Source organism: Falco peregrinus, chromosome 6 (assembly GCF_023634155.1).
Source record: "Falco peregrinus isolate bFalPer1 chromosome 6, bFalPer1.pri, whole genome shotgun sequence".
NCBI classification, from domain to species: Eukaryota; Metazoa; Chordata; class Aves; order Falconiformes; family Falconidae; genus Falco; species Falco peregrinus.
The window spans coordinates 40,674,167-40,746,255 of record NC_073726.1 but is presented as its reverse complement, the minus strand read 5'-3'; the positions used below and the strand labels follow the sequence as shown (position 1 = coordinate 40,746,255).

Below are 72,089 nucleotides of genomic sequence, written 5' to 3'. Positions count from 1 at the left end.
GATCATGTCTCTCTTTCCTCTCCTCATGAAAAAAAAAATTAAAACCCATGCAGTTACATCTCCATATGCAAGGACTAAAGGAGAGAAAACTAAATACAGTGGATTTTGTGTAGCAGACATATTCTATTAATATACGTAGGATAAATAGCAAGATAGGCAAATGAACTTCTTGTATCTGTTACTAATATCTGTTGTAATCTGTTGCTAGTATAGCATTAACTTGTGATAAGAGTGTCTACTGCCCAAGTAAGATAGGAGCTGAAAAAGAAAATAAATGAATTTGATCTATGTCCTCAAGGCCAATTGCCAGCCCGAAACATATTATGCCAATACCCAATGGTATGTGAAATGGCTCATGTTAATTCAACAGAAACTTAGTCCAAAGACCTTTGCCTGTATCTTTTCCAAGCTGTGCTACTAAACCATTCAGATCAAAATAAATAGGAAAATAGATCATAAAGGATTTACAATCCCAAAGGTAGTTGACTGAGGCTGAGATGCTTTTGGCAGCACTACAAATGATGTGGATATGATCAGCAAAAAGCATGGAAAAGATGCAAAGGATAGTGACATATTTTGCTATTGTGTTTGTTTTTCTTCTATCTTGTTCATTATGTACAAAATTAGAGGTGGAAGCCACAGCCAGTAAGCAACAGTTCAATGCAAAGTAAAACATAAAGCCTATCCAAATAGCTGGCTGAAATAAACCGGGAACAATAACAAGAGCAGCAACAACACAGAGGCCTAGGTAGGGGAAAAAAACCAAGACCAACCAGCAAACAAAAACCAAACCAAGACAAAGAAAACCCTCATCTTCCCATAGCTGTCATCAGTGACTAAAAAGATTGAGAAAATAAATTTAAAAATCAATGTAAAAATCAATCATACTCAGTGTTTAATTCTCATATCACCTTCAGGACAAATTTCTATCGGTAATCTCTAGGAAAATACCGCAGCTTTCCTGGGGTCCCACTGGTTCCCACCCTCACCTGACTTGCTCAGCCACCCTGCCGTATCATCACTGCCTGCCAAACAAAATTAAGTTGTTGGGGAAAAAAAAAAATCTCCCTTAAAAACAAAACCAACATGCATCTGACAAAATTGCTTTCTATTTTTTGCAGAAAATGTCTTTATAAAGTGGAAAAAAATACAAAAAGTTGCAGTTTCTGACCAAAAATCAATCTAAAGTTTGTTTAAAAGATATTTTATGCCAAATAAAATTTGAAAGACAAATTTTCCACCAGTTCCAACTTACTGTTTCCCAAACCTAGCTTTACAAGAATGTTTTGCACTCTTTAAATTCACCCTTTCCTGTGTGTGGTGCTGGAGGATTTAGTGATACAGGAGCCTTATCCAGAAAAGTTTATGTTAGTAACTTTTTGTGTTTTCATTCCCAGGAGATACCTTGGTAACTGTGCTTGTGAAAGTGCCTGCAAAAACTGCCTTTTGCACAAATTAATTAATAAAAAGCCAAACACAAAATATGTTTTTGCCTTGTTCTTGTGATCCCCAGAAAAGTAACAGCCTCGAGAGCTATCATTCAGAAGAGCCTGGGAAATATACAGCAGAGTAAGCACCCCAAGTGCCTTTCACTACCTACCCTTCCACTTCATGTTCTGAGTTTCTTTATTTCAAAGCTTCCCTGTGAGCACCATACAGCAGATTAAATAGAGGGTGAAAACAGTGCAGTGATGTTATTTTTTCTTCTTTTTGCATTTTAGAAGATTGGGGTTTATCCATCTTTGTGTTCTTCCCTCAGCTGGACTGGGTGCCTCAGAAATTTTGTGCACTTCCCTCTGGGTTCAAATTCAGCCTAGCCCAATGATAAAAAAAAAAAAAAAAAAAAGGCATTTGGCATTTGGCTCTGACTTTCCACATGACCTTGATAAGTCACTATACAGTTGTCTGATTTAGTTTCCCCACCATTATACTTTTTGAACGCTATTTTCCTTTCTCTGGTGTGTTGATCACACAAACTGAAATTACATTATTGCCAGAAAGCCTGTCACAGGGGTCTGGCAAACTAACAGAAATAGGTGAGAGACTGAATCCCTATAAAAATCCCTTAAAATAGCACTGGGGGCTATTCCAGTTTAGGGAAGATTGCACTACTAGTGCTTGTGACATCCCTGTTATGCATGTAAGGAAGGAAAATTGCTCTCTAGAGCTGACAGTCACAAGCTATAAATTCACTACATAAACAGATAAAATATTAAAGCTTCCTTCTCCTTTCTCAGTTTGGATTGCACTCATAGCTTTCTTTAATCAGCTCAGCACTCTTCACACACACACACACAAAATTAAGGTGATTGTTAAAGACTTATAGGTCAAAACCATAAATAAACTATAGCCAGTCAATAGTTGTAATGTACCCCATCTTTTTCTTTTATCAGCCAAGTGTGAAACACAGGCACAGCCATTGAACATTGGTTTAATTGAATCACAGTTGCTTAAGTGCTCTCAAGAGGTGATAAATTAGAAGTGTTTTATGCATGAAATAAATAGGTTTCTGCAAGTTGGAGAAGCAATATGGCATGAACCTAGTAATAAATTGTTGGTTATCCACTAACACCAAATTGCTACCAATAAAAATTATCTATGAGCATTTTAACAAGGAAGGAAGAGTAAACATAAGATTCTACCCCAGACACGATTTTGTTTTGCTTCTTTTGCTCAAATTAGTGCTAAGTTAACTGGAGAGCTGGTCAAATTATTTCTTGAAGGCAATTATTTCAGTAAATGTAATTTATTTTGTCTTGAATAAATGTTCCCCAGAAGATCACTGATTAGATGATTTTATGATTATTTTCCAAATTTTGAGACCTTTACTTTTCTGTAATTTTTTTTTTTAATTCTTGTCAATTTTTAAAAGGGTTTGATTTCCCAAATCATATTGTACTCATTATGTAAAGTCACTGAATGTGGATTAAAGGTTTACACATTTACCTGCAAAAATATTTTCTATATTTTATTGCTTTTAAAATTTTTTTTCTTAGAAGTTCCTGGGTTAAATCCTGACCTGTCTAAAGCTAGTTGATTTCAGTAAGAGCAAGATGTCATATTGCACGTTTTGTAAGTAACTTAGAAATGCAATGGAATAAAACAGGAAAGGTACTTAAAAATCAGTTAAAAAGGATGGTATTAGGCAAATTTAACAATATTCCCCAATTATGGTCTCATACTGCCTTTTCCCTCTCTACTGGTTTTGGTTGGGATAGAGTTAATTTTCTTCATAGTAGCTTATATGGGGCTATGTTTTGGATTTGTGACCAAAACAGTGTTGGTAACACAGGGATATTTCAGTTATGGCAGAGCAGTGCTTCAAGGCCTTTTCTGCTCCCCACCCCAGCAGCGAGCAGGATGGGGGGGCACAAGCAGGTGGGAGGGAACACAGCCAGGACATCTGGCCCCAGCTGACCAAAGGGATATTCCATACCATATGACATTATGCTCAGTAATGGAAGTCGTGGGGAAGAACAAGGGATATTTGGAGTCATGGCATTTGTCTTCCCAAGCAACTGTTACACATGATGGAGCCCTGCTTTCCTAGAAATGGCTGATCACCTGTCTGATGATGTGAAATACTGAATAAATTCCTTATTTTTATTTGCTTGCATGTGAAGCTTTTGCTTTGCTTATTAAAACTGTCTTTATCTCAGCCCATGAGTTTTCTTACTTTGACTCTTAGCATTCTCTTCCCCATCTCACTGAGAGGAGTGAGTGAGTGACTGGGTAGAACCAAGCTGTCTACCAGGGTTAAACCATGACACGCCCCTAAAATATGAAGAATGAAGTCTTCCAGTATATTTGGACAACAGTTGAAGTACGAGAAGATATTCAGTGCTGACAGAACTGAATGAAAAACTATCTCATGAGCCTAACTGTGCTATAGTGGTGTACTGTAGAAATATTGTACAGGGTACAGTAGGATCCCAGTGGAGAGTCTCCATCTCTTGAGTCAGAGATTGATCAACTCCTCAGGTTCCAGCTCAATCCAGCTCAGAGTATTTAGCTGCAATCTTATCTGGACTCATTCTTAGCAAACCTCATAACTAGAAAGAAAAAAACAAACTTCTTTTGTCTTTGCTGACATCTTGTTCTATATTTGTATTTTTTCCTCTTGTTTGTTTCCTTAAAGACTTTTCACAACCATCTCGCTCCCTTTTCTCATCTCATATGTGAATAGAAGTCTTTGACACAGAAGATTATAACCACGGCTTTATTAAAAACAAAGTGTAATAATGTTATTTCTTCAGAAGCCTGTTGAACAAGTAAGTGGAAACAAACAGATATAAACAGACCCCAAAGTAATCTCAAACTGACAGATGCCCAGAGCTATTCCTCCTTCTCCCCTGCCTTCACATGGAGACTGATGGTGTTATAGTTTGTAACAAAGGTCAGGCTGTGAATTCATCCAGCGAAAGATCTAAATTTCTCTTGTGAGATGCCAGTCCTTGTTTTGCACCACCCAGAGACATCCACTCAAGAGACCGGTGCCTGGCTCCAGATCAAGTGACACAGAGTGGCTTGTGTGCATGCTGCTCAGGATGCTGTGCTACAGAACCCTGGCAGCAGCCCTACGGGATAGCTGTAGGCCTGGGTTGTCTCCAGGCTCCATTTGGCACCTCTGTAAATTTAAGATATCATTATTTCTGGAGCTTTTAAAAATTCTTTCTTTCTTCTCCAGATGTAATGCCCTGAAATGGTGTAGGGACTGTGTCACAGCCTGTCAAGCCAATGGTTGTATGTCATGATACCAAGGGCAGGTGTTGCAAGCCCTGGACCTTGGTCTGAAGGCATGCAAGGCTCTGTGGGGGGAATGGTGATACTCCTTCCCCAGCTGGCCACTGGGAACAGCCTTGTACAGGGTCCTCCCCAGAAATTTATCTGGATTTTATTACAGAAAGAACTGGTTGATTCACTCAAAAAAAGAGGTCAGGCCTGAAGAGGGAAACTGAGATGTTAAGACAGTGAAGATATTGTCACCCACCTGCAGGATCCCAGCCTGGAAACCTCGTTATGCTCTGCAAGTTTACTGATGCTAGGAATGAATCTTTCTGATATACAGAAGAGGCTTTTGATGTATTAGACCAGCAGATATTTCCTTTTCATCAGACAAACTGATAATGATGTTTGGACATTTCTGAAAACTTGAGGATACTACTTGGGAAGAACGTTAAAATTTCGCTAAAGGAAACTAAAACTGAAAGATTCAAACTTAATGGAAAAAAAGAAAAGAAAAGAAAATTACTGTTTTTCAGTCTGCAACTATTTCAAAAGGTCAACTATTTTTTCAGGATTTTATTGACATAGAACAATATTTGCTGTGGAAAAAAAATGTTAATCTCTCTTTCAATTCTGTATCTTACAAAACACCTTAACTTTTTTTTTATTTATCTGGGTGGTAGTACAAAGTTATAAGAGTTTTGCAGCAGCAAAACATAATTTTCCCATTCAAACTTAAAAATAAATAACTGCATAGTAGAACATTTTATAACAAAACAGTAAATTAAATACAGTACTGCTTCATGTTCTTTAGGCTCATCTCTCAGGATTCCTAATCAGAATGAATACATTAGGCCTTTGGGGAGCGTGTGTCTGTTTTCACATTTGTGTGCTTAAACAAAGAGTTTACGTTCCATCCAGTTTAATAACAAAATCCTAGCTGTTAGAACCTCACACATGAATACAACACTTCTGAATTTATGTTAGTGGTAAAATAGTCTCTCCATCATGTGAGAGAAGAGCAATGCAAAGCAAAACCTGAGGAGCAATTCTTGCTAACCCAAGATGTTTTCCTAGGCCTCTGCCCCAAGGACATTTCGTTGTCATTAGAGAAACACAGGCATTTCCAAAGGACCATCTGGACCATGGGCTCAGCCAGCCTCTGCAAGGCAAGGATGACAATGCTTCCCTTTAAACACTCTCATCAAGTGTTTCAGGAATAATAGGATGAATTAAAAAAAGGAAAGACTTCAATTTTCTTTCTCAATTTGTACAATTTCTTGTATCTCTAGATGGTTTTGTGCTCAGCTGATGAGGAGTTTGAACAACCTTTTCAGTTAGGGAAGTATTAATAGGTAACTAAGCATTCTGTTGTGAGAAAACGAATCCCATTTAGATATTGCTGGCTGCCCAATACGTAAGGACAAAACCCTTCACCAAATACACAAAAGCAAAAATCAGACCAAAGCCAAAGCTAGAAGTAAGCACCTATTGAGCTAACACAGATTAATTCCGCAGCTGCAGAGCAAAGGCACCTGCCCTATTTGTGAAATTGTGATGAGTGTGAGGAAAACAGAAAAAAAAAGAAGCATCTGGTACATAAAGCTGGACCTGTGGAGTGAAATAACCTGGAACTGGGGAATTCTCTGCAGAAAGCTGTGAAGCTACTTCTGCTTACAGAGGACTGACACTTTCAAAGAATAACCTGCTTTCACCTGCTTGGCCTTAGCTTCATGTCAGGACACGGACAGAGAATTACATTTTGTAATTCAGATGATTGTAAACTCAGAAAAGACCATGTTTCTTTCATAAGTGTCTCGGCTGAAAGCAAAAGGGAGATAAAAAAGAAAAGCAAAACCACTGAGTTTTGAAGGGAGCAGTTACAATGTTGGACATGTAGGTGGTCTGAATATGACTTTGTTTGTTTAGTTAGTCACTTTATTGGGAAAGCTGAGGCTTTTTTTTTTTCCTTTCATTGCTGCCTTCTGTATGTATCATTTCAGGTTTAAGGCTAGAAAGTTAATTTGGTACCGTGTAATTAAAATTATTTATGGGCTTTAGACAGCTAACATTTAGTGTGAACAGAATGGAGATCAGACAAGCTAACATGTCAGAGTGTGTTCTTGCTTTTCATTTAAATTCAGGTTTCTGAGAAATGACATATTTTGAATGTTGATCAGATTGATTTATTTCCATTAGTTGTAAGTGCCAATTAATTGCTGGCTGTGTTATGGAGAGATTAGATCATTTTAATAAAGTTCTAAACCCAGTACTCCATTGCACTGTTACCAGCCCCTCCAGTCATCCTATACTTAACTGCTAGAACACTAATAAAATCTTAATGTAAAGAAGAGGAATATACTATTGACTTCAAACAAGGCCACCTTGCACCCAGTGTAACATGACCTGCCTCAGAACAAGCCACTATCTTTTTGTGATCCTGCTCAACAGAAACTTGTTTCTTCCTCCCACCAGCCACATCAGTTCTTGTAAGTCTGCAGAATTTGTTAGGGCTGTATTATAAGTTTGGTGGACGCCACAAGGGGACTTTAATCAAACACAAGGGATACACCTACATTCACTTTTTTTGTTTTTCTCCTGGGGGGGGTGTGGTGTGGTGGTGTTCAATACTTAACTCAATGTTCAGAATAAAGCTAATTTTTCAAATTACTGCCATTGTTGATTTAGAGAGATGTTTGGTTGGATTTATAAATTTAGAAGAAAGAGATGCCAAAAATGGGTAATAAACCGATAAAAAAAATAAAAAATCATATTCAAAGGGAAGTAGAGAAATTTGGATTCTTTAGCTCATTAAGAGAAAGGTTGAGATGGAATATGCTTGGTCTTTATAAAAACATTGCAGTCTAAAACTGGATACAGTTTTGTCTACTTTCAGCAACTGAGAAATGTTATTCCAAAGAGCAAATACCTGTCCTGAGTAAACTTTGGCTGAAAATCAGAAAAAGATTCCTATCTTTCTGAACAAGCACATTTTAGAAAACCTTTCTAAGTGGATTGGACAAGGAAAACCCAGATGGCTTCTATGGAGGACCATTTTCTATAGTAATTTATTTGTCATATTGGCAAAATGGACTGAATGCTGACTCTCTCTAGCCCTCCTGTCCTCCATTCGTATTATGAGCATTTAAAGTTACAGAAGAGGATATTGTGTTAATGATCTCAGCTTCAGCATCACATGCACCACTGTTTACAATTACATATCTCTTTTCTTGTTTGCAGCTTTGTCCTGGTTTCAGCTGGGACAAAGTTCATTTTCTTCTCAGTAGCTGGTGCAGTGCTGTGTTTTGGATTTGGTGTGAGAACAATATTGACAGCACACGGATGGTTTTGGCTCTTGCTGGGTAATGTTCACCCTAAGTCAAGGACTTTTCAGTTCCTTGGGCCCTGTCAGCCAGAGGGCTGGGAGGCATGGGAAATTGGGAGGGGACACAGCCAGGACAGCTGACCCGAACTGGTCAAAGGGATATCCCATACCGTATGATGTCAAGCCAAGTATATAAGCTGGGGGAAGAAGGAGGAGGGGGGGCATTTGGCATTATGGCATTTGTCTTCCCAAGTAACCATTATGTGGATGGAGCCCGGCTCTCCTGGGGATGGCTGAACACCTGCTTGCTGATCGGAACAAGTGAATGAATTCCTTGTTTTGCTTTGCTTGCGTGCACGGCTTTTGCTTTACCCATTAAACTGTCTTTACCTCAAGCCATGAGTTTTCTCACTTTTACTCTTTCAGTCCTCTCCCCCATCCACTATGGGGGGAGTGATTGAGCGGGTGCCTGGGGCTCAGTCACCAGCTGGAGAAACCACGACAAGCTTTATAAACCTGATTGAGGCTATATGAAGTCAGCTGAACCTTGCTTTTTTGTGTCATTCCTACTGAGGAAGAAATATTGTTACAGCACAAAATTTACTCACCTACCCCTACATGTTTAAAAGTTAGGCTTTTAATTTAATCTGGTTGTTTCAAGGCTATCAGCAGAGTTGTGGGCAGCCTTGAACAGCGGTGCAGCTCCTCCTCAGATGGGTTTCCAAGATGTGTGGGAAGAAGCATCTCCTGAGGTGCCTATCACTTACAGGACTCAGACTTCACTGAGTCCAGGGGAAACCAAAACAGTTACCAGAGGTTAGAGGCCCAACTTTCTGTCAGCTGAAATGAAGCAGAAAGAACCCTAGCCCTACCACTTGCATCCACTTGTTTGAGTTAAAACCTCCACTAAAATGACCAGACTGCACAGCATGGGCTCTTCACTGTGCATGTGAGAATGTCTTTCAGGTGTGTGGGTTGGGTGGTGTTAATACAAGACAGTGAAAGTATTTTTCATAATGATCTATGCCAGAGCAGTTTGATTTAACTTTGTTCTAAAGAGCTCAAAATGTGCAGAGTAGACTCTTCTTGTGGCAGTAGGACAAATGTCAAATGTTCTCCTTCATCTCTGCTCACCCTCCAGCCTACAGGGTTTTTCTGGTAGCTGAACATCTCTATTCCTCCCAGTCTGTATCTCCCAGCACATCTATATGGCCTACTCCTTATACTCCTGACACTCCTCCCTGGTCACACTCTTTCTCTTTTCCTATATTTGCTCTCCTCCACATTTATTGAGTCTTCTCACTGTAAGGTTCTGACAAAAGCATACAAGCCACCACAATGCCAAACCCATATTTTAGCCCTTGCCTTTTCCATGCAAGCTGGAGGTCCAAGGCAGGACCTCACCAGCGGGAGACAGTCTTATGTGGCTTCTCAGCACTGACACAAAAGAGGGACCAGGAACAGAAGCAGTAACAAGGAGCTACTGCTTTATTACTTAAGGGAAATTATACTGGGTTTGGTCACCTTTTGGACCAATTGGTTTTATATAGGACCTATTTTTTCAGTATGCCATTTTGCAACATGAAGGGTAAAAAAAAATTTACAAGTAAGCTGATTTTGAAGTCTGCTGAGAGTAGAATTATATATTTTCACTTAAATCAAATACTTGGATGGATGGGAGGATCTCGGTTCAAGTGTGCTCCGTTTGGCAGTTGCTGGTATAGATACTGATAACCATAAAAAAGTAGATAGCAGAAAAAAATAGAATACTTACTGTTTAGTTTCCAATTAAATTAGCTGATTTATTTTGCTGATTCTAAATTCTAATAACCCTTGTCAGTTGAAGATCCTGTTGCATACTAGTGGCTAGACTGTATTTGAAATAAATTTAAGTGAAAATACCATATACATATATTACCGGATCTTGTTTCCAAGCAGCTAAATATAGAAAGTGCATGAAGACATTGAGAAGGCCAAATACTCATTTTTACCTTTAGCGATACCTGATTTTAAAGTCTGTAACTGTGAAAATATGCATTCTTTCAATGCTAGTTTTGTGTGCAGTTCAATGTTAGTCACCACATCTGTGGACTATAAATATCATTGTGTACTGTAACTTGGTACTTTGTTCTAAATCATGTTTCTCTAGTGACAATTGAGATAGTGGGTAAGAAGTTCTTAGGCTGAGCTTATTATTTGGTTGTGAAGCACTAATACGTCCTAGCACTGATTATAATAAGAGGTGATATTCATAAAATCAGCGTTCCCAGAGCCTGGGTTTCCTGTCAGGTAGTTCAGCAGAACCAGCTCATCAAATTCTCTCTAAGATACCACCAAATGTTTTGCCCTCAGCTGTTGTGTAACACCTCCTGTGTAGTCCTCATGGATTCAAAGGGAGCAGACAGAAACTATTTATTTTTGGGGAAAGGATGGTCTAACTCCTTGCCAGGCTCAGCACGTGTTCAGGTGAAAGATCAGTTCCCACAAGAGAGGCAGAAGGTTCGGCATGGCCAGGGAGGCGGGGTAGGGGCTGCCTTGTCAGCATGGACCATTCAGCTGGATTAGCTGCATTCCTAAAGGTGACTCTACCTTTAAGTAGCCTAAAAAACCTGTGGGATTCGAAACTGGTTAACTCAACGAAGAGGAAATACCCAAACATCTTGCCTCTCAGAATCGATTGCCCAAGGAAACAGGAAAGCAAAAGATGTCAGGACAGTGCACGTTCTCGTCCTTGCCCAGCACTGTGAACCATCAGCACAGTGCTCCAGCTCACTGCTGGGTTCTCTTGAAGACGAGGGGCAGCTCGGCTCAGCCCTCTGAGAAGCAGAAGCTCCCAGTGGGTAACTGAAACGGCTCTTTCATCATTATCTGAAGGGCTACTGGGAAGCTTGGCATAGCTTACCAGTGCCAGCTCGTACCCATAGCAGCGACAGCCTACTTGCTTTAATTTGCATGCACACATGCTCTAAAACTTTGTTAGCAAGATTATTTTGATTTTAATGAAAGGATTTCTTTTTTTAATTTGCTTCAAGTAGCTGAATTAAATCATTGAAGCAGTGAAGCACCTAGGGAACCCTTTAGGAAGAATAAGTGCATGCAACTTCTACTCCCCACCCTCTACACACACACACGTGCGTGCACGTGCACACACACACATATTATTTATGACTTTGTTTCCACCTGTGCTGACATGGCTGGGAATTTATAACACCATTGAAAGAATTACAAGCAGTACCTCAGAAATTCCACATTTTACTGAGCTGCGTTATTATGGCACATTTGACAGGCAGCCAAATGCTATGTCGGCACTGTAATTGATTTACAGCAACATCTGCAAGAATATTTGAGGAAGAGGAGGAAACCAATGGCCACTTTTGAAGCCAGTGTTTCAAAGAAACTAATGGTGGTGGCAGATTCACACACAGAAAATACAGAAATAAACAACACGTTTAAAGGGAAATATGCTAAACATTACAAAAAAAGGGGGGGGGAGAAGAAGAAAAAAGTGTATTATTTTTCAGACAGGAGAATAACCACAGCCTTTCCAGGCATGTTTTAACTTAGCTATATAAAACAGCTGGCCCTAAAAAAGCAGACCTTTTTTTCTTTTTTTTTTTTTTTTCCCCCCTGAGGAAAATATGAAGCTCAAAACAGGAAGCCCACATAAGCTCAAAACTCCTTTGTCAAAGACCTCATTAAAAAGAGAAAAATCCCACCAAATTTATATAATAGTTACTTTGTAATTGCTATGAACTATATGAACAAATCCCTACTTTTCCATTTAAGAATGTTTTGAGAGGAGAAAAGAGGTCCAACGCTATTGAAGAACTGGAAAGGCTTGGGTGGAGGAAAGGGGTAGGAATGCCTTTCCCAGATCCCTCTCCTCAGCCTCCGTACCTACAACTTGCTTGCTTCTTTGCAAGACAGTAAGATGTTGAAGAAAGCATGGAAGACAGCTGATGATATTTGGGAATGCGGAATACGATTTCCATCATCCTGCAACACAGTGCTAAGCTGTTGTTTTTTTAAAAAAGTAAACGAAGTTGATCAGACATTATAGACTTTAAGAAGTTTCCCCAGCTGCCTTGTTTAAGAGATGACTGTGTGATGCAGCCTTTGATTTGCATTTCAGTTTAAGGGAGTGAATGTTTGGGCAGTGCTCACACAGCCCCTGAATCAGAGGTGGTGTTTGAGTTCTGCTGGAGCAAGGCACCCCCAGGGTGGGGGTCATCTCAAGAATGGGGCTGTCACTGAGGCTCCCCTGCCCACAGCACACACAGTGGTAACTCTGGAGAGTCCACTCCGTGCTTGTTCAGAAGCAAACCACCTAGGGTTAATGCAGAAAGTGCAGGGACCAGCTTCCTACAATTCTCCAAGGGTACAGAGAGCAGAATATTCCTAACAGCACAGAAAAATATTAAGCCTGACTCTACAACTGTAGAAACTCGAGTCAGAACAGCTAAGAAGAAATCAGGAAGAGATACATGCTCTGGTGGCAATGAGAATCAATCCACAGGGACATGCCAAACTCAGATCAAATGGACCTGGGAAGAGGGACGTGTGGTGGGGAGAGAACAAGCAACACCGCTGCCCTCACCAGCCTCTGCACCTGGTCTGTGTTGCCCTGATAACCCAAAGGGCTCTGCATTCTTTATTCCAGTTCTGAGTGGAAAAGTGAGAATTCAAAAATGAAAATAATTTTGCAACAAGTAATTTCAAAGACAAAAATCAAAGCATTTCCATTTTTTCAGATTTTTTTTATGTTCTGATGTAAGTGATATAGTAAACCAAAAATCAGTGTCACAGAGCAGCTTTTTGATTTCATCTTCTTTTTAAAAAAAAAAAAAAACAACAAACAAAAAACAAAACCTAGTTTGAGTGAAAATGCTATTTCAGATGAAACTGCTGGAGTGTGCTGGTAGGTGAAATAACACAGTTGTTACAAGCTCCAGTGCAATAAACAAACACATTTTTAAAATGAGGCACTTAAGAACCTCAGTTTACATTAAAGCATAATTTTATTCATTAAGTTAATACAGCTTTCTGATTAGTCATATTTTCCATCATCACTATCATTTTATTACTTTACCTACTGCGTGGTCACACTTAGGTGAAATTTAATTCATTCTAAGCACTTTTTTAAACATAGAGGTTTGTCCCCTTGCCAAAATCTGAGAGCAGATTAACTTCTCCCTGCTTACAGCAAATACCTACGAGGCTGCTGTGTGTGCCCGACACTTTCCATTCTTTAGCTTACATGGAAGGCTGTGTAAGCTAATTATGATGGAGACCATGTTTCCCCTTTTCTGAGAAGGTTAACAGAGAAAGAAGTTTACACTAATAAAGAATACAATCAATGTGTGGCAGAAGCCAGGCTCTGGGCAGTTGACCACTGTAGCACCGGTGCTTTCTTAATGCTGTTGGCATACAGACCCACAGCAGGTAGCAGTGCAAGTACAGTTTAAGCCACAGAGTAGCTAGTTTCAGTTATAAGAGCTGGCTTGTTTATGTGTCTTCTACAACTTACTCAAATAGTAGCTTCTTAATTGCTGTTCTAGTCAGCCACAACTGTTAAAAAACTATTTTAAAAAAAAAAAGCAACCTCATTCGGAGATGTGTTACAATTATTATGCGGTACCAGTGGAACAAGTATTTTTTTGTATGAGCTCTCTGGTTTTCAACTATGTCAGTCAAGAAATAGTCTGCAAAATCTTTCTGCATGCAGTAAGTCATGTCTTGAGAGACCTCCTGATACCATATGAAGGACCAAATCTTTCTGATTATTTATAGGAGTCTAGAATCACAATGAAATTGAAAAGCAGTTTCAAAAACTTCTCTAACATTTCTGGGGTAGATGTGCATATCTCTCCAGATACAATTAGCCCTGCCACCTAGATGGCTCTTTGTCAGCAACAATTCTGTCATATGTGGACTGAGCATCAGACAAGTATCTCACCAAGTATCTCCAGCTCCAACATACTGTGTCCTGCAGAAAATGGCACAAATGCCCCATTCAAGTGCTGATAGGGTGGCAGCTCTAACTCCTTGATAAGCTTATTGAACTGCATTGTGAGTAGTAAATGTTAAAACCGACACAAATTATTCCCTTGGAACAAGGAGATTATTTAGAACCACTCTTATGATATGGCAGGAACTCCAGCCTTCCTCCCCTACATTCACTTTACAATATCTCTGTTGCTCTGACTTACAGTAGCTCTGATTACTTCCCTCACACGTGGCGTGCCAGCACATTAGCAGCAGGACAGAATTTGATATGGCTGTTAAGTACTGGCACATCTAAGAAAATCAGCATGAAACCTCACCATTTGTTGAATGGTGGCTGCAGCCCTGAATTCTCCATGTTATAGCAATGCAAAATGGAAAACGGCAGCATAAACAAAACCAAAGGACATCAGCATAAATTCCCCCATTAGTGTTTTTCAGTAGATTTCTAAAATAAGTACACTGGACACAAGGATTACTGCCAAAGGTAGTTTCTTTAACTGAATAGGAACTGATGTGGTTTTGCATCATTTTACCGTGAAAGAAGCTGAAGCCTTGCTGTTCAAGGTATTATTTCAAATAGCTGTATAATCAGTACCTGAATTTTGATTATCCAGCAGCGGTCTCAAATCGTAAGTCAGAGCTTCCCCATGCACATCTACAAAGGAAGTGCAGAAAGTAGATAGGATGCACATTGCTATGGCAAATGAGGGGGTCTTTAGACCATGCTGCATCCAAGTCTTTCAAAGCAAAGGCTTCAAAAATCTCACAGCGTATTCAGGGGATCTTAATACCTCTGTCAAGTAAGTAAAATCTTAATTTCCAGTGCCGTCATATTTGAAATTCACAGGGCTTTAAATCAGTCACCATTCATTTCCAAACATGGTATATACAGGTGCTCAGATTGCAAACTCCTGCATTGCACTTGTTGGTGAACAGCCCATGGTCAACAGTCCAGCTGAACTGGTGTAACATGAAAGCACTTGTTGTTGGCCAAGGAAAAGTGATCATGCTGAAGTACCATCTAGTCTGTAATCTAGAGCAATTTATGGTTCTGTTCTCTTTTGTGTGCGAAATAAAATCCTGGACTCAAGTCACAAAGTCTAAATTTGTTTTACAAGCAGCAAACTTAAATTACTACCAACTTCACTCTCAGGTCCTGCTGTCCCATAGCACTCTTGAATCACATTGATCACACACACACATTCTGGCACAGTGAACCCCATGGACCACACGACCCTGGGAAACTATGCACTGTACCAGCAATATTTAGTCTGGAACACAAACACAGAGTAATGAATGGATTTTGTTTCTTGTCTACCAGAAAAGGAGATTTTACATGCAATAAGACATAACTCTTCAGATGACATGCTTTTTGGTGCATAGCTGCTTTTGGCATTTTAAAGCACAGAGGATAAGTGGAATTAAATACACAAAAAGTATTGCGAAGAACATGGGAATGCATATATTGGATTAAAATATTTTATACCTCTCTCCTCAATTATGTATTTACTGCATATCCACAACAAGCGCTTCCTAAAGCTGTGGCTAGCCTGTCTCCCCACACTTCCCCTCCTCTCCTCCAGCACCAGCCACTACGGACTTACTGCCTTCAGCTACAGGGTGCTCTGTAAACTGGATGCATTTGTAACCTCAGTGACAGGGCAAGCAAAGAAACTGGAAACAGAGTAGCGTGCGTTTACCAAAGAGTATCCCCAGTGGACACAGGTGCAGTATTGAGTTGTGAGAGGAAAGGCAGCATGGGAAACGGGAGAGGCCTCCTGCGCCTCTGGGTAAGTCACAGGATGTGCACATACGTTATTTCACTGCAACTACCGACCCCTAACACCTAGGCAGAACAGCTGTAAGAAGCACTTTTTGCCACACGTAAGTGAACAAAGACACTATGACTTTTATTCCCAGCTATAACACTTCCCCAAAATATAATAAAGGAGGGTATCTGGTACGCTCTTCATCTGAGTAAAACCATATGTACAAGAACTGCACCTTGTCATACATCCTGCCTTCACTAGACAGGCTGAGGCCCTCCCCCTGCTCCCCCACCCCCCTGCCATATTTCCTGAATAAAATAATTTTACACAGCTGCTAAACTAACATCCAACTAGTCAGACGCATTCTTTATGACAAAGCAATACACAAAGTGAGAAGCCTTCACTGAGAAAACACAATTCTCCGAGACGTGCTATATCTGCAACAAGAGGTCTCACAAGTAAAACTTCTGCTTATATTTATACTTGAAAAGAAACACAATCCCCAGTTATGGTCCTGGCTTGTAAGGTTGGCAGAACACAAATGTTAGCAGTATAAATCTTTGGAAATCTTTAATGGATCTTGAATCTTAAGTCTTAGTTTTAAGCTTCTTTGGAGCAATTCAAGGAATAAGGGCCAAGTGTTCAAGATATCCCCGAGACTGAAATAAGAAATGTTTGGCAACACTACTAAGTATTCAGTTGGAAAAGTAGCAATATTCTTCAGGAGAGAGTTTGAGCCTAGCTCTTTGCTGTTGTGGCACTGTCAAGAACCATTTACGGTTAAGTAATTCATTCCAAGTTAAAAGCATTTGGTCCTGAAATACTGTACTGCTCCTTAAGGTTTTGTGTGTTTAAAATAGTAACAGCCTTTGGTTAAGAAACTATGCAGGTATCCCCCAGTGTCATCTCAGACACACCATTTAGGTTACTCAGTTAGGAAATGCTTGCTCCAAAGAGATTCTGGTCACCAAGTAACTCCATTTATCTGTCTAGAATTATTAAAATTATTATTCATGACTTGCAGAAACCATTCAGCAATTATTTGTATGAGTTCATTGGGTAAAACATTTTGTTGTGTAAAGCATTAAGAGGATATTGCCTTTGCCTTAAAGGAATATTTTACAAGTTTTAAGTGATATCATGACAAGATTCCAGTTGCCGCTGGTCATAAAACTGCAAAATGTCTGTTCTGTCATTCAGCAACACTTGTTTCTCATTCTAAGACTCTGGAGATGCAGGGTAAGCTTTACTCGGTGTTGGCCACAATTCCTCCCCCCAATCACATCAACTTATGATTTAGCTTTCAGCTGTGTAAATATCAAACTACCAGCTCCCTAACATCTGGATCTTCAGAGGGGGAAAGGAAAGGAGAACAACAACAACAACAAAAAAAACCAAAAAAACCAAACAAAAAAAGAGAATGAAGTCAAGAGAACTTGCAAGCCTTTAAAACAGATGTTTCGTTACATCAGTGGTCTTAAAAAGAACTATTAAGATATTGCAAGTATCTTGCAATTTACAGATTGCCACTGTATTTAAGCACAATCAACTTACTAAACATGAAAACACACTGGCAGAAAAGAGGACTCGGGAGCATTCATTTCCATTTCTGGATATTTAAGTCATCAAATAAAATTTTAAGTCATTTGTACTTTTAGGATGCTAAATGAAACTTGATGAAAAGCAGTTAAAATTCAGTCATTGACCCTGAACATTTATTTGAGTACAGAGATCCACATCCTTGGGTGATTAGGATCTTTATGCTCTCCAACAGTGAGTCAAAAAAAGTACTTAAGGGAGAAGATGAAAAAAGAATAAAAATTACACTGTCACTGTTCCCAACCCTCCCCCACTACAGAAAATAAATTAAAATCCTGTTTTTCATGATGAACCTTTAACACGGAGTCTTAAGAATAAACACTAATTCTGGAATGAAACAAGTACTTACTGTTTTTAACTCTCTCTGTTTTTTTAGATATGTCAAAAAGCAATGTCTGTTTATAAACACAAGCCATCATGGCCCCCAGCTCTACTCCACCTAAAAAAAACCTAGGGTCACTGGAAGAGGGAGAGAAAAAGGAGTTACCGAGTGAAAAAAATTTAACATTTCTTGCCTTGTTGACTTAGAGCTTTGTGCTTAACTCAGGAAAAATTAATCTCTTTCAAAATGCACTTAATTATAATCAAATACCCATATCAATGTCTGTCACCACATTAGCACATCTGGCAGCAATGAAGACAAATTAACAATAAGAGTCAGAAAATCTGGCAATATGATCAACTAAAGCACGCAAAATCCATTCTCTACACTGAGACCACCAGTGACTAAGGATGGATTAACTTCCTGTCTCTCATACTGGTGCCTAAATTAAAGGGAAATTGCATCGCAATCTGGGTACCAGGTTTCTGGCTACAAATAACAAAAAGCCCTTAGCTCAGCTACAACAGGCAGCAAAACCTTTGCTCTAGCATAAGCTGTGATGTCTGTGACGGCCTACTCTAACAGCTGCTTTTAATTTAGTTTAAAAGAAGTGATTTGGCAACTATGTAAAGTTGCACCTTCAAAGTAGGCAGTTTAAAAAGCCACTGTCCTGTAACATTAACCATTTTGGAGTCTCACTGTTTTAATGCAGCAGTGACGAGATCCACAGCTTTTTAAAATAGTAGGCATCTGTACACAGAAAAACAAACCAGAGTGTTTTCCCTTAGTTTTAATTACTATTTTATAGTAAGCAATCCTCTTTCTCTGACTTCATCTAGTTAAAGGCACTGGGTTCATTACTGCAAATTTAATCCAGCAAGAATTTACAATTGCTCGACTTGACTGAGCAACTGAAAAAAGCACAGATCTCATCTCTGACCAGAAAAGGGCAGCTGAGTAAGGAACAGAAGCATGAGTTAAACCAAAGAAAACATTATCTTCTACTTGGATTACCTTCTCATGTTGGGCATAGAAGTGGTTGCAGAAGCAAAAAAGAGGGAGAAAGGGTATGGGAAAGCAAAGACTTGGGCATGTACTGCACACTTGGCAAGCACTTAACACTAAGCCTAAGACACTTAGAAAAGAATGATGCTACCAGGCAGACAAACAGTGTCTCTTTTCTTTTATGAAATAGCATTATATGGATCCATGCATATCCTCTGCCAGAGGCAGACAAGGTATTTGCACACAGGCATGGGCAAGCTGTTGGTACTAGCCCTGTGCACATGAAAACTGAAAACGCGTGCACACACATCTGATAGCGGGAGTTCACAAAGTGGATGATTTGCACACTTATTTTGCCACAAATAGCTTCAACCCACCTTACCAGTAGTTGTGGCAGGACCACACCCACTCTTAGAAGGTGAACATATTTAACACGGTAAATCTAAAGACACATGTTTTAGTCAAATAAAGGTGCAAACACGCAACAGAAAGCACCTACGTATACAACACTATATACAAACATAATTCATTCATGCATTTCATTCTTCATATACTAATGTGGGTCGAAGACCACATGGCAGCATATTTTATTAAAAGTAATGTGCAAATAAGATGCATGACACCTGCAAACAGCATGGAGTTTCCATTTGTAAAAAAGTACAAGTAACAGTACAAAATTAGAATGCTTACTACTCATTTCAATAAAATGAAGTCTGACATAGAAATACATATGTTGTATTATTTACACCATTAATTTACAAACGATATTATTTGCATAAAACAAAGCTATAAAATAATTAGAAATATAGTACTCCCATAAGGAATGTTTTCCCTGTATAAAAATGTAGAGCATTTTGGCAATTATGCTTTATGTGAATAAAAACGTATTTATTTGTTCTGAATTCATAGTATCACGTGGTTTCTTTCTTCCCTTCTTCCTTTGTGTATTCTCTTTTTAAATAAAATTCCACACTGAGGTAGTAGTATGTCAAAGTATTTCTTTGGTTCCAGAAATCAATGGCAGGTCCAAAAGGAGCTATGTATCCAAATCACAGGATGGGAAAGTAGAAGTCCTAAAGTTTTCAAAGGACTGTTTGTAAGTATAAATGCTATTTTCTCCTCTAGAAACTGTCCTTTCCTTTCCATCTTCATCTGCCTCTGCATCAAAGTCCAGTGAGGCATGAGGATTATTACGGGAGGTTTTTGGTTGGCAATTTGCTGGCTGTCTACAACTTGAAAGAGAGTCCAGTTGAGGCCTCCATAAAGGCTTTCCAAATGTTCCTGAAAGACAGCAAATGAGTAAGTACAGAAATAGTGATGCTAACAGTTTTGTGTCTCACTAAGGGCTGCATGTTAGAACGCAAGCCAAGGATCGACCCAAGCAAAAGTTCACCAAAGTGAGATTTTACTTCACTGTTATTTTACCCCTTAAAAGAAAACATCATGTGATCACAAGCATAAGGCAAGATTCTGCCACCTGAGAGATTAGAAACATTTCCAAAGTAAATGTATAGCCACACACAACTTCATTACTCCTGTTTCCATGACTACTTTCATGCCCATTTTTCTTGAGGGAGGGAGGTGAGGGTGGAGGTGGGTACACAGACCAACCTGCGAACATATCACAAGACACTTTCTAATGCAAAAGTCACAAGTCTCCCTGTTTAGTTCTCCAGTGAATGAATGACACATGAAATCTGCCACGCAGTTCAGCAAAAATTACAAACCTCCAAAAAAACACCACCAACAAAAAAAACCCCAACAAAACAAAGCAACAAATGACAAAAACCTAACATGTATAGAGTTATACAACACCCTCCTACTGTGCAATCTGAATGCTAAAACAATCTTTTTCTGGCTAGCATCTCCCATTAATAACAAAGGTCCCGCCAACAAAATTCTCCATTCACACCTCTTCATCGCTTTGTCTGCAAATGGCTAGAAGAGATGTAGCCCAAAGAGAATCTGGCATTCAGTTGAATCTTTACTCATAAGTATCTGGATTCACTAGCCAAAAAATAGTGTGTCTGTCACTCTTCACCATTGGGAAGGTGTTAGCATCAACACCTCTTGAAGAAGGGCCCTCTCTTTTTTCACTGGATACAGCATCAAAAGTTATTGTGCCTGTAAACGACACTCAAAAGACTTATTTTCAGAGGACAATGTGCAACTGGTGGATTTTGAAGAACTCAGTTTTTATTAATTATTTTAAACTACAATCATTAATAAATTTTGCACCCAAAAAACCATCCTTTCAGTTTTGCTTAGTTGATAGAAGCAAAGGTTTCAAGTACAACTGTAATCTAAGATGTTACTAAAATCAGATTTGGACAAGGTCCATATTTGCACCTATGATCTGCAGAGCAATTTAGCTCCTAATACAACATGAAAAGGTGTTCCTCACAGCACCAAAGCTACAACTTAATCCTGTCCTAAAAAAAAAAATAAAAATAAACCCAAGCTGTGAACTTTCTGGCTCATGCATCAACAGTGATGTTAATGCCAGCTGTCTTCTTCATTGTGATTGTCGAGGCAAAAGGGGGGGCTGAATTTTAAGACAATGATGCTGAAGAAGCCAACCCACAACTAACAAAAAGAGATCTATCACAACTTCTTCCACAGCCACCACCTCCAAGATCTAACCATAGGCTGTCTGACTGAAGAGTACTAATGATTATGAAGCATCCAAGGCAATGACATTGCAACTTGGGTGAGGTAGTAGCTCTGAGACCTGACAAAAGAAAGTAGCTCTGCATAGATTTTTAGGGCAGAAGTGGGAATATGAGCCCTTGAGGCTGCATTAACTCCTGGATATACCCACATACAGTACAATTAATTTCTGCAGGAGACACATGGTAAAGCCCTGTGTGCACAGTCCCACCACAGCAATAGTGGCAGGCAGCCAGGAGGCCATGTGTAGTCCTAGGGCCTCTGCCAGATGTCATGGCATCTGCAATGTTTTACAGTCCAAACATCTGGCTTTCGAAGGGGGGAAAACTTCAGAGCTTGTACCTCCTTCCCCACCCCCTGAGAACAAAGAGCCCAGTGATGCACATTCCAGGTCCCCTTGCAGAGCCAGAAGACTGACGCCTTGATCAACCATGCTGATACCAGCCCAGAGACAATCCACGGTACCAGGGCTGCACCTGGTGCTCAGATAACACAGGGATGAAAACAGTATGTGGGTTTATACATGTTTTTAACCAACGAACCAAACCAATACCCAAAATGTAGGGAGCTTCAAAGGTAAAGCAACAGTCTTCTCATTCCCCTCACCTCTACCTGCAATCTGGATTAGAATTTTAAACCCTGAATTAAGCTTCAGGAGCTCCTGTCATACACACCACGAGAAAAGAAGACAAAGGAGGGGTAATGAGGGCATTTTCCCACAGTACCTTACTCTGGAGGGTAAATAGTTCTGGCTCACTGTATTATACAATATATCCTCACACAATGGAGTTCAAGTCTCTCCAGCTGCCCTGAGCCCTCCTGGGGCTTTTGCCTGTCAGGCAAAACTTCTGGTATGCCTGAAGTTTGTTAAGGTGTGTTTGAGTATCCTAACATCAATGGAAATCTGCCAGCTATACTAAGACAAGATAAGAATCACTCCACTGATGACACTGTTATGTAAGTGTAACCTATCAAGATACCCTGGTAATCTAAATATGCTCATTAAGCAGTTTTACTGTAATCACTTTTCTGTTCCTGAACTTCAAACATTTGGCATGTTGTATTTAACGGTCCTTATAAGTCAGGTTTCCTGAGAAGCAGAACATGGCTCAGTGTCACATCCAGAGGTGAACCACCTCACTGGACTACCGCATGTGACCTGTCACAGCTGAACAACTGATGTGTCAGTTCTGCTTCTGACCAAGCCCCAAGCTGCCCCCTTTGCAACACAGGATAGGGTCCATCTCCTGGCTAACTCCTGGTAGGACCCAGCAGGCATCCTGAGTACTGGAGCATCCAACTGTCCTCATGCACAGCAGTGGTGAGAGTGAGCCTAAATGCAATATTGTAAGTTACTCAGGCAGGAAGAAAACAAAAAGACAAGAATACATGCAAAACGTCAAGAACAACTCTCAAACTGCCTTTTCTCAATTACTTCCTGTCTCTCTTCTCCTCCTTTCTAAAGTATTTATATTATATCTTAATAAATTCACAGACACCCACAAAAATAAGCTCACGAAAAATTGCACAAAATTAGTTTTTTCACAATGCCAGCTATATGAACATTTAAACACTACTACAGAATTACCTACTGTAAGAGTGGGAAAGAAGCAGCTCAGAAATCAGTTTTGCTTAGTGTTGGAAGTAGGAAACTACACAGCAAGGATATCAGCAGGTTGAATAAAAAACAACAGCTAGAACATACCCATGAAAGTGCTGTTACTGATAACAGATGAACGTTCCAAACTTCTATTTAAATCAAATGTGTCTGAATGCAGACTTTTGCTTTTTAGTCCAGTTCCTTCATTTTGAGTATAAACGGAGTTAATAAATTTGCTACTTGTAGCCTGCATCCCAATAATGCCAACACACTGGTCAAATGGATCTTCCAGTGGAGGTGAGTACTGATAGCATTCCTTTTTCTTTAAATAGCCAGACTCATAAGGGTCCAGGCATGCTGTTCTTTGGTCAGGGCTGCAACCTACAAAAATGAAAAATTGTTTTTATATAGATTCATCATAGAATAAGATCAAATTATGACTAAAACTTTTTTCCCCTCCCCAGCTTACTTGCACTGTATGCTTCAAAGGCTTCAGAGCCATATGTGTTTCCTTTCAAATACAAAGTCCCTGAAGTCCCCAGATAGTGGCATAGGAATGGATCTGCAACACCTTCAAGGTCTGCTTCACTGCCATTATCTAGATGGCAAATGCCTTAAAAATAAAATTGACATGTCAGCATACGGTCTTTTCTTAAGTTTCAGCTTATGGTTTCTTAACTAAGTTTTATTCTTTTAAGAACCCCATCAGTTCAACCACATTTCACAGTGTATTTAGAGCTTAAGTTTAACCTAATCTTTTGATGAGAATTCTAATTCTAGCAAGTGTTCAATTAATTAGCTTGACAGAGAATATGTCACACTGCTTCATTACACAGTCCCTAGATAACAGAACAAACCAAATTACAGGGATCAGAACCAGGGATTTCCCTCCTGTACTGGAAGCCAGGCTTATGCTCCATCACACAGCCACCTTTTGGAGCAGAGTGCTAACAAGAAAATCCCAGGTGGAAGAATCTGAGAGCCACTGGGTGCTCAAACACTGACTTTCAGCTCAGTGGTTCCTGAAAGCTGTGGACATGGTCTGCGGTTTTTACTCCACAAACAGGCTGCTCCTCTCACTACCCTACAACTGCAGAATTTTCTCACCACTACTCCATTCCCCCCCTGCCTCAAACCCTGACTGTACCCCTTGACCCCAACCCCTTCCCAGTAAGTTGCCTTTTCCTCCCTAACCCAGATTATGTTCTGCATTCTCAGGGGCCAGACGTATAAATATTAAGTACTGCAGCTTTTAAGTTGCAATCACCTTAAATCCTTTATTGACTCGGACACTAATGACTTTTCTAACAGGAAAGTTTAACCAGTTTTATTATACTAAAGTTACACTGGTATTACCACCTATGCCTACACTCCATTAAAAGCATTCTTTTCAAGCTGTAACAGAGGAAAGCATGCTGTTGTAACTCCTTTCGGACACTCTTATTTTGGAAAAGCGATCATCAGTTTAATTTTACCCTTGAGACTATAGAGAAAAACTTCATGATTAAAGCAAAGCCGTAGCATCATTTGGATGAACAGAACCAAGTTACTTATTACCTCATCGAAGCAATACCCAAGCAATACATTTCATATGCTCTCTTAAACTTTGTTGAAGACATTTCTTTAATGTTATTTCTCTTAGCTTGAAAGACAATAGCCAAACGGCAGCAACTCAAGCGACATGGAAAATCTGCTTACTATTTTACACCTACCATTACTGTCCCTCTGCTGCAAGAAATACCCTCCCACAGAAGATGTGAGGAACTGATGATGACTGCCATTTTCAGATGAACCATATCCATCCTGCCTTTCAGCCAGTGTTCCCTGGGATGACAGGTAGCTTGGAATGTCAGCAGGCAAGTTTGTTTCATCTGTGGAGAAGCAAAACACACACAAAAGCCATCAACGCACTTCAGAGTTTGTAGAAGTATTTTTAAACTTGTCAGCAAAGCGCTGAAGGTAACAAGTAATTCACCCTTCTGACTCTGAGTCAAAGCACACAAATGTTCCTACAATAAAGTCATTGCAAAGCAACCACAAACATTTTTTTTTGCTTTCCAAGGCAAACCTTCAGTTTACACACCTGTATTTGTGATGCTGCAATCTTCATTTCTCCTTCTGGTGTGGTAGATGATGACCACCCACACCAAGGAAGTGCCCACCACACAGCAAACCACAGCTATGATCACAATGCCAACTGTAGCCCATCCATCATCATCAAGTGATGGGGCAATGTTTTGAGGAGAATCACAGGTGGGAGTAGGAATTACATTAAGACGGATGTTGCCCCGTTCTGTTCCAAGAGTATTAGACATTTCACAAGTGTATTTCCCAGCATCTTCCACATCTGTGTCCACAATAATTAGTAACTGATTGCCTGCAGCAAAGAAATGTCTTTCCGTTACCACAAGAGGGCTGTCATCCTTAGTCCAATTCAGTCGGGGTGGAGGGCTACCACCAGCAATACACTGCAAAACTGCAGTTTCACCTTTTGTTACAGTTCGATCCAGCAAAGGCCGCAAAAATGATGGTGTTTCTGAAAAGAAAGCATAAGCCATTATACTCTAAATGACCTTGCAAGAATGGGAACATGTCCCTTCACAGCTCAAGAGGAAAAGCTAAATTAAATGCATCAGTAAGGCCTAATAAAGCTTACTCTCATTCTCAGAAAAAACACACTCAAGGAATTTGATCTTAGAGCCTACAGTTTGTCAATTGATCAGACCTAGACACTCAACTACCTTAGAAAGTAAAAAGGCCAAACATACATGCTCAAGATTGCAGAGAAGTAGCTCAAAAATGGCTAATAAAACATCAGGAAATGACAAGTTAAACAAAATCTCCTGTCTCTTAACAAAAATAGAAGCCCCCTTCCCTCCCTCCCCACGTATCAGACATAGTGTATGCACTGAGAAACATAACAAACTTTTATTATTTTGCGTAATAGTGGTTGTGTGCTGAAGTACGTATTTCTATCTATGTGTAAACAGAAATTATTTCAGAATATTTTTGTTCCTATACAACACTTTCACAGCTTTGCTACTTTTAATCAGCTTATGAATTTGAAAGTGCTCAGCAAGTTTTGTTCTTCAAGGAGATTACACCATCAAGGATTGCCAATGTCTTACCTAGTACGGTTAACGTTGCATTAGCTGAAATGCTTCCAGCAGTGTTTTGAGCTGTACAGCTATAAACTCCTGTGTCCTCAATCTTTACATCAACAATAAAGAATACATCATCTTCAGGCATGACATGCATGCGCCTCTTGCGCGCTGCAGGAAAATCTGTTCCACCATCTTTCTGCCAAGCAATCTGCGGGACAGGATGCCCAACTGCAGCACATTCCAAACGTGCCATTGCCCCAGCACGAATGGTTAAGTCCATAGGGATCTTTGTAAATGAAGGCAGCACTAAAGAAAAGTTAGTGATACCAAAATGAATAAATGAAACATAACATTTCGGGTTTTGCACAGCATTTTCTTAACTCTTAATTCTTGGGCCTAAAAGTGCTGGAGAAGCTTACAACCTAAATTTATCAGTAGCCACCAAAGAGAAAGGGAGAGATCTATGAAGTATGTGAGACCATCTAGATCAAAATCTCATTTCTACTAACAGCCTCCTACATGACCTTTCCATAGTACCTTGGAACAGAGTATACACTTACCTCCTGTGGAGAAAAGACAAATGTTTTTCCATCTTATTACACAGATTTTGTCAGATTTACTACGAATTGTGGTTTACTATTTGTTTTTTCCTATACTATGGTTCAGCACAATGAGGCCAGAGGTAAAACTGAACGGTGATCTTAGAAGTGGATATATTTTTAGAATTAATCTCAGCTTATTTAAGGCATCTTCTAAAGTCACATATAATGAGAAAGGAAAAAACTATGTTCACATATCTTGATTAAAATCATTCTACTTCAAGTCCCCAAGCAAGAAGTAGCATACTTACTGTTTACTGTAAGTTTGGCTTTGACAGAGTAGGATGAACCAAAATGATTTGAAATAACACACTGGTATTTCCCTTCATTACTGAATTCAACATTGCGCAGTCGAAGGATGGTGGTGTACTCCATCACTTCACCACCCTGGGCCCGGAGGTGTGCATAATTCTCCATTTCAGCATCTTGCAGTAATTCATTGTCTTTCTTCCATGCAAAAGTCATTGGAGAATCGCTGCTGCTGGCTGCCGAACATACAAAACTCAAATTGGAGCCTTTGATTGCTGACTGGGTTTCTGGCTGGACAGTGATCTGTGGTTTAGGAAAATCATCTGTGCAGAAGGATGAAGGGAGAAAAAGTAACACAGAGGAAGAAGAAAAAAAATACTATACGTGAGGCCTGAGGACTCTTATAGAAATAGTTTGTAAGCCTTGTTTTATCGGTTTGAGAGAAGAGTCAGATAGGTATTTATAAAATGGATATACAATGCTTTCATTTTCAACTTTGTTAGCCTTAGGGCATTTAAAGATACCATATTTAGGAGTTTATTGTGCCAAGTCATCTCTTATTGAAGAGAAAGTACATCTAAAAGCAGACTGTGTGTACAGTTTGCTCAACAGCAGCACTAAGGAGGAGACAACTACCCCCTGACATTTGTAAGAACTATTCTGAATGTCAGTCATGAAACTTACCCCTCATCTTTACAACACCTCAGGCTACTGTTGAGTTTTCCTTTATTGAAACCATAGTTCTTCTGCCATCAGAAACTGCAAGTTAATGTCGAGGGTTCTCCTCAAACCCACAAAAAACCATCAAGTCCAAAAGTCACTGTTCCAGTGATTTGTGGCTGCTTGGTCCACCTTACAAACACAGCAGTGCTGAAGTTCCCTTAAGCAGGGCAGCACACAAGAACTTCAGGAGATTAGTTTCTGGAGGTCCCTTTGAAGGTGACTTTCCAATAGTAAAGTGCCATTTTGTGAGTTTACAGAATTACTTGCCTTCTGAACTATTTATTCTTTCAATTGCATATACACTGCATGTACAAAAGGAGCAAGCAACTAAATGTCTGGTCTTCGGTAAGCAAAAGCCTTAGTGTATTCCTAACTTTCAAGGTATTTCCTACCTCCTGACAAAGACACAGGCCCAAATTTCACAAGGACTTCAGAAAAAGCCCTGGGCCCCAAATACTCCTTACCGCAGACCCTGCCTGCACTGCAGAAAGTCAGGTTTTACCTAGCCCCTTTACCTTCTTACGTCTTTATTTGTTTGGGAACAACATACCAGGGTCAACGCATTATTTCCTTGAAGAACCTGTACACTGTGTGCTACAAAAGAAAATGAGATGGGCTGATAGCCTTAACATGAGCTGCCTGCAGAACACTTGCAAGGCTGGAGCTGCACTCCAGTGACAGGAAAATGTGGATCCCCTGACCTGGGACCCTAAGTATGGGCCTTAAGAATCTCCCAGGCCACTTGGTTTTCCTCCGTGATAAACTATACCATTTGCAAATGGAGTTGCTAGTTATCCCTGTGCAAAGTCAGTGAAAGTAAGTAAAACATTTAAATATTTACAATTAGCCTTGTGAAAGGACAGAACATACTTCATTCTGGTTTAGTTGTACTATCAATGGAGTAATAAAATATCTTCAAATCTTAATTATTTTCGCAGGAAGGGGGGATGAAAAGGTCACTCAAATAAGCAGATACTACTGACTACAGAAGAACACTCTAGGATGAGACTGGCAATGTGGTTTTTCAGAACAGAATAAATTGACAGTGTATATGAATATATGTATCACAGAAATGCACACACATACTTCTCATTTTATAGAAGCTAGTTGACTACTACATATAGAAGCTACCTGACTACTATATAAAGAGAAAACAAGTTATTCATCACTTAAATGGTACTTTCTTAGCATTGCTATGTTATCTTGAAGAATTAATATAGGTCAAAAAAGCATCTATTCTGTTTTTCTTCCAGTTACCTTTAGAACACAAATGTCTCATGATTTGTTTCAGCTTGAAAGACATGATCTTAGGAAGCACAAATTATGCAGATTTTCTATTTTTTAGTTTCACAGATATGGAACCCTTGCCTAACACACGCTTTCCTTTAACAAATTTAGGGTGACTCCCTCCCATCTCCTAACTGTTGTCAAAAATATAACTTGGCTTGATTGGGACAATTTATAAACTCATATACATTCTATGTTAATAGATTATTAATAGATTGTTTGTTTTAATTTCAGACAGGACTTAACATGCTCCTCTTGAAAGTTTTGTAAAAGCAAGTGAGGCCACTGGAAACTTCTAAGACAAGTGATGTACACCCAAACGTCTAGTGATGGCACGCTTTCAAGATTTAACAAACAGTGAAACACTCATTAAGAAATTCCAGTTACTTCTGCATGACAATTACATATTAAATGTAAGAACCTACTCTTAGTACATCCTTTTTTGCTAATATATCTTAAAAGGTTTGAGATTAATTCATTTAAAATGGCATTCAGCAGCTCGAAGAAAGATCATGATTCCTTGTGGTTTCTCATAAATAAGGATGTATACTTCATATAGACTCCACTAGCTATTGAGTAATCTGTAATTTCCTGCACTATGTCAACTTCTCCTTTCCAGCAGCAGCTAGATTATGCACCACCCACTCATTATTCAGCATTAACATATTAAACATTTGACTGCTAATAAGGGAAAAAACATTTTTGTACACTATTTTATATTCTGTGCCTGCTTTCCCACTGAAAAAAGGGTATGAGTGGCAATAGTAAAAATTAAGCAGTCATATTTGCTATGAGAGGAAACAAGACAAACATGGTTACTGTTTTGTCACTGAAGACTATAAAGTTTTAATTTTCTTTAGTAAGAAAAATGAAACTTATACAACAGTAATACAAGAAATGCAGTTAGCTTTTAATTTCCTGATACTTTCAAAGTTCCCACTTAATGTATCAGAGTACTCAAACACACATCTTTACTCTTCCCTTTGCATTAAATAGAAAACTTAAGAAATAGGTGATAACCAATGTTACTAAACACACAAAGAAATTTCATTTTAAAGGCAGATGCTATCACCTCAAATTCTCAAGTCTTAAAGTAAAACTATTTTACTAGCATTTACTCTCTGGCATACTGAAATACAAAATATAAGCAACGAAACTGTGGTAATCTGATGTTTTAAAACACAGTTTACATACAGGCAATAACTTACATGGTCCAAATAATTTTTGAAGCAGACAACAAGCACACACAAAAAAGATCAGAGCTGAGGCCAGTATGGCTACTTTACCTTCAGATTTTCTCAGCTATGGAATAACCCCGAGACTGATGAAGTATGAAAATAATTTACAAATAATCAAACCAAAAAAATTGCATCTTGAGTTTGCCAAAATATGTCTCACTTAAAAATGAAAGTTATCTAAACAATATCCATCTTCTAAATCTAGAGACGTATACATTTACCACCAGAAACTATTGAGCTTTCCCTTGCATGCTATGCTATGCACTATGTAAGCAAGCTGTACATGCAATAAGAGTTACAAAACCACCACTCCCCATCTTGTGCAAAGCCACAAGCTTTGAGCATCTACATCACAGTCTGGGAACTGAGAAGGAAATGTTAGCAAACATTAAATCCTCTGCATTTTATTTGAGAAATTAAAACATATCAAAGACACCACAATAAAAATAAATGCATTTGGCAAAATTTGTCCTATGGAATGAGAAATAGAGGCTATACTCACCACAGACAAACCCATCCAGGCTGACAGCAAAAATATTTCTCCCTTTTAGCAGCTGAGGATGGGCACAACTGGCATTTACAAAGCTCTGAAAGTTGTTCTCTGACATCCACTGTGGTAGCCATTTCAACTGGCAGTCACACAAGAGACTTGACGTGTTTAGGTGCCTAAGAAAAAGCACAGTTACATTCAAAGCCTGCTTGCTTGTTTTGTCTGTTTGTAATACAGATCTATATGAGCACATCAGTAACAAAACTAAATTTTTAGCCTAAACACATATATCACAAGAGAATTACAGCAGTATTATTTAGCTCAGATGTGGTGACACCATTGTCATGACTCCTACATTCCACGAAGCAGACATGGTATTCTGAACTCCCAGCTTCTGCTACAAATGTAAGGCCAGGCAGTCAGGCTTGTTTGTAGCATCTTGGGTACAAGACTACACTCAGCAACAGGACACACATAATGGGCATGTAGGAGAACAGTCCAGAAGGGAGGTGCCCTGGAAGCTAATGCTGAGACAATTTCATTCCTTCATTTCCGTTTTAGTCAGAATTTATCTTGGGCAAAATATTTTAAAAGGGGAGTAGGGAAACGAGGAATACTTAAGTGTTGAAATCTAACAAATGCATCAGATTACCTAAACTATGTGAATAGCTACATTCACAGAGGGGAAAAGAAATAAGAAAGCAAAGGGATATTCTGTGAAGTATCTAGAACCAGGAGTTGAAGTAAGAGAGTTCTCAGTTTTACCTGAAAAATCAGAATCACCCTAGAAAAAAACACATTAAAAAACACAGTAACAAAATTCCATTTCTTCATCTTACCTGTTTTTGGAGGAGAGGCAAAAATAATTTATGGATCAAGGGAGAGATACAGCTTTGAAGATAAATGAAGACATACCAATTCTTGATTTTTTTCTTGAAGTAAAGGAAGAGCGTCTCTGTGCCATTTCCACACTAACACTGCATGGATAAAACCTAGGATGCCAGCTCACCAGTTCATATTGAGATGAAACAGGTCATCATTCACTGCAGTTCTAGGGGCATTCTTGTTATTTTTAGGAGGCAGAGAAACCACAGCGTTTTTTGCTACCCTGATGCAGTGGCTCTCTGTCATATTATTTTCAGGTTTACTCTCTCAGGGCCTCAGAATAAAATTACCATATAGGAATTTATACTTAATAATCTTTCTTCTGGGACAGTACTTTCTACCATCTGCCTATCTCTTCTCAGACATAACGGATGTCTACCAGGTGTTTCAAGAAAAGTACAGAAAAAAAAAAACCCAACAACAACTCTTGAATACTTATTTCACTGAAGTGCTCATAGTCTGGTATCTTACAGCATCTTACACCTCCTGGAGCAGTGTTACCCTGTCATTCCATCACATTTGATCACTCTTCAAGTCATCTATATCAATCCCTGTTTGTCGTCACTGTGCTCCCACCACTTCTCTTGTGCCAAATCTAGCAATTGCCTTGCAGCTGGCTGGCTGAGTTACCCTGCAGCTGGCTGAGTGAGTTCAGCAAACTAATCAAGCAATACAACCAGATCCAACTCAAGGAAGAAGAAAGGCAGAAAACAACTCACTATGGTAGAAGCATGGCTGCTGCTTTCTAGAGCAGCTGCAGCTACACTAGGATATGGGTAACATCAAACTGAACTTAAATTAATCAAATATTGTCTGGATACAAGAAAGAAATATTTCACAATGTGAACAGTCATATACCCGCAACCTCCCAAGGCATGTGATGGAGTCTCCAGCAACGAAGGTTTTCAAGACACACCTGGACAGGGTGCTAGATAATCTCATCTAGGCTCCCTTTTCCACAGAAGCTGGACCAGATGACTTTTTGAGGTCCCTTCCAAACTGGTCTGTTTTATGATTCTATGAAATACGCAAGGCTCCTTGTTAGTTTATCTATGGCACCCAACATGGACTAATATGTTAAGATGAAGTAGAGCACCAGCTACTAGGGTGATACTTGACAGGAGTCTGGAGAACACAAATTAAAAACTTCAGACAAGCTTCAGGCAGTTTCTACTTATAATGAGAGCGGCATCTTTTTGCTGTTCTTTAGCTTGTTGACAGATTATCCACAAAGCAGCTGAGAACAACAGAAGTGACTAGAGAAGGCTGATATGAATAGAGGAGTTGTAAGATATATGCTAAAGAATTAGCTGTGCTCAAATCACAGAGAACAGTGACAATGTTTTTCTGCATTTATCCACAGAAAAAGAGGGCAAGAGGACAAAAAAAACCCCCAAAAAACTCACTAGAAGAATACACCCTTCCCAGTGACCGCTTCATGACTTCTCTGAAGATCTGCCCCTTTGCAACTACAGGACAGAAAGACCCAATTACAAGCGATGACAACCAGGTCTTTACAAAAGAATTACACACTGTATTTCACTGGTCCGGTAAGCTTTAGCTCAGTAATAGCACTGCTGATCTTATAGCACATTACATCAAAGTCTCCCTTATCTAATACCTATTAGAGATCAGCCAATTTAAAATAAGGACTCCAGACACCAAATGTAGCAGAAAATTAATGCCTCCTATCCTACAGTCTCTCACTTAAATACAGTCATCACATAAAAACCAAAACCCCCCAAAACACTCACATACCCTTAAGTGACTTCAGAGAGGTTACAGGGGGAGTTTATTATGGCATCAGGCAATATCTTACATGGCTTTCATTTACATATTTAAATGGATATACGTATATTTAATAGAGGTGGTGTGTTTAGACAGAAACTTACAATTCTTTGAGTTTCTTCATTTGTGAAAATGCATTTCCTTGAACTGACATAATTGCATTGTTACTTAGATCTCTAGGAAAAAAGAAAAATAACATTAGAGGAATAACATTAGAGGACTAAAGAGTAATTTATTAAACTGAATGCATTTAAGACTCAAGGAATAGTTTGCTACCTTAGTGATATACAAAGGATCCCCTAGCTCAAAAACTAAAGAGACGGGATTAAAGAGTTTTATAGCACGCTTAATACGTAACACTTTGTGCATTAATTCCAAAATTCATATTCAACATAACTCCAAAATAGAAGAACCTTCTCAAGATCACAGTAGTAAACAGGGTAAGTGTATTTTATTCAAAATCGTAAGTAAAGCTTGGTAGTCCTACTTTCAATTCATTTACTATCAAAAACTATTTTGTTGGGTTAAATGTTAATTTCTGCTACTTACAGGTGTTCAAGTGCGTCCAAACCAGAAAATGCCTTCTTTGTAATGGATCTAATCCTGTTTCCCTGGAGTATTCTGAAAAATGTAAGTACATGTTGCAAAAAAGATGCAATAAAATAGAAGCATTTTTGAGCTGAACAATTGCATTTTTGGCATTAATTTCTAAACTGTGACTAATATTCACCACTCGACCTTCCCCAATGCAGCAAAATGTCTCACCTCTAGAAGATACTAATTTATTCCCCTTGAGTAAACACCTAGATTTTACAATTATTTTAGAAGATGTTTAATGCTTACAGTTCAGTGATATGGACTACTCTAAATGTACACACATAAGCATCTTTTTATTTCATAGATGCCCATTTGAAAATTTCAGTGCAATGAAGCCACTTCCACTGAATGCTGCATTCCTTTACCAGACAACCTCTGTCACTATGCCTTTGTCATATAACGCACTTATCGCTTCCTATTATGGGAAACCCTCATTCTTTGAGAAATGTTTTCATAATTAGTAGTAATATTTAAAATATTTCAGATTAGTTTGACTTGAACAATCTGGAATTTCTTTTATAGGAAAAGAACATTTTATAGAGAACAAAGTGGTAAGGGATTAAAAATAATTATCTCAGCTATGGAAAATACATTATCATTAAGTGTTAGGCTTGTCCCTTGAAACACACATAATCTAAGCTATTTTTTTTAAGGAATTATGAGCTACAAATATTGTAGCAATACTCACAGCCTCCTAAGTTTATCTAGGCCAGAGAAGGCGCCATTCATATCTTCAATAGTCCATGATATTTCATTGTTTTTCAGATCCCTGTTTAAGTGGGGAGGAGAAATCAAACCACAAGAGCAATTAAAAAGAACAAGGTACATAGTTCTTCAAGAATATGTATTATGTAAAACAATTTCTGAAATAGCTTTCTGGTAGGTTGTTTTTTGTTTGTTTGTGGGGTGTGGGTTGGTGGGTTGGTTTGTTTTAAGAGAAGCTCTTCCTGATTAGCTATTTAATTTCAACTTTTACTGAGAGACTTCGAGGACTATTAGTACTTTTTCCACTGATAATTAAAGAGATTACAAACCTAACAATTTTATGAATTGTTAAAAAAACCAACACACATTCCTCTACAAAGGTATTCAGATACAGGATTATCTTAAGAGAAGGAGTATTATAGGAAGGGAAGGGATCAACGTTTGTCCCTTCGAAATAAAACATACTCATGCATTTGTTAAGTTCATAATATTAGCTAACACACAGAGAACACACAGAGATTTATTAATAAAGTGAATCATTTTTACATCCTACAACATCCACAACACTAGCTTAATTATCTGTAAAGCATTAAAGAGATGAGAGATTTGTGAAAAGAATGGTGTTTCAGCAAAGAATCAACAGGGCTAGAGGAGAGAAAAAAAAATCTAGGAGGAAAAGTCTAACAATTCCTAGACACTTCACAAGTCTCTGACTTCCTCTCTTTATGATCTATATCCCTCTGTATACTTTAGAAACATAGCATACATCCCTTTGAATTGTTTCTTTCCTAGATGCCCAAAGTGTGAGGATGTGAGCAAACCCCTAAAAGTAAAGTATTAGCACCCTTTTCAAAGCGTAGAGAGAAAGGCAACGATTCCATTCATCTGGCTAACAGATGAGTCAACAGTATGCAATTGGAAAACTTTAATGAGGTGGAATATATTTAGATTAATTTACTTCTTTCTTCCTCTTCCTTTACGAAATGTTATTTCAAAAAATGCTCAAATGCTTAAAGCAATTGCCCAGTCACAACAAGCATCAACATCCATAGTAATACAGAGCTTTGAGTGTCATCTTCTTATTTTTACCGTTAAGGGAAAATGTTGATTCAGTTAAGATACAACTATGATCCAGATCCCTAAAGCTCTGGGTAGCAGTGCTGCTTGCTGCCTTTGAATGGAGACGTGCCTTTCCCATAATAATGCTACAGAAAGTTCATATCATAATTATCACCAGCCATTGTGCCCAGCCTTAACAAAAGAGGAAGTCCTCCCCCTTCCAACTATTCTGAAACAAATATCCTACTGTAAGAAAAACATGTGCTGATCTGGGATAGTTAATAAAAGGTCCTTGCATATTTCATATGGGAGAAAAGAAAGTATCTATAAACACTGAGGGTTTTTCTTAAGGCTTTCGACCTTAAAAATTGAGTCTGTCAACCTACAAGGTCTGTAGACTGGAAAGTCCCCGGAAGGCACAATCAGCAATGTAATTTACTTTGTTGTTTCCAATGTACAGTCCAACCAGCACGCTTAAACCAACGAAGCTTGAATCATCTAATCTTGTTAAGCGATTGAACGTTAAATCTCTGCAAATTCAAGGAAAAAACATATTTTAATGTATGCTGCAGTGCTTATTACTCAGTTCAACCCAGGAGAATTTTCAAGAGTAAAGGTAGGACAAAGTTTTTTCCTTTACAGCTATCACAAAGCCTTTCTGACCACACAGCTTGTGTACTGTTTCAAACAATTCACAAATTATTGCAGATTAACTTCTTTCATTTGAAAATGACTGTTACAGTTTTGGTTCAAATGCCACAGTGAAATGAAGCAGTCACGGTTGGCTTCAACTTCTTTCAACAAAATATAACTGTCTCACAAACAAAAAAGTTGCTGTCACCTTGGAAACTTTGTTATGAAAAATTCACAGATCAGTGGTAAGAAGCTCATGCTTTGGCATGTACCTGGCTTTCAAAACTGCAATAGAATAAAAGCTACTCACAGCTCACTGAGTTTTTGGCAAAATTCCCAGGCATCAGGACTGATCCTGCTGATGGCATTTTGGCCGAGATGGAGTTGCTGCAGCATCAGCAAGCCATAAAGCCAGCCTTTGGTTACCTCTGTTAAGTTGTTATGGTCCAGCTGCCTACAAACACACACAAACATATACAAACAGATAAAAGACATAAGCTTCAGAAACTGTGACATGCACACTTTGCCAAGGGTCCACATCTGACCTCATGGTACTGGCTATATAGTTGCAGCCTTAGTTTACATCTACTTGTATGCATGCATTCAGATTGTGCTATCCTACACGTTCACCAATGACTGCTTGTTGCTTTTCAAGCCACACTAGAACAATTTAATTCAAAAACATCTTTACATTTTATCCAGCAATTCCATTTATTTTGTTCACTTCTACGAAGACGTTATCAGCAGAATCTATCAGCAAGAAGTTTATACTTACAAGACTTCCATGTTGGTCAATCCCCAGAAAGCACCATCCATGAGCCTAGTAACCCCATTTCTCTGCAGTTTTAATGATTTCAAAGCTGGAAGTCCTTGGAAAGTAAGCCCATCTATTTTTTTAATTTTGTTGCGATTCAGCTCCCTGCATCAATAAAATTTACAGTTAAAGCACAGTAAAGTTCACTGCATGCAAACAACCTTTCTTCCCTCTCTGGAAACAAACCTTATTTAAATGCTTTTCTTGCACATAAACCAAGAGAATCAAGATGTAATAAAACCCAAACATTTTACTGTAGTTCATTATGTTTAACCATGCTAATACTGTTCTGCCTTTCTGATAGTGAGGACAAGTACTTGGTAGTTCCTTGATATTCAGATTTAAAGAATGTCATGGTTAATCCTGTTTGCTAACTCAAAAGTAAAAGCAAGTTCCTAGTGTTTATCCAGCAGCAGAGCCATTAAGGTTAGCTTGCAATTACAATCAATAATCTTCAGAAAGAAAAAGTTAAAATTTTTAGTTGTGGTAACTAGGCAAAATTAAATATCCTGCGTGATATTTCTTTTTTAAATCTGGAGCCAAGCATACGTTACACATTCCTCCCTCATTCTCCACAACTAGTTATGAATAGTTTCCTCCCTCCTTCTAAAGCAGTCTTAGCACTCACCCTTCTGCCACTACACACACCCCTTGTAGATCAGAAGCTGTGACCTGTGTGTATACTGGAAGGGAGTTACAAGGCGTAACTAGCTGGAGGGCAAGCTGCACTGACAGTAGTATTCAGTATTTTCTATTTTCCTGCTCTCCACAACAATTTCTTGGCTTTGGTCTGTTTTAACTCCAAACCCTGCACCAACTCCAAGGAGCTTTCTGACTTTGAGCTATGTGAAAAGGGAAGTCTAGCTTCACACCGGTATGAAGAACTGAATTTTAAACTACCTAACAGTTGCCAAATTAACAGGTTATTTATTAGCAACAACTGATACATAGTACAAAGGGACAGGACTAGACAACAGCAAGAAAATAAGAAGAGGTCCTCATACAGTAAGTAACCATCTGCCCCTTCAAGAACGTATTACACCTATCAACCTGCATCCTACCAAACCAAAAAGAATCCTCTCCTTCCAAAACTTTCTTCCCCTGGGGAAGTAAAGGCCTAAATAATTCTCTCCCTGCAGTTATACCACAATTATTTTTCAGTCTCAGTCTTGTAAGAATTCAGCTCTTCTCTCTAGCAGCCTGATACAAACCCTACCTGATAACAGACACTCAACAGAGAACCCTACTTCTCTTCCCATGTTTAAATGCACATAAGCAGTTAAAGAACATTCAGAAAGAACAGCCTTCAGTTCTTCCCCACTCCTCCTCTGAATACTTCTTTCAGGTGATAACATAAATTTTTGTCCTTCATTGAAGATTAGCTACCTAACATAACTAGGTCAGCTTACTGATTAAATTGTGAACCAGCAGAACTTTTTTAGGCAAGAATACCACCAACTTCCAAAATTTGAGCTGAATCTCAATATCAGAAAGTCTACTAAGATCGTTAAAAAATCCTGAGCTTTGCAAGACTGTTCTCATACTCTTTTACCAAGGCTTCAGTTAACCTCAACCTCTTCTTGCATTTGTATACAGAAAAGGCACAGTCACTGTTTCCAGATGTGTCAAACATCCTAATGCTTCACTGTTCTTATGACCTTTCCCTTTCACGGTTAACATAAGCGAGTTCGTACTTTTTAACTCTTGACAATCTAACATGGAAAATAATTATTCAGGATTTGACAATGTGCAGTCCTAGCCCATCCTCTCACCAACTTCCTGCACTCTTAAGTTGGGGTTTTGCGAGGGGGTTTTGGTTATTTTTTTTAAAAAGGGGGGATATTTCCCCAGCCTCTTCCATATTAAAAACTTTACCTATTATTTATTTGGTAAAACATTTGTAGGCAGCATTGTATCAGTGAAGCTGATGGAAGTCTATTTAATCAAACATATTGCTTATTGTCATACCTTGTGAAATCAAATAAATTCCCTTCATTTCACCATGAAAACACAAAATAAATAAAGGACCACTGTAGTGAAGTATGTAAGTTTACTTCACTTAGTATTTTTTCCAACACTTTCTTACAGGAATACTGCTCGTACCTCTCTCTCCAGCCTTTTTTTTTTTTTTTTTTAATAGGCAAACATGATTTTAAACACAAAGACTATTCACATCTCACCAATATATAACACTAGTTTTGTTCAGTACAAAGCTGCAGTTAGTAAGGTTTGTAGTAATAGGTTTTCTGTGTCTGTCTCACTCTGCCTCTGGTTAAATTAAAGGCTAAAGTTCAAGCACTGCCAGTGCTCTGGAAAACCTGAAAACAATTAGTCAATTGTAGGTTGCACTTACAGGTGCTGCAGATGGGAGAGTTTAAACATCTTTTGAGGGATTGCTGAAATTTTGTTCCTGTTCAGTTTCAATACTTGAAGTGTGGTAGACAAATTGTCAAAGGTACCAGGCTCCATGGAGGTTATTCGGTTACTGTTAATGTACCTGTTGAAACAATGTCTAGAAGGTTAAATTTACAGTTACTTAATAAATTCTTAATACCAAGTAGTGAAACACAAAGCTTTTGCACTGCCTGCTCCTTGATAAATGGAATTTCATTTATCTTAGTAATTAGAGCTCTTGACAGCTCAGCCTATGGTCAAATAGTATTTCACCACCAACATTTTGCTCTACTCTGCAAGAGTGTACCACTGGCAAAAGATAGCATGCTGCAACGCCATTACTTGATTCTCACTCAGTATAGCTCGGACATTGTAGTATTACTGAATAAGGATTAAGGCAGACTCAAAAAAGTCCACAAAACTCCATTGCAACTCAAGATTAGCCCAACCACTGAGAACTTCAGTTCATTTTGCTACATAATCATTTCTCTTGAGACACAGCATTTTGTTTCATCTCAAGATGACGAACTTCAATTTTTAGGAATTAAAACATCTCATTACAGCAACTCATGTATTCAAAAAGTTAGTTTATGTTAAGTGCGACAGGTGAAAAGTAGGAATACATATTTAAGGCATGTCTGAAAGAAGGTTTAGTACCTTAACAAACCACTGCCAACCTAAGTTTTCCAACAAGTTTTTTAAAAGCAACTTGAAAGAAAAAAAAGTAAGACTAAGTTTTGCTTACAGATACTTAAGCTGTAATGATGGAAATGATGATATTTTCAGCTCTGATATGTTGTTGTTGCTTAAATCCAAAGTTTCTAGATTCTGAAACGGCTTCAGATGTTCAGACAAAATATTGGCAATCTTGTTACAGGTCCTGAAATTTAAGAACAATAGTCTAACGGCTGTCATTTCCAGAGCAAACACTTGCTCACTACATATGACTGACAAAAGTTAGTTCTTAATTCCCCCACTTGAAAATAAGTTTTGGTCAAAGAAAACCAATAAAGCATTCTTTAAACATAACATTCATTTCTAGCCATCCCAAATCACAAACTGGAATGCTCTAAATAGATGTGTTCATCAACATTTCTGAAAACATATTCCCAGCAAACAAGATGAAAAATATTGTGTTGTAATCCTATTACTGTAAGTCACGGCTTTTAAAACAAGATGTAAAACTATCATCATCTATTTCTGAACAGTAGAAATATCCATTACTTGCACTCAATGTATGTCATAGTGAGATTAGAGTTGTTTTCTATTTTAATCAAATTAACATCATAGTAACTAGACATAGTGTTTTGGGTTTTTGAAAACTCATACGGCATGAAAATCAGACTGAATTCCCAGAAATCAGAGCCAGATTAGACAAGATAGGTGACAATGCACCCCCTCAGAAAGATGTTCTATAATTTTGCAATTAGACCTAAGATTTCATCCTATACATTTTTTTAGTAAGTTAGGGAAGAGCAGAATTTCTGCTTCTTACAGAGGTTCTGGACTTCATGTCTGGTCAAACTTTAGCTGAGCATCACACCCAATTCCACAACAAAAGCTCTGCAACTGTTAAAGACATGGGTATCCTAGTCTGCTATAAGGAACACCCCTTCTTTCACTTTCAATGAAGTGTACTTTTTCCAGTAATCTTATTTCATGTTCATACCCAGCAACCTACCAGGTTTTCCATCCCAGCTGCATAATTTAGAGAATCATTCACACACATCAGCAACATTAATTGGGTTATTTGTTTGGGGCTAACAGTACATAGGGGAAAACAGATCACAACCAATTAAACAAATGTAGCCCAAATTGATCCTTATTACCTTTGGATGTTCAAGTCAGTTCTAGCTGTGGTACATTCTGTACCTAGTATGATGAATGATCAAAATTTAAGACTTCTCCCTAGCTTCTAGAGATTTCAGGCAAAGATAATTTCAGTAAAATTATCAAGAAGAATATTGATTCTGGAAGGTGTTTGCCTTTATCAGAAGTATTTGCTCTGGATCAAATAGTAAGCCACACATTTAGGATAGCATGGACAACCCTCACATTTTCAAGGCGTGGGAGGGGATTACTGCTCAAGACAAAAAAGTCCTGACTCAAAAACTGAACCATAAGTTAAATTAATGGGCCTTCTGACCACATATGGGAATGGGTAAGTCATCTTGCAGCCCCTCCAATACTCTGCTTGTATCGTGTTTCATTCCTCAGGCTGTCTGGTAGAGGTACACTGCATTTTTTTAACTCTTAGCTGAAAGTATTTATAATAAATGGAAACAAATTACTTTAATAAAAAACAACAACAAACACCACCACCACATCTCAGTTCCATTGGCCAAATAAGACTGTGAGTTAGATAACAGGTCATAGAGCCTTGCCTTTATGCATTAGTTTGTTTATAAGGTAATTACTAACAAGGTATTAAAACTGCCAATTACTTGAGTGACGAATAAAATTTTCCTTGCAGTAAAAGTGTGCTCCAGCAGAAGCCAGCAATTTCCTGAACTGCACGCCTCCGAAATTGCAGTGTGAAAGTGTTCAGTTATACAGACGGCTTGCACAGTGCTGTCTTTGTGTCAGCACTGCTCCATAAAACAGAAATTCCTCACAGCTGGCAGGATAATAGCCCCTGTATTACAAAGTTTAGCTGGACCTAATGGAACCGAATAAAACTCTTCTACAGCCTTCAGATTAGCACTTGAACTATCTGGCAAATTACCTGACACAGACCATGTTACAACAAAACCAACCAAACAAAAAAACCAGCTTGTTTGTTTCAGGGAACGTTTCTCTTTTTTGGAGATGGTAAGGCTATACTGTGGGGAGAAAGCAACTTCTTTTATTCACTGAAACAAACAGAGCTACATATGAAAGTCCTAGTCCACCTCACAATTAAAATCAAACTAGCCCTCCCTGCACCTTCCTGCTTACTCATATTTGTAGAAGCTACAAAAATGCAAAATACCTGAATGGTTCGCTTCTTATTGCTCCATTCCTAGTCCAATTTTCTCTTCAAAAATAATTTAAGTGCCATAGTTCACACCTGGCAGGAGAATATCCAGCGCTGAACATATCCTAACAGTTCTACTTTAACACCCAAATTTAGTTAAAATGAGAAACTTCAGTTCCAATTTTTCTTCGCAATCATTGCTTAAGTAAATGTATCAGTTAAAAGCAATGTATCAGTTTCCTCAGAACTGCCAAATTACCTTCAAAATTGGTAAGAAAGGACGTGTTTGAAGATTCAAGCCTACCTGTCAAGGCAGAGCCAAACAGTACCCTCTGTGTTGTGTTGGCACAAGGATACACAAGTTTGTTCATGGGGGTGGGACACGACACGGCAACAAAACGAAACAAACTCAACCCAAAACCCAACTTTCCAGAAAAGTACTGCTATTACTGTGCTCAGAGAAAAGGAGCTGCACATGCACACACCGCCTTGCTTTCATTTCACAGACCCTCATGGGGAGATCAGAGCAACAGAGATCCCCTGCAACAAGAGAACCAGCACATCCAAGTTCTTACAGAAGGAGACCTGCAGCAACTTGATCACAATTTATTCACAGCAACATGCTGCAGCTTCCTTACATCTTCTGTTACAGCTGAAGCAGCAGGAGCACCGAGGAATGCAGATAAAACCAGCAAAAATACCTGCATGAATGTGAACATGCTTTTTGCAATTTGAGTGCCTACACCCTGACTTGCAGCAAAAAAAACCCAACCAAACCCTCAAACACCAACCCAAAAGCACATGCAGATTGATTTAATTATTTTTACGTAAGCCTGTGTGAACACCCGGTTAAGACAGAGTATCAGTTTGGGTATGAGAAACATTAGCTTTCCCCTCTCAGCATTCATTACTTTAACCATACCACTAGGCCAAAATATCTACAACAGCCCTATCAATCATGGTCTCAAGATTCATCCTATATAAACAACAGCTACAACATATCTGAAATATTGACTTGCACTTTCCCTGCCTCTCGGAAAATATAAATCAGGACAGCAACTTCCATATCCATTTTGTTAGGGATCTAGTTAACACCATTTAAACATAATAGTTATTACATGCTGAAAAAAAATCAAAAAAGATCTGAAGATCTGAAACAGTATGATTAGGTATCTCTTGACAAAGATTGACAATATGTAAGCTTTTCTACCTAAGAGAAATACCTATGCAAGCTTCGTTGCTCTGATCCTATAACATGGAAACCCCAACTCAGAAACAGATTAAGACCAAAAGTCCTAGCTTTTATTTCTATTCAAAATCTCAGCACAAAAAATACCCTTGCAATTCTTTCTCCAGCATAACTCTTTCTTCCAGGTAGACATTAGTCTGCTGTGTTTTGAGAACCTCTTAAGTTTTATCTTACACCATGATCCTGACAAGGAAAACGTGTAGAAGCCCGGAGGCAGAGCAACCTGGTAAAAAAGTTGTCTAGAATGACAGTTTTGGAGAGCTGCATCTGTGTACCCTGTTCTCCAAAGATGTTGGAGGCAAAATAATTGTTTTAACACCAGTGTGATTCTGGGCTAATATGGTATCTCCTGTCCCTCAACTAAGGCCTGAGAGGCAGGTTATATTGAATTTGCCCCACAAACAGGCAAATAAAATCATAGTAGGGTCTCTTGCTAAAGACCAACAGGATACCTAAAGAGAAAAAACACTCTGCTAGGGCTAGATATATCTTTCTGAGCTGTGCTAAAACCAAGACACTGGGATTCATAGATGTTTAGTTTAACCATCTTGTGTCTACATGGCTTCCAGATTAGAGCTGGCTTAGAGGCAGCCATATCAGAGCACAGGCAAAGCAGATGTGACTGTCCACATCTCAGCATGTATTGGGTGGTCTTCATTATGTGCCACTACAGCTCAGAGTCTCCTCTTTCATATTTCCTCAAATCATTGTGGCTGCTTCACTTGTTCTTCTCTCCACTCACCCACTGACATCATAGGACTCATGCATATCATCTATCTTTTCTTGCACTCCCGCTCTCGCCCTACCAAGCTCCTTTGACTTCTGGAGTTCTCGTAAAAAGCAATGATGTCAAGATGCTGGATGGAAGCAAACTTAAGCAAAAAGAAAAAAATATAATTTATAGTAAAGATGAAAGATCAAAACTAATAAACTTCCTCAGAAAGTGCTGGAAGGCACGTGCTTTGTGGCTTTTAGGAAAAGGCTGGACAACTTTAAAGAGCACATATCAGAAGAAGGAGTGTCAGTAACTCCTACAAGAGAGAAAAAAGATTTGGGCTTTTTTTTTATTATTATTTCTATCCATTTGACTACTAACATTAGCCAGACTGTAATGAAAAACTACATCATTTAAAATATTGTAATTATGGATTCAAGCTGAACTCTACCCTTACGCAAAAAAAAAACATTATATGAATGAGACTACGTGCTCCCCCTACCATTAGACACCTGACTTCACTGAATTAAGAACATCCATTTTTTTGAAAATTTTCAATTGTTAGATACAGAAATCTCCCAAGATGAAGATGCCAGAAATAGAGCCAGGATTCTGACTCATTTCCAGTCTTACTGGTAGGTCTACAAGTCTGATGCCTCCTTCACACACAGGCTTCTCACGTTCCTTGTGGCAAGCAGTTGCTCCTTATTCTGAAGGCCTCCTCCATTCCGTGATCAATGCCTGTCATTGCTCTTTCAAGCCAGGTCAGCCAGTCTCTGCTCTTATTTTTGTGCTTTTTATGGTATACAGGCATAAAGTAGAAAATGAAAATTCAGAACTCTGTAGGCTATGGATACCCAGTCCAAAACCTGAAACCAAAGGTTTATTGATTCCCAAACCAAACAAAGTGGGAAAAGGGGAAGAGAAAGATGCAGAATGAAACAACTCTGGGATCAGAGATGTTTCATCATCAAAAAGACAACTGAGGTAAATCCAAACTTCCAAACACCTGATACTTACATAGCAATTCTCCCCTGATTCCAGTCATAGTACCAATATGTAATTAATTAAACTTTGCCTCCAAACTTCCTTTTTGATACCCTGGAGTCTGTTTCCCATTCCACTTTCTGGCCTTCCCAAAATAATCACAAGTTATTTAGCATGTGATAGCCAAGTGAATGTGTAAGTTCATCATTTTATTTTAACAACACTAAACAAAAGTAATGCAGGCATAGCTACTTCAACATGAGCTAACAACAGGAATAATAACCCACCACAGACTTAGTGCACTCTGTGACTTAGTTAATGCTAAAATCTTGGACAACTTTAAGTATGACCCAGATTAAATCCAGCATAGTGCCCTCCAGTATTATAAATCATCTTTCTAATCTGATGTATGGACTCGTTAAGTAAAAACACCTGTCCTTTATTGTTACAGAGCCAACCTTCCCTTTTTGAGGGTGTCCACCGAAGTCCAGGCTCTTCAGACCACACACCTTTCTAGATCTACCCCTAATCTCAACTGTTAGTAAAAATTGAGGGAAGTTCTCCTATCTGCTTCTATTTCACTCAAGGCACTGAGTCATTACATTTCACTTCTCTACTGGAACAACCGCCTACCACTTCTCTAAGATATAACCTAATACTTATGCCTGACATCTTCATTCTGGCTTCCCTCATTCTCTGTACCATATGCCCTTCAACTTGGCATCTCCTCCTTAGCAAAATTTCCTACGATTCTTCCATTTTGTCACATGGGAACAGTGTTCTCTATTTTTCCGATCCATTATTATTCTTTTTAATTTATCTTTTTCTTTAACACTGTTGATCAGAAAATCATGCCAGTTTTTTCCATTGCAACTAGCTCATAAAATTTGCATTCTTTTCCATTCTCATTGCAAAAGCATTCGTCTAGGCTTTCACTACTTCATATTTTTGCTACAACAAACTCTGTGTTTCTACATACTTCTTCCCTTTCCCATCATTCAGCCTAAATTGCTGCCATAAAAAAATCTAGTTTCCATGTCTGCCAGTCTAAGACAGGTTCCTTTTCAAATTCTTTCATTTACTTCCTCTTAGTCTCCACACCAAATATCAAAGACTGCAAAAACTAATTCCAGAAAGTTTCTTCACTCTAGCTTTTTGCTTGCAACTTCAGCCCAAGTCACACATGGTTTACCACCACTCTCATTTTTGGGACTTTCTCCAAGTACCCTTATGCCTGAAGCCCAGTCTGGCATTCCTCTACCCTTTCTTTCAATCCTTCTTCAAAACAAACTCTTCCAGGCAGCATCCAAATCTTAATCCTTCCCATAATAAAGTGGTAACTGAAGAGATGACAAGGATGTAAAATATTTGACCAACATTTTCTTAATATTGGGAGCCAGACTTCAGTTTAGCATGCTAGCTTTACAAACACACAATACCACTTTCTCTGGCAAGCACAGAAGGGAAAGGCATCCACTCCTACTGAATGTAAGCTTTCATTTTCAGGAGTTGCATCTAACCTTCTTTCTCGTGACTTTAACTTTCTAAATGTGAACTGCATTCTCCTGGATTTTACAGGCAGCTTCTAATCCCAGCCTACTGTGAGATGAGAGAGAGAGGCAGATTTCTCATACATAACTATTTCAAATAATCTTGCAAACATGGATTATGAAAAAAAATTCTGTCTTTACAAAAGACCCTTTGCAGGACTTTTCCTCATTAAGACACTGTCACACAGTGCAAACTATCACTCTTATTTTTACATTGCCAGCTGGGACAAATGTATAATCTATTTTGCATATTTGCTTCAACTTGTTGACTTTTACTTATCAATGTGACTACCTGAAGCATGATCTGGGATGTTCATTATCACAAAACATATTTAAATATACTTTTCCACATTTTGAACAGAAACGGATACACAATACTAAAACAAGATCCCTTCAAGGGCACAATTCCCACTTTTCTTCACTAACTTTGCATAAAGTTAGATAGGTATTTAAAATGTATGTTGGTTAATCAAGCCAGGACGCAACAGTGCATGCTCAAATTTTGAAGGAGTATCTTTCTAGCAACAAAGATTTTTTCAACAAAGAATGAAAATCCGTGACTAGTATATGCTCTATTACTATGCCTATGCCCCAAAAGACAAAGGTAAGACTATTTTGTTGTTCTTGGTAAGGAGAACAGAAGCATGCATGAAGCTGCCTAAAACAGAGATGAACTTACAAATCTCTAGTCACAGGCTCAGCATCTTGTTCAGCAAAGATCTATGATAAGCTACTCCAGTTTAAGACTTAGTTTTGAGAGCTATAAAGAAAAATCCTTTTTCAGATTATATATTTAAATTAGGTAGCATGTACAATGCTATTCATCCTGAAAGCCCTGTAAGTAAAGATACTGACACTGCAGTATCGTAAGCTCCACATGTGAAAGGTTTGTATTACATTGGAGTTAGCTCTTGTCTCCACTGCCTGATAGCACAATGCTTTACCAACCTCAAGAAACAATCAAGGCTGTAGCCAGGTCTTTCACCAATGGGATTTTACTCAGATTGGAGCATGCTGTCCACTGAGGAAATTTTACTGATGACTGAAATCAGGATTAATGAGCAACTAAGCAAGGTAGCAGAAAGGAGCTAATATAAGAAGATAGAAAGCTAAACCTGGGCTCTTCTGATAACTTATTTTAAAATTTCAGAGCTTATTGATGAAGCCTGGTATACACTAAAACTTGCAGATCATCATCTCCAATAAATTCCCCACTGCAGATGTGTGGGTTAGATGAGCAACAAGTAGAACCTCCCATTCAGAGCGCAGACTACCACCTGGATCTGAAAAAAACTTTTTAGGCATTCCCTGGGTTTTTGTTTGTTTTCAGTTACCAAAATAGTCTTTTTGTTTTTAAACAAATCACTGTTGATGGCTTAGGTCATTATGCTATTTTATTTTCCCCTTTGGAGAGAATGACTTCATGCTTTTTCAGTACAGAAATTCACTTTAAACTTTTAGACAGGCTTTTCAGAAGTGTTCACTAAACGCCAAAGGCTTGAGAATAATGGATCAAGTAATCATAACCAAGTAACCAGAGTCATTTTGTAGTGGCTGATCAGAGAGCTACATTTAAAGTTGAAACTATTTTGCTTACTGTGAAAACTTGTGACCCCTGCAGTCACCTAAGACTGGCTACTTTGAAATCCTTTTGTCCTGTTTTTATCTCCTGACCAATCTTTTTTGTTAATATTTTTTGTTCCTTTACTTTTTTAAACATCTAGGACACCAAATGTGTCTTCAGAGACGATGTATTTAAACTCATCATACACCAACAGAAAGACATTACAAACTGAAGGCTGTAGAAAGCTTTCAGAAAAGTTACTTGTGGATTCAGTCTGGCACCTAACAAACACGGGGGCACATTTCAAGAAACCTCCACAATACTAGCAACATTTTTCATCATCTCAGAACTCAAAAGTGAAAGGCCATATGATTCCTTGTTTTAACTGCTTTAAAGGCTTCCTGTACAGATGGGGTTGGAGGGTCCCCTCAGCATGACAGAGGAAACCTGTACCACATTGCACATTCTGTATGTCTCTTACAAACAAAAGATTTCAGACTCTGAAAAAAGTGGGAACCTAATACAAACCACATATTAATGTAAAAGTTGAAAAAACTTTACTGAATTGTGAATCATCTGTGCTCCCTTTACTTCCATACTATGAACTTTGTATTTTCCACTCTGGCTTTAGTAAGACCAAATATCTGTTTCTGTTCTAGACTAACATGATCTTTACAACCTAAGTTACAAGGATATTTCCATCCAAATCAACTGCACTGTATGTACTAGTGCTTTTCAATAAAATAATTTCTATACAATAAAACATAAAATCACAAGTTTATTTAAAACACTCCATCATTTAAAGGTAGCCTAATATTAGAATTTCACTATATGCACTGTAGTCTTTGGCATGTACAGCCCTTCTAGTCTCTACAGACAGCAAGAGGATTACTATATAACATTCTTATTATCCTTATTAATATTAACATATTACTATATAACATACCCTTATTTAATATTAATTCTAACTTAATAGATGTATTTTGGTAAGAACAGTAAAATTTAGTTGGTGAGGCAAGATACTTTTAAGACTCAGTGCTGTTCGTTCTCTTTAAAGTTACTGCTGCCTTCCATTTTCCACAGTAGTCAAGGACATAGCGCACTGATGTTGGACGGTGTCTACAATTACGTATTTTTAAGAATCCTGCAAGTAAAGTAGCATGGGTTTGTTAGTTGAACTGTGTATCCTTAAACAAAACCTTAAATAATGTTGCAGCATTTACAAATCAGTCTGTCTTCCTTACAAAACACTAATCACACTAAAAGTAGCTAACATTTTCTGAAGAATTCTAAAATAAAACCCCTATGCAAATAGTACTTGGCAGTTAAGCACCATGCAGGACTTCTATACAAGGCTGTTGTACTTCTATTACTCAGTTTCAACCTATTTCTGAATTAAACCTAGGTACAAAACTTTGCAGCAACGACTGACCTAAAAGGCAACACTAGTTTTCTTCTCCTGTATCAGTATCACAGATTCCAGCAGATTTTCAGGGTATATAGGACAGGACTGGTACATCTTGGATAAGGAACGCCATTGGTATTGGAACCAAATTCAGAACCTTTGCTTGTTCTCCTGGAACAAGGACATTAAGTGCCCATTTCTCTACCTAACACAAAAGCAATCCACCTATCTAGAAACAATGAAAAGTAACTTGCTTATTCTCCCAGAACTGCAGAATTTTCTACCGCAACCATTTAAAGCAATTCTACATTAATTTAACTGTTTTTACAAGCACTTCAGAAATGCAAATTAGAAAACATCTAACTTATCTATCCCTAATAGTAAAATAAACACACCTACATTACCGTGTGTGGCACCTGTACATTATATATTTGCAGTAATCTGTTGTTAAATCCAGCATTCTCCCCAAAAGCTTATGTTGTCCAGCACTTGGAGGGACCTGGCCTCCTGGCTCAAGCTACTGTGCTGACTGGAAAGCTGGCAGTCTCTGGGAAATGGCTGAACTTCTCTCTTTTTGCCTTGGTATACTGCTCTCTTCCTGTCTTCTCTCATAGAAGATAGAGAAAAGGGCTGGGTGTCTGAGCAAAAAGAACACCCTGCAATTTCAATTTCAAGTAATTGACTTAAATGGCCAAATATGCTGAAAGATGCAATAAGACCTTTGCAAGTAACATCACTTTAAGACAGGCATGCCCAAGTACATTGGCTAGTTTTTTCAAAAATAAATTTTAGACATCTGAAAGTTACTTTTAAGAAGCTGGGTTTCAGTAGGAAAGTCATCTGAACTATCTTAGGAAAGACAAATCCCTTCAGAGAGCTCCTTTTCATCTCCATTCAACCTGAAGAGGATCTACAGTTAGTAACTTCTACTTATGACATTGAACTTTCAAGAATTTAGAGTAAGGAAGATGAATCCTACTCTTTGCTCTGTCCAGAACATACTATATCTCTTACTGTCAGGCAGGTAGTCACAGTTTCACAGCCTAAGGCCTCCTGACAAGATTTAGTCCAAAGTACCACCCATTTAGTTCACAGCAGTTTCCAGATTCCCAGGAGGCTCAGAAGCATTCCCATGCCATGTGACAAGATATATACTCATCACATGAATAAAATCATAGATGGATCTCCAGCCATATAATGAGAGTGTGCCTGCATGTGCTTGTATACTCCTTCAAACAGACCTAAGGTCTTCCCAGGGTGGTGGGGGCGGTGTTCCTCCCTGGTGCTTTCCTCTCCCATGGTGTTTAACTTTCAACTGGCATCCATAAATACAAAATGTTGGCATCATTGTTTCATGTTACAGACAGACTGAGACCATGAGACTGGGAACATCTGCTGCTCTGGGTATGTTTACCTTGCATAATTCAACAGTATGTAAATATCTAAGCTAGATAATATCAATTAGATAGCTAGGAGTGAGGCAGCTCCAGAAATAGAAACTACACTAACATGATAATCCACCCATGCTTGTTCATACTGTTCAAAGAATTCAGACATACAGTGCTGTATGGAGGTACCTGCACTATTATTATTCACTGTAGACATACCAGCAGCGTAATTTCCTTTGCAGGGCAAAAATTTCTTGCAGAAAAGGCAAAATGCTAAGGCTTCACAGCTGAATGACAAGTACTTATAAGTGGGGAAAAAAACCTCTTGCAAGATAGTTTCTTCAACAATGAAGATTGTGGCAAGAAAGGAGGGCACCACTTCCACAGCATTCCTTGAAGACTCCTTGGAAAAAACAACTGGCTTTTCAACTGACAGTAATGAACCAACATATATGTATCTCATAAGAAATTTAATCAAATCAAATTTCAGAAGACTAGCACCCTCTTTTCTGCTATTATTTGAAAGTCAGAACAAAGACTCAATAAGGAAACAGTGGATTGTTTTGGAAAGGCTCCACAAGCTTCTTTCACACAGGAGTTTAAAATCCTGAAGAAAGTCATCAGATGTTTCGAGTACAGTTATTCTGTGTAGTTCTAAAAGTTATATTCTTATTGTTCCATATGTATTCTTTTTGCATGACTTCAGATATATTAAGTTAGATTCAACCCCTCCATATAACATACAAAAAAATAAGTGCAAGCATTTTTTCACATCTAAAAGTGTCATTAGATTATTAGATTAAATAAAATAGATTATTAGTCCATCTATGATAACACTATATTACAAATATTTCTATGCCAGAGAACTGCTGTATCTTTATTCCTCTTTATTTATATTCTCTTCTGTAAAATGAGATTTAACATATTTACATAAATAACTTCCAACCTGTAAGAAAAGGAGGCTCATGGGAGACCTTAATTCTCTCCACAAATACCTGACCGGAGGTTGCAGTGAGGTGGATATTGGTCTCTTTTCCCAAGTAACAAGCGACAGGGCAAGAGGCAAGGGCATCAAGTTGCACCAGGGGAGGTTTAGATTGGATATTAGGAAAAATTTCTTCATGGAAAAGGTTGTCAAGCATTGGAACAGGCTGCCAAGGGAAGTGGTCGAGCTACCATCCCTGGAGGTATTTAAAAGACATGTAGATGTGGTGCTTAGGGACATGGTTTAGTCGTGGACTTGGCAATTTGGTTAATGGTTGGACTTGATGATCTCAAAGGTCTTTTCCTGCCTAAACAATTCTAAGACCCTATGATTCTATTCTATGTTTTAAAGTTTTTTGTTTGCAAAAGAAACAAAACACTTTATTTTTTGAAGAATGTAATATCACTTTCTATGTACATCCATTCTGATACCAAACAACTATCTTAACTATTATACACTGACATTCATAAGTTAACATGAAACCTTTATATTACTTATTTATATTAATTAATTTATATTAATTATTTCTACCAAAAATAATATTAAATAATCTCTGCTGTGTTCATAGCATAGGTATTAAATCTCAGCTGGAGTGCACTTATATTCAATAATCTCCCAACACCACAGAGAAGAAACGGAAATTAGAACGAGAACAAGCCAGCACCCAATCAGACCAACTTTAACTGCATTGGTAGTATGATAACAGCTTTTAGAAATACCTTCCCATTCCCTGCCTCATCTTTTAAGCTTCAGTATATATAGCACAGAGCACAGATCTAACAAAGGTTTTCCCATGTTTGACCACGTGAGTAAATGAACCAAGCTAGTGACCTAAAGATATGGAACAACCAATCCAGCCATGACCGATTTTCATTTATTCTCTCTAAGGAACACAAAAGTCTTTGTGCAGCTGCAGGATGATTTTAGGTCCATCCAGACTAGTTAAGGTTCCATGAGAAGGGCTAGAGGAGATGCGAAGACAAACTCTCAACTTTGTATTAATCAAAAGTAAAGCAAGAGGATACAAACCACTTGACTATGCTAATATTCCCAGCCTTGTGGTAAAAAGAACCTTAGCAAGGTGGTAAAAAAAAATAATATATTCTTTAGATCGATCATATGTTTAAACTGCAGAATGCTATGGCAGTGTAAAAATGTCAACACTAAGGCAATAGAAGATATTCTTAAATTCAAGAGTTACTTGTCAGACACCATCTGCTTTTTCTTTCATTCTTTTCTAATTCTGATCTGTAAGAAATCACATCAGTATCAAATGTCACTTAGCTCTTATTCAAACAGAGCAGTCCAGACACAGTGACTGCACCATCTGACTTAGCTGACCTGGGCCTAGAGTAAAAACAAACCCCTATAAATCACCAGATGTAAGCAATTGAATAGTGATCAATTTAATTAACTGAACAGCTTTCCAAAGTTTACTATATTGTTTTAACCCTTCAGGGTTCTTCAAGAAAGGTAACCTGCAATTTGTATTCAAGGGCAAGCTTCGGCCAGAAGGCTACATATTACTAGCTTTAGGTACTTTAGATTCCTATTGATAAAACGCAAATCCCACACATAAAAAAATGTGTCTTTTCTTTTTGCCAATGAATAGTATGACAGTAACTGTTTTTGTTAGCACTTCCTTCAACATTTTAGGGAAATTAAATCACGGGGTGGGGGGGTATCAAACTAATTTCAAGCTAAAACCTCAGGAATAAAATTTCCATTAAAATCAACTGGTTTGGTTATGGGCCCTATATGCCTTTTACAACTTTAGACTCATATTACAGATGCCACATAAAGTAACCTACTAATTTCTTTTAAGCAGAACAATGAACATAGACATAATCATGGGTCATAATTACATGTATTAACTTCAGCCATAAAAATATTATGACATGTTAAAATGGGCTTAAAAAGACATTTTAAAGATACTGGCAAAACATCTTCTAACCTAGATACTTGTCCTGAAGTTGCGTCTTAAGGGGATTTCCCCATGTGGCCCACTGACATTGACAGAATTCTGCCATGATTTAACACAAGTGGGATTTCAGCCAAGATGCATAATGATAATATAATTCTTGTTTTAAAGTCTGCATTGTACAAGTTTGTATAACGTTTACTAATGTTTGTAGAGTGCCTAGCACAACAGAGCTGAGGCTTCTGGGCACTACCACAACATAAATTAATTCTAGTGCAGTCTTTATATCTGAGGGAAGCATAAAAACTGCAAAGATTAAGCTCAATTATACACATTTTAAACAACCTGCTAAGTAATATGACATAATCAACTTCCTAACCACAAGCTGCTCTATTTCCAATTATTTCACTTTAATCTCTGTAACGCACATATATTCCACAAACCCTGTTAGTTCCACTAACTAAGGACAAGAGTAAGACCTACTTACAAAGACAGAAGAGTTATATTTGCAGAGACTGGTCCCAGATCTGGAATGATCTCCAGTTCATTGTTGTTCAACTTCCTATTAATATTAGAAAAGGGAGAGTTAGTTTTGATGTCAAACAGAAGTATGTACACTGGACTTGCTAAATTGCTGAACTGTGTCACCCCAAAATTAAAAAATAACTCGTTTCACTTAATGTAAAATATCAGAACAACAAACATCTTTGTTGTTCAGCCTAGAGAAATAGCTATACAATCGGCATACACAAACACTGGTTGTTTTTCTTTCTTTGGGTTTTTTTGTTTTGGGTGTTTGATTTGGGGGTTTTTGGTTGTTTTGGGTTTGGGTGGTTGTTTTTTTGGAGGGGGGTATGTTAGTTAAGACAAATTAACTTACACTTCCTGAAGACTATGAAGGTGATCCAAAAGACTGGTCTTGATTGAAGACAATTTATTGTGACTTAAGTCCCTATGAGATTACAAAAATAAAAAGCCTGTCAGTTTTGTCATAAAATAACAGGTAAAGCAATACAATTTCAATCCAAATTATGTTATCACTTGTTTCCAAGTACAATTTTTTGTATTAATAAAATTAGAATAGAAACTGATTTGAGTACGCATAGTATAAAGAAGTGTAAATACCTTGATCACTGCCAGCAGTGTCAAAGAATTTCTGTACCTCTGAACAATTTAGAACTGTTCACTGAGATGTGTCTAAGACCCATGAAAAAAATCTCAAGATTTTGACTCGTATACACCAACAACAACCCCTCTTGCCTATCCCTTCACAACAAAAGATCTGGCTAAAACAACCTCTGGTTACAAGGAAAATTCATAAACCAGTACTCATTGCACTCTCATTCCTTGAGTCAATCATAGTATTTTTATCATTTGCTCTTCTTACTTACTTCTGTAAAGCAACACACAAATCATAAGTACACAATGAGGACTGTACATAAACCTCAATCCTATTTTCATACTTCCACGCAATTCAGGACTCCATTCCTACATAATCAAATTTAATGGAGATCATTAAATAACAGACATAGGGAGGCCTAATTCTATTCTAAGATATCTGTATACCAGTCACATTAATAACACTCTTAATTGCACTTGAAGAAGTAGCCCATGCATTTAGCTTGTGCCACTCTGTACTGAAGATACCAAATATATATTGATGCAGTTTGTAAGAAATCTTCTTAACATCTTTGTAGTGTTTGCTACAAAACAAGCCAGGGTAATAAGAATGCATTGATCACTGTCAAAAAATCATTTTCTCTGTAGACACCATGCATCTTTACCGTATGTCCTATTGAACATTTCACAGTGCCATAAAAAGGAGTCCTAAGAAACTTTTGCTGCAGCCTCAGAAGTACTGGAAACATCACAGAAATAAAAGAATGAGCATAGAACAGAAGGCAGAGAAGCTAATTACAGAAACTCAAACTTGCACGTCTATAGAGATCTGCACAAGCTGTACAGATCCACAACTGGTCTTGTCACCATGGCTAACCCTGTTGAAGACCTCCCTTTTCTTAAGTCATTCATCCACCAAAACATGCACCTTCTGGCTCCCACACTACCTGTCACCACCTCACCTGCACCAATTCAGCCACCTGCAAAGTATTCACTGAACATTTTAACACTGAGTTTATCCAAGCCAGCAAACAAAACCTGCACTATTTTTAAGGAGTTCTTAAGCTCACTTCAGAGTTTGCAATGTGAACACGTAAAGAATTGTATCAGTACACTTCAGCAGTGAGCTGCTGCAGCATCAAGTAAAGGCAAAGAAATTTCTCACACTTCATGATACTTTTTCCCATGCTAATAAAGGACTGAACAGTCATCCAACATGCCTGGGGTCCTTCCATGTGGGCATGAAGTGTATTTCAAGTTCAATCTATGAGGAAAGTCTGGGATTCCTTACTTATTCTGGATAATATAACTCAGTACAGTCACCTATACTGAGCATGCCAAACACAGGCCTGACTGCCACGGACAAGTCTACTCTCGATCCACAGTTCTGGAAGTGAAGAAACCTGATGATCAGCAAATCCTTGCTGCACACAGACCAGAACTGGCTTAAATCAGGCCAGGTTCAGGGGCTGTGCTAGGTGGTCTTCTCTGTGACTAAGCCCTGAAGAACTACAGAACTAGAGAACTCCGGTTTCTCTACATCCACCATCGCACATCCTTGGACACAGGTGTAATGCTGCAACCCAGTCAGCCACCTAGGTTTCTTCAACAGCACATGCGGACAGTAAAACCATGTTTTAGACTCCCCCACCATTTTGGTGCTTTATGCAGTACCTGTTCAGTGCTGCTGGGAAAATTCCATTGTCCCTTTTGTTCTCCACTGGAATCAGCATTTAAAAAAAATAATTAAAAAAAAAAATCAAGCATTAAAAGTAATCCCAGTCACATATGGGCATTACAAGGGGTACCAACAGCACTCAGTTACAAGATGTGCTCTAAGCCAGCCACCTGCATCAGGCCCAGTGGGCTGCAGGGCTGTGGCACCAGCACCTGGCTCACAGCCACAAGCAGGGAAGAGGTACACATTAAGTTTCCCAAGCCAGGGCTGCACAGGATCGTGCACAGGGCAGACCAGCAGGTGCAAAAGGCATTTTCCAGCACAAAAAAGTGGGAAGGTGAGCCACCTAGAGAAGGGGAACACCCTCCACCACCTTCAGGTGGCCAAAGAGGGAATGTTTTCCAAGACTCTGCTCTGGACTCAAGCACCTAATATACATCCATGCCTTCTTCCAGGTGTCTAAACCCCTACAGATTTTCCTCTTAAAGATGGAAAACCAATACTGTGAAACATTTTCAAAAATCCACAAATGCTAGTTTCATCATTATCATTTTGAGTTCTCCTGTAAATGAAGTTAACTACACTTGATTTTGAGGACTGCATCTTTCACTGTTTTAAAATCTAGTGCAAACATTCGTCTGGCCATAGACTGGAGAAAAATCCCTTTATTTAACATCTGAATACATTAGCTGCATAGATTTGAAATTCTCATACGGCATTCTTAAATGTAAATACTGAAAAAAATATGTCGTTACAAAGATCTAGACAGGAATCTAACTTGGTCCTTTAAAGCAGACAGAGTAGAGACAATTTTTACCCTTAAACTTAATTCAATATTTGGCTTTAGTCTGTAGGGATTATAAGAACTATGCAAATAAACAGCCAAAATTCAGTGAAGTTATGGCTGTTAGTGCATAATATGTTACTGTTCTCCATGCTTCAGACAAGACTCAGGAATCAGTAATTATTTCAACAAAAAGCTTTCAAAGTTAGTGCTAAAAACCTGCATTTCTTCATTTCATCTAAAAACCCTGCAAAAGGTTTATTTAAAACATTTGCCTAAAGGACCTACCAGACAGTAACAGACGTGAGTAGATTTGTTCTGCTGGAGTTATAACATGTTAAAAAAAAAAAAAAAATCTGGCAGAGCTCTTAAAACTATAAAAATCCTGCAATTACAACCACTGCTGTGCATGATCACCACACTGGAGCCAGACACTTTCACTCATAGCTCAAGCTCACATCCATCTGGAGTCCATCAAGCCAACCGTGAGCGTAACAACTTACACTAGGTTTCAAACTATTTTTTTTTGTGTTTGTTTTTTAACACTAAAGATACCCTCAGATTTTCCACATAGCACCTATTTTAAAAAGTACATGCATAACAAATTCCTCATTCCTGGTTTACTCACAGCAGGTTGTCAAACACAAGTTACAAAAAAATCCAAAGCAAAACAACAATAAAAAAAAGCCTCCAGACAATACTGAATCGCCTGTTTCACACAGCTGTATACATGCTTGTCTACCAATCGTTGGATAAAATATGAATTATAAATATTTTACTAAACATTTTATTTCAGTACTACTGGCATGAGAAACTCCAGGGGAAAAAAAGCCTTGCAAGTTACATTTTTAAGTTAAGTCAGAGTGGTTGGAAGTGAACCAAGAGTTAAAATATTCGTCTTTTGCTAATATTCTAAGTGAAGCTTAAGCCTATAGAAGTTTCTGAAACTCATAACCACTGGATCTGAGGCATTTTTAAAATGTAAAAATCTATCATCCCTGTCGCAAAGCTACAAGCACATTTCAAGTCAATGCATTTCTCAACATATCTTAAAACAAGTATGAAGAAAAGGTCTGAAAATGAATCAGTATTTTTCCTTTGTAGAAACGGAGCTGACAACGTTAAAACACCAAGATTATTACTATGCATTTTCCATTTCTGAACTTCCCTTGTCTGTTAAAACCACATTACAAGTGGGAGAAAACCTCCTCTGTGATTACTTCTGCTACTAGAATTTCAAAGATGTTAACAGTGAATGCAGTCAGAAACTTCAGAAACCAGATTTATATTAAGAAATTATTTATAACAATGAAAAGTACATGTACCTGTTCCTCACCTCAGATTTCTAGTAAGTCATTGAGCATTTAACAGGAATTGTTTCCACTTTAAGAAGCATGCCAGTTTTTGAGGCCCTTTTTAGAACCTGTTTTATGTAAGAAACTATTTTTTATATTCCATTACGAAAAGACGGCCATACAAATGTAACTCACAAGTCCCTGCGTTAGAAGGCTGAAACATAACCCTGAACATCAGTGTTTATGAGACAAAAAAATTGAAAGGAAGACCTAAAGCATAAAGGGAGAGGGAGAGTGTTTCTTCACACATTTTATAAATATAACTTTTAGACTCTAACTTAATTTACAACACTTAGTCACAATTATCATCTTCTTCCTTAGAGAACTCAGAAACCTGAGCCCCGAGTCAAATTTTAAAATGCAAATCCAGCAACAGCTTCTTAATCAGTCCCACTGGGGCCTATAGAGCTGCTAATTCAGCAGAAATCAGGAGAGCTGAAAAACAAAAAGTCAGGCTGTAGCTGTTTTAAGACACTGATCCAAAGTGACTCATAAATCAGTTTGCTATGTTCAAGTTTTAGTCTGGAAAATATTGAAAAACAGCTGTGAAAACCATACGGCCCTTTTTTCTGGCAATTATGGTAGAGAACTAGTGGATTTATAAAATGTAAATACTAAAGATGTAATGCAAACACAAGTGAAAACCGTATTTCAGACTTTCCCTCTTGCCCCACCAACAGTTTTAGCATTCCTCGGTGAACCTGACGAAAGGTATGGCAGTGCCACCAGCAGCTTGCTTGCACGGAGGACACTGGTCAACACTCTTCCTCCCTCCATCCTTCTATCTCTGGCTCTGCTATAGCAGCTTTAGAAAGCCACATTTTTGCAATCTCAGGACACACATCCTGAAAGTAAATGGAAATCTAACTTCAAAACTGTTTTTACACAAAGCCATTACAAATTGTTACCGGTTTTCAGCAGACTCTTATCTTCCATGAAGGCAGAGTTACAGAAGATGGTATTTTTTGTTAAAATCATAGTAAAGCTCACAATTCTAGCCTGTTTACACCCCATTTTGTGAAGCCACTTCCATACAAAGCAGTAGCCTCACACTTGCCACCAAAAAGAAGGGGACATAATTTGGTAGTCAGGCTCATTTTTATTTTTTTTTATTTCCCTCCCTGTCCACTCAGAGGTCACACAGCCCTTCCACAGGAGACACTCCCATTTTCTTTCACTGGGGAATTTGAACACAAAAGGCAAGAAAGAGTGAAATGGAGCTTCAAAAAAACCAACTTTTTCTGACCCACACTCCATCCAGGCGAGTCGACTGATGGGCAGAGGAAGGTGTAAAGCCCAACACATAACTAGACCTTCTCAGGCACAAAAGCTTTCACTCTCCTGCCTGGGAGATCTCACTTGCATATGCTGAGAACATGGTGTAATAGTTGTTGTTTTCTAAAGAGGATTGGAAAACCTGCAATAAAACTACTAGCCTTTGGCTATACCCGCTATGGGCTTCCATGGAAAACACAGTAAACATATACCAATAAAATTCATAAACAGTCTTTTACAATTTGTAAGAGCACAGTTTGTTGCAACAATAACCCGGGCTAGTCAAACCTTTTTTGCATATGTAAAACTGAAACACATTATAATCTCATGGATTGTGCAATCCCAGCTCTCAGTACTGGGGTAGCTGGAGGTAACAGACAATGCTGCACTCTTCCTTCTCATATTAAGAGGGGAAGGAAGAAAGAGCAGGGTACTTCTAAGGCATTTGACACAAACAAAAGAAATATTTACACAAAAGCGGCCAGACCACATGGTTTGGTGACACCTACAAAGATGTACTCCTGTGAGTTTAAGAGCAAGTGACACAGCTGTCCAATGAGTAATCAATCACAGCAGGGTTTCTTACAACAGACCAAAGCTTATTTATACAAGTGGAACTTATTTTCTCACACTTTTAAAGGAATGTGAACTTACATAAGGACAATTTATACTACCAAGGGAATTCTAATTAGAAAACCTTCACTGTGCTAACAAAAAAGCCCTGCAATGTGTTTTATTGTCTCTCAGTAACATAAGTGGAAAAGACAAATTTGGATTACCGCTAATGCAAAGTGGGGTTTTTAAAGCAACTCTAGAAATGAAGGTTGTGTCTTTTCCCCTTGTTTTTTTGTTTAGCATTGCTGTCACACCTGAATTTTAACTTAAGGCAGCTAAAGTCAGCTAAGCTAAAAAAACTAAGCTACGAAGCTTAGCCTACTATCAAAAAACCCTTAGATTTTGTCAGAAAACTTATGCTTGCATACTCAAATAGTTCAAAAGAACAGGATGGATGAAACATAATAGGAAGCAAAACCAGTTGCTGAATGTAAAGCAGATCCTGTATTTGATTTGTATGCTTAAAACACATAAGCCAAAAGAAAGAAGAAAAAAAAAAAAAGAAAAAAAGTTTCTTTCCCCTCACGCTTTCCTATACCACTTCTGGAAATATTCAACTCCCAGAGCCATTCCTATGTTCAGTTCCATATGGTGTCAATACAGCCATCCACATTTCATGCATAAACCAGCATGACCTCCAGACGAGGCAATTGAACAGAATTAGCCACAACTAATTGAAAGTCGTCCTGTTTACTTTAAAGTCTTTATCTCAATCTGCTTTGGAAATGTAATAGAAAATTAATACGACTAATACAGAAGATCTTTGAGTGACAAGAGATTAAAAACAAATGTGAGAAGTCCCTCAGCTATCCTCAGGCTTTTAGAAAGCTCCCATAATTTATGCTTTGCCCATAAAAGTTTGTCGCCGAAAGTAGATTTTCTACAGATGCCACTTCAGCACGCGCAGCTGCGGCTCCAGCGATCCCGCGCCACCGCGCCGCGCGGGGCCAGCTCCGGGGTCACCCGAACCAGCACAGCCAACACCGTCGGGGAACGAGGACGAAGCGCTGCACAAAGAAAACCCAGCGCAGTTTTCCCGACACGCAATTCAGCATTAACTTGATGATGACTGCACGCTTTCCAAGAAAGTCATCCGAACTTTTTTCCTCCCTCGCTCACAACACCGCACGGCGCTCCCGGGCCCGGTTTCAGTCCGGGCGCTACCGCCACCGCCCCGCGGGGCCGCAGCCCGCCCGGGGCCGCTGTCCCGCTGCGGCCGCCCCCGCTGACAGCTGGGCCGCCGGCCCCCGGCGCTGCCCCCGCCCGCCCCGCGCCCCTCGCCGCCGGCACCTCCCGCCTCGCTGCGCCACGGAACCCGCGCTCCCCCCGCACAGCCCGCCCGCGGGCGGCACCGCGGCCCCCGCCGGGCACCTCGGCCCCCAGGGGCGGCCGGCACCCCCGGCCCCCCGCCGCCCCAGTACTCACAGCTGCACCGCCCCCCGCGGCAGCCGCTGGGGCAGCCGGCTCGGCTCCAGGCGGCTGCAGGCGACGAGGTGCCCGGCGCAGCGGCAGGGCGCGGGGCAGCGGGCGGCGGCGCGGCCCCACAGCAGCAGCGGCGGCAGCAGCAGCAGCGCCAGGAGGGCGGCGGGAGCCGCGCGGGGCCGGCGGGGCATGGCGGGCTCGGGGCCGCCGCGCTCCCGTCCCTGGCGCTGCCTCACTGACGGAGCGGGGTGCGGCGCGACCTCCCGCCTCTCAGCGCGGGTGGCGGCTCCCGCTCATGCCCCGGAGCCGCCGCCAAGGGGGGAAGGTGGGGGCGGGGGGGGTGTAGAAAAAAAGCGGAGGGAGCAAGCGGGATGGGGTCCGCAGCGCCGCCGGCCGCCAGCCACTCCGCAAACTTTCCGCCGCCTCAGCCCGCCTCCGCGCGGCCGGGGGAGCCCCGAGCGCGGCCCGCCCCGCCGCAGCCCCCCTCCCCCAGCCATGTGACAGCCGCAACCCCCGCCCGCCCCGCCGCGGTCGGGGGCGGCCGGCCGCCCTGGCCCTACGGGGCCGGGGCAGCGTGTGGGACGGTGGGCCGGGGCGCGGGCGAGCTGGCGTCGCGCCCCGCAGCTGCCGGGCCGCCGCGGTGCCACCCCGGGCCCGCTGCCCGCTGCCGGGGGGGCGGACGATGGCCGCCCTCGGAGCACGGCGGGTGCACGTGTGGGCCCTTGCCGCCTACCCCGGCCGCGGTGGGGGGGGCGGCAACGGGCAGCGGGCCCGGCGGGCCGCAGCCTCGGGCCCCGGAGCCCTGAGCGTCGCCCGCGGCCTGCGCGCCGGGGCCCTGCCCGTGCGGGGTTTCCCTTCACCGCCGCGGCCGTCGGGGCAATCCAGAAGCCGCTCCAGGTTCCCAGCCAAGCCTGGGGTCACTGGCATGTAAAAGGTGAGTTGAGGTTAACTCCTGCCTTCCGGGTCCTGCGCAGCTAGTCCAGACACCGTAATTAAGCCCATTATGTTCCCCACAGGATCCCAGTTCCAGAGGTTCAGGGAAGTGGGCAGGGCGTACAGATTCCACATCTCTGAGGTAATCTGTGTAATTTAAGTAAATACCTATTGTTCAAGTTCCATATGTAAACCCAGACCCTGCAATGGATTCAATTACTGTAGGCTTCGCATACCCCGCTCTGCCTCGGCAGACACTGGGCTGCGCACAGACCCTGGGCTTTCCTTCCCACCTCCGTGTAAGGTTCACCATGAAACTTACAGATTCCAAGGTTCACCATGAAACTTACACATTCCAAGGTTCACCATGAAACTTACATGTTCCTTGTAGACATCCTAGGTGCTGGGAACCTGGAGCTCCGCTATCAAGATCTGTAAGGCTGAAACTTTGTCCCTGTTTTTGTTGTTCCCATATGTATCTTGGGACACAGGTTAAATTAAAATTTTAGTCAGGAATCACGGATTTGCAAGCCAAGCAGGCAAGTCCTGAGTTGACTACAAACTTCCACGTGCCCCAGTCAAGGTGACTGTTTCAGGTGCGTGGGGTGTGCTAGAGCGGTGTGATGTGTTGTCAGCTTGTGCTGCAGTGACCACTGGTGCTCCTTAAGGAAATTCCTGTGGGAAAGCAAACACTGCAGGTACACACTTTTTTTTCTACACATCAAACAAGCAAAGAAACAAAATGCAGGCTAAAATTTAATTATTTTATATTTACAGGTTACTCTCATTTATTTGTTGTAAATGAAAACTGCCTCAGCAGCATCGGCTGTCATAGTTGTTCAGTTTCTTTGCAGCTGCCTTCTTCCTTTCAAAAACGTTAGGGTGACATTAGATCAACAAAGCCTGTGAAACAATGAACTGTTCTAAACAGCCGGTAGGGCAGTGCCAAATTCAGATTTTCAAAGCTATCCATCATTAGCCTTACCTGTTCCCATTGAAGTCAGTGGGAAAGTTCCTTCTGTTTCAGAAGTGCCAGCATTTGTTCTTGACAATGTTGTGTTCATATTTAGGTAAAATATGCCATACCTGCTACTTTAGTGAAGTGACCAAAAATTCAAGAGGAAGACCTTCATGTTTATATTGCTTCAGAGAATTATCAAGCACCTCACTAAAATTAAAATGGATTTAAAGTAACTAAGCCTTGTACTACAGTTCCCAAAGTGCACAGCAAAGGGCCTCTTATTTGGGAAAAGTGAGCTTGTCTTGTCTCCAGTGTTGGCAAAGGCAGTGATTCACGAGAGAGTGGCAACAGTCATTAAGTTGTCAGTTTTAACATCCAAGGGAAAGAAAAAATGGAAAAAAAGTATTTTGAACTTACTTTATCGTAGCAATCAATAATACACATGCTGCATATGTGAACTATGGAACAAGACAGAATCTAGAAAAAGAAAGCAGAAAAAAGGAGGTGAAAATGTTGAAAAGGGCAAGAACTGGTTTTTGTAATTCTGAAAACCACTCATGCAGTCATGGGATATTGTGCCCTTAGAAAAACCTAATGCATATTTAGTGCTAATAATACATGAGCCTGTTTTAAATTAAGCAAGGTAAATCAATTCAGAAAATTAATCCATTTGTCTTTGCAGCTTCTTTTCTCAAAATACTCAATAAAACGTTTTAAAATGGATTATACTATGAATTCTAAAATGCTTGTATGCTGTACTTTAGAGCCCATGACAGAAAGTCTTTCTTCCCATGGGGAGATTTGCTCTTTTCAGAAGTCTCAGGGACTGATTCTGTACCTGATATGAATGCTGGAAGCCCCCAAGCCCAGGGGTCTGTCTTTTCATCTTTAGTTTTAGGTTGGGAGTGCACCATGACTGTACATAAGCAAATACAAATGTGTCCTTCACATGTCTGGCTGGACTATATTTGCCCTAAGTGTATATCAGAATGAGAGGTGTCATGTTCCTCCATCCTATTGTCTCTGCATGTAGCAAGGGATTTCTGCCGACCCTTGTTTGGCATCAGCATGTATCAGTGTACATGCATATTCAACAGGATTAAGGGACTGATTTGACTGAAATCCATAAAAAATAATAACACCACCCCCCCCCACTTTAGTTCTGAGTTGGAATAATTCCCCATCCAGTTTTCCATGTAGCTGTGCAAGGAAGAGGACTTATTCATAGTGGTTATGCAAAGGCAGGCCCTTTTCCGTGGCAGTCTGAATATAGGTCAGCCTGAGGGGATGATGTTGAGGAGGGGGAAGCGGTGGCTGCAGAGGAAAATTCTCATAAATCTAGACCCTCAAGCTCTCTCCTTGGCTAATGAGATTAGTTTCCTTCACAAAACTGGGGAGCATAGTAGTCTGGGTGACTTGGGAGTGGAGGAAGGGAGTTGGCATAGTGAACTGTAGACCCTTCACTGGGATGTTGTGTGTTGACTAATGTTGTCTTTTTCAGTCCCTGATTATTTTAAATCAGATAAACAGGCGTTTACAGATTCAAGTCCAAACATATGCTGTTTAAAATATGCATTCACTTTAGGCAAAAGACACACCCAGAAGCTGTCTAAGTATGATTTTTCTACATATCATTAATGCATTGAAATCAGGCACTGCTTTCAAGTAACCTACCTCCAGAAAAGGTCAGCCTTAAATCAGGCTGGTTTTGGCAGATCATTGAAAGTAATATACCTATTGGTAAGTTAAGCAAAACCAAATTAAGATACTATACATTTTCTGTTCTGAGTAAAAATTAGAACATCTTTTATAACATTAATAACTTCAACATTTTGTTTAATCTAAATTAAGGGGGTTTAGTCAGTTTTTAAAGGATTCTCAAGCTACTACAAGAGAAAATTACATATAGATATATGTATTTATGTATAGTTATATCTGCAGGATTTATATCAGAAGGTCCAAAGAAATGAAGTTACATCTGCTGAATTATTATGTCCATTAAGTCCACCCTGGGAATTAAGAGTCTCCTTATGTATTCCTGGATCACCAGGTAATCCAAATCTGTGTCTAGTATGCATTTCAGATTTTCTACTTTTCATGGGTAAATAAAACGATTTAGGTAGTGTTCAGCAGCAAAAAAGAGAAGCAAAGCAGAACAACATTGCTTGTGCCCTGACACATCTCAGTTCTGATAGAGTGAGAGAGAAATCAATGGCCCATCTATCCACTTTCCTGTCAGTAAATTGCCCGATAGGAGTACTGGCAGAATGAATGTTCTGCCTAGTTATTCCTAAACTTCCCCAATTCCATTTCTAGTCAAAGAAGCTATTTAGGACTATCTGGGAGAAGGAAATGAGGAGTTCATCCTCTCAAGATCATCACTCCCTATTACAAGTTCCCCAATTTAATCCATTAAAGAAGAAAAAAAAAAAAAGGCTAATAAAACTTTTTCTAAAGCCACAGCTGGAGAGAAAGATGGACCAGTGAGACCCATCTTGCTTAGAAAAACAGAAGTGGAGCAGGACATGGTTTTTGTGGAAGCTGCTTGCATACATGAAATAGCTTGCAGTAGGCAATAGGTTTTGCTTCAGACAGCGATCTGAAAGTTACTAGAGGGCCCCACAAAAAGTGCCTATTGGATGCAGAAGACCCTTTTCACTTCTTTACTTTGTGTGTGTGTAAACAAAAATTTGATCCAATATAATGGAATGTTTTTCATGGAAATTAATCTAAATGCAAAGGTTTCCCACCCTCCTTCTGCCCATTGTGTATAGCAGTTGTTATTACTTTTAGTTTATAATAGCACTAAGACTTCATGACCATTGCAATTTCACTTGCGTTAAAGCAATGAAATGTTCTTAAATAATTTCTTAGTAATTGTGAATCTCCTGCTAGTGTGTCATAAGTCCATGGTGAATATCCTAAGGTGCATACAGCAATTTAATTTTGGTAGTAATTATACTTAACTTTATGTGATCCAACACTGAAACCATGAAAATCAAATTATGCATAATTTGAATGCACTGATTACAACCAGAAAAAACATATGAATTCTTTCTGAAAACTTTGCCTAGGGCAGAAAACGTTCAGCTTTTATAGAATTCTTCCAAACAGTGAATGTTTGCCTCCATTACAAATAAACTTAAACATCCTAAGGCAATCCACATTAGTGACAATTGTTAATGTCTTCAAGTCATGTCCTGCATGGGGCTAAGTGGGAAGTTAAGTGCATGATTGGACGGACAATTAAACAATCAACATCTACAGTGATGTAACTTCAAAGAGGAAAAAAGAAGAGTTAGCTTTATGTCATTAAGGAACGCTCAAGTTCAAATGTTGTCAATTTGAATAAAAATAAGTAGATGTATTTTCAGCATGGTGCTACTGTAATAAAACACCTGCCAGGTCTGTTCTACTCGTTGTTTTAGTTTGTTGGGTTTTTTAAAATAAGTATATGTTTCGTGGTAAGAAAGATCAAGAAGTGGCCAGAAAGGGAATCCAAAAGAGATGCTCTGTCAAGCCTAGCGGTGGCTCTCCCAGACAATAATGTCTTCAGTTCTTCCCTCCTCCCCTTCCTTAGCGTGGGGGTGCTACTGCACGTAGAGCTTGAACACATGTTCCACACCGGCAACAGGGGTGGAAGTTTCTGCAAAAGGGTGGTCCGGGTGCTTAGAAGATATATCTACTTAAATCGTCACAGGCAGATGTGATAACTTTTTTGTCTGTTTTGCAGCCCCCCATGTTAAGAATTCACCACGGTTAGGTGTGTAGCTCTCATTGAAGTCAGTGGCTCAAAGGATCTCACAGTGAGAAATCAATTGGAGTTAGGGCCTAAATCTTTGAAGAATTAAGGTCTGATTGGCTGTTCTGGGGGGGGGGAACAAGCTGCAGCTGGGACTCATCTTGTGTAATTTTAGCAATTTGGAAGTTTGGTATCTAAAGCAGTTGTCTTGGTTTCTTCTATAGTCAGTTGAGGAAGACGTATCCAGACAGTGATTACTACCTTTCTAAAATAAGCAATCAAGGCATTTGGAATGAATCAACCTCTGGAGGATTTTCTCTGTTGACTAGAAAGAGTCTTATACCTAGTTTAAACTAGACCCTGGGTTTTTAGACGGTTCCCACTATGTGCCTTCAAACATACACATTAAATAGCTAAATAGACTAATATGTAAGGGTATTTCTCAAACTTTTTCTATCATAGATACCTTAAATGTCATTGTAACAGTAATAAGCAAAATTTCTCACAAATATGAATTATTGTAGGTTTTAGTTTTATTGCACTGCCTTAATAGTTTGCTTTGTTGTTGGCTGATATAATAAATTGTGTTAAGGATTTATTAGCAGGTTAAATCTTATCAGATTTAGTAAAACAAAAGGGAAGTGCTGTGCTTAAGTATCAGGTACAGATACAAAATCAGGACCTGTAAAAGGATCTAGTAGTGCATCACAAACTAAATAAATATATGTCAACAATGAAACATCAAAGAAGGTATTTTGGGGTATATCAGTTGGGATTTTCTATGTGAGAGAAAGAAATAACGTGCTGGTGCTGAGTACTATATCCCATTTTGGGGGTCGGATATAAAAGGAGAGGAGTGGTGAGGAATGGAGTGGAGAGGGCTACAGAAAGCTGATAACAGGCTCAGGAGGACCCAGTGTACTAGTTCTAACAAAACAAATACTCAGTGTCACAGCACAGCAAGCAGCACTTGAGATTTTGCATAAAGCTGTCCCACTGCCGTCATTGGGAAACCAGTAAGTCATAGCAGACTGTAATGTTGTCTGGACTTGCTCCCCCTTTGTGCTGTCTGCTGCCTGTTGCTTTCCCAATTATTTTATAAAACAAAATAAACAAGCACTGTCCCAGTAAGAAATTGGCCAAACACACATTGCATCACTTCCACAACTGCTCAAGTGGTTACTTGCAATAGCTGTGTTTGCCAATAAAGTCTGGCTTTCTGAGCCAGAGCATCAAAGAGCAGGATGGATCAGGCATCAGCAAACACAGCCTACTGATGGGGCTGGGCTGGGCACCAGCTATAGCCCAGCCTGAGTTGCAACAAACACCAGTGCTGTGCACCAGCTGGCCAGATTGGTGAACAATGGTCTGCAACATGGTCTTTGTATTAATCTTGTTAATATGGAATTGGGAGAAACTGCAAGGGATACTAGTATGAACCCTGTTCATGGCTCTGCCACTGTTTGGGAATTCTATACAAGCAAAACTTGTGTGGCTTCTTTTACATCTTTCTTTTTCTTTTCCACATCTTTTTCTGTGGCTTCTTTTACATCTTTCACATTCAGGCAACACAGTTTGGGAATCCTCTGAAATGCAGTTGTCACCTTCCATTTGCTACCCACTAACACTGGGTGGTTGAGGTTTGTCCATTTCTTAATGGCCATGGCACTTCTTTTGCCTCTCAGGGACTTTGTCGAGTGGGTTTTCTGCTAGGGTAAGCTATGAGAGCCATCAACACACATTTCCATGAATATTGTCCGGTGTGAAGTTTTTCCTTTGTTGTTTTCCCTCCCAGGTTTGCAGCCTAGTCATTGCGCCTTCCACTGGCCTCTCTACACTCTCCGATCTATCAAAGGAAATATTTAGCAGTGCAGAGTGTTGTACGTGTTAAATCTTGAAATACTTCTCTGGTTGTGTGCTGTCATCTCCAAACAAGAAACTTCTGGTTCAGGGACTCTCCTTGCAGTTGTGTTCTCTATTGCTGTTGCAGCTTACGGAGAGGAAATAAACAGGATAAAAGGGTGCAATGCTTTAGCATTGCTACAAGGCAAGTAGCTCAGTGTATGGTTCTCTTTGGACTGTACCGACCTTAGTAGTAGAAAAAGCAACCTACCAGAGAGATGCCAAGAAGTGTCAGCATCCTACCACATCCTAGGTGGAAAGGAAGGCACAGTGCCTTGGCCCACATGTACAGTGTCAAAATCAAAGCAGTGCTACCACATACATGGTCAGGCTGGGCACAAGTCTGGCAGCCATGATTAAGAAACCATGGTTTTCACTGAATTGTAGATACTGGATAATTCAGTTATCCTTTGAGTGATTTATAATCAGAAAAGTCTCCATAATGTTGGCTAAGCTACTTCTATAGTATGAATTCCCCCCTCCCCCCTTTTTTTTTGAGCTGGGAGGGGGAAGCTAGAAACTAAAATAAATAGGAAGAAGTTTGCTGATCATTTTAAACTCTGATAAAATTACATCTTATTTTAATCATAATGAAAAAAAAATCTGCCACTAATATACCACGTTATCCACAGTAATATTTTTTCATTCTGATTTTTTGTTAGAAAAAACCTGCTAAGCACAAAATTACTTTCCTAGAATTTTGATAAAATCACACATACACTCACCGAGTACTACATGTGAGTAATATTTTAGTTATGCCACTGATGTCACTGAGATGGAATTAAAAGTGCTGAAATTTTCATTGATGGATATTTCACGGCAGCTGTGAGCAATGTGTTTCTCAGTGACTGTTATTCTCCCAGAGCAATGTTAAACCCTTGGACTTGTATCTTATTAGTAAAATAATACAATTAAAAAATAATATCAAAAGAGATCTAGCCAGGAAGCTTAGCCTTGTGTATATTTCAGTTTGTATATAATCTCCTCAATTATAAATAAATGTGCTTTTTACATATATATATGGCTGCATGTCATAAAAAATAAACCATGAAGTATGATAAAATAAAACCAGTAAGAAGAGGGTATTCAAAGTTAAAACTAAACCCATAATCTCTTACATGGCTTTTGAATGTATGTTGTTGTCTAAAAAATGGCAACAGTTAAATATGAAGTGATAGGCTTTTTTTGAATTTTAAGTATAGCTGCCTGACTTCTTTTGCATTTTAAATATCTTAAACTTTAATGTTTTCCAAATACTTCATTGTCTGATTTATTTTCTTAAACATATTTTCAAGTTAAGTATATATTTAATTATAAAATACTTTAGACCAGCTCACAGAAATGAATAATTCTACCAAAGAGGCTACAGCTGACTATTTTGCAAATGCAAACAATCTTTTGTTGTTGTCATCATTATTTAGTGTTGTACACTGATCTCCAGAGCTGTAACAGACTATTGCAAAAAGCCCTGATACAGAAGATAATTTAAGCATCTATTTAAGAAAGTTTGGGCACAGAATGGAAAGCCCACTGTGGTGAGAACCCTTTTTGACCAGAACCCCTTCATGTATTAGGATCTGAGCGTGCAGACATTGGGTAAAGCAGACTTGACTACAGTTGGTGGGAAAGTCATTATACCTGCAAGCATTCTGTAAGTATGAGTGGCCCAAAGCTGTCTCTAGTCTTACTCCTTCAGCAAATCAGAATTGCCTGAATAGCCTTTAGCCTGTGGCCTAAGGGCTTTTCCATACCCACAGGCAGCTATCCAAGTGGGGAGGATGAGGGAGTGCAGCAGAATATCCCTGTGAAGGATTCCTCACACTGTTTTCTTAAGCAGCAGTGGCTTTGGATTTTCCCATCCAGCACACTGCCTGCTCAGACCTGCCCCTACCACCCTTTCCGTGGTGTGAGCACAGCTGCTTTTGTTGCCTTACAGGAAGCCAGATCGTGATTTTTTGTTGGAGTTATTTTTAACCTGGCTCTGTTCATTTGTTTGG

The 72,089-nt window shown here is 39.3% G+C and overlaps 1 protein-coding gene across 1 annotated transcript; it reads right to left on the bottom strand.

Moving 5' to 3' along the window:
• Positions 1-19,192: 19,192 nt before the first annotated feature.
• LRIG3 (leucine rich repeats and immunoglobulin like domains 3) lies at positions 19,193-62,953 on the bottom strand. Its single transcript, XM_055809164.1, has 19 exons — positions 62,558-62,953; positions 55,187-55,258; positions 54,794-54,868; positions 40,332-40,466; positions 39,546-39,689; positions 37,154-37,297; positions 36,689-36,832; positions 36,132-36,275; positions 34,670-34,750; positions 33,934-34,005; positions 33,489-33,560; positions 30,724-30,887; positions 26,976-27,296; positions 26,150-26,431; positions 25,105-25,557; positions 24,734-24,892; positions 23,491-23,634; positions 23,127-23,402; positions 19,193-20,032 (listed from the first exon to the last, which is right to left on the bottom strand). The coding sequence occupies exons 1-19, from the start codon at positions 62,743-62,745 to the stop codon at positions 19,788-19,790; spliced, it is 3,315 nt and encodes a 1,104-aa protein (XP_055665139.1). The 5' UTR covers positions 62,746-62,953; the 3' UTR covers positions 19,193-19,787.
• Positions 62,954-72,089: the final 9,136 nt, after the last annotated feature.

Coding starts and splice junctions, on each gene's coding strand:
- LRIG3 (XM_055809164.1), bottom strand. CDS start 62,745: ATGCCCCGCCGGCCCCGCGCGGCTCCCGCCGCCCTCCTGGCGCTGCTG. Junction 40,467..54,793: donor AATATAACTCTTCTGTCTTT/GTAAGTAGGTCT, acceptor CTTAAATTTCAG/GACCTGTAACAAGATTGCCA. Junction 36,833..37,153: donor TTGACCAACATGGAAGTCTT/GTAAGTATAAAC, acceptor GTGTGTTTGTAG/GCAGCTGGACCATAACAACT.